This window comes from Ochotona curzoniae, unplaced genomic scaffold (genome assembly GCF_017591425.1).
Source record: "Ochotona curzoniae isolate NIBS_2020 unplaced genomic scaffold, NIBS_Ocur_1.0 contig_1071, whole genome shotgun sequence".
NCBI lineage: Eukaryota > Metazoa > Chordata > Mammalia > Lagomorpha > Ochotonidae > Ochotona > Ochotona curzoniae.
The window spans coordinates 24,794,722-24,866,810 of NW_024464939.1; positions in this window are offsets into that span (position 1 = coordinate 24,794,722).

Below are 72,089 nucleotides of genomic sequence, written 5' to 3' on the forward strand. Positions count from 1 at the left end.
GCCTCTTCACAAGGCATTGGCATCCTATGTGGGCGCTGGTTCTAATCAGAGCAGCGTCACTTCTAATCTAGGTCTCTGCTTATGGCCTTGGAAAATAGTGGGAGATGGCTCAAGGGTTTGAACCCCTGCGCCCACAGGGGAGACCAGGAAAGCTCCTTACTTGACTTGGACCTGCCTCATCTCCAGCTGCTGCAGCCATTTGGACAGGGAAGCAGCTAACAGAAGACCTCTTTATATTTGTCCCTTTTCCAAGTGCTTAAAATGATAGTAATAATAATAGTAATATTAATAATAAATAATAACTGATTTTAGTCTAAATTTGACCTCATAAACCTTTACTAACAAGTCATTACTCTCATGATAAAGTAATGCTTCTGTGGGTTTAAAGACAACAAAATGTTATTTCTACTCTTAAGAGACCCAGTTCACTTATTTGAATATAAGAAAACTGAACCCCACTTGCTACTTCTGTCAAACTTTTTGATTCCTCAGCTCCTGCAACTGATTGTATCATTTTTACTTTTGAAAAAGTCCTTTTTATGAGTATTTCTTATGCAAAGGATTCATATCTTTTTATGACTAATTTTTATGTATAAATATATTTTTGATATGAATATTAACATATACATCTTAATGTTCTTTAATCCATGACCTAATTTGATTTTGGTATTTGACTTTTAAAATTTCAACCTTTGAGAAGCTTATTTTATGCTTATTCTGTTTATCTATCTGCAAAATTTCCCACTTTATATATATATAATTTTATGCTCATTCTGTTTATGTATCTACAAAAATCCTAAAAATTCCTTAATCCAATCAGCTAATGATGTTTCTAAAATTCTAATTTATTCATAACTTTTTTAATCAGTAAAGAAAATCAAGGTTAATTATATCACTCTTTTTAGATTATGCTATTTCGCTGAAAAAAAGAACATGAGTTTATAGGTTCATTTTACTATTTTTCTTTATATGCCAAATACATTTATTTTGAAATGAAATTTTACTGTTATAATACAAAGTAAACTAGAGAAAACAGTTACATTAGGAACTGACTTCTGAACGCTTACCCTACTTTACATGTCTCTTTGAAAGACTAGAGCTGAGACCCTCCTCCCCCTGTCTGGCAGGTGGATGTGAACTACCTTGTTAACATTTATCTAATACAGTAGTTTAGTAAATATTAAAAAGGAAGTTACTAAATTGAGTAACTACCATGGATGCATACTGATCCCAGGTTTAAAATGCAGGATGGTCACTGGAAAAAAACTATTCTGATGAATTAGGACAATGTGATAAAAATCTGAAGGTAGGAAAAAGAAAACATCAACCCAAACTCAGACGCTAAGTTACCAGTTGCTTGTAGATCATCCAAAAATGGCAGAGAGGAGATGAGCTATAAATTACTTCAACTAGATTCTAAGAGTTAAAACGTAATCAGTGCTACAATATTCTTAAATACTGGGCAGATATCTGAATGTTTTGCAAAACGGATGTCAGACATTCAGGGAAGTAAGTATTCACTCAGTCCTTAACATTGTTGCACCAAGACTTACACTTGAATTCTTCAAATGAATATGAAGTGGCTAATGGCTGAGAATAAACTTGCATTGCTTTGCAATGCCATGGGAAAAGAAAATCCTTAATTACAATCCTTGTCTTTGAATAATATTTCAGTTGTAACAGCATGTTTTTTCCAATTTTGCATGGTAAGTGCATTAATATTTATTCATATTCTATGACCTTTACATGATTCTCCTGGGTACTATTTTCCAAACTCTGGTATTTGTTCTTTTTAAAAATTCTTTAATACTTGCCATTTATACTCCACTTGCTGCTCTGTATTTAATGAAAGTATTAGGATTATTATAGATTGAACTGGAATAAAATATTGACTAGGATTCTTTTTAACCACTTAAAATTTCTGAAGGGAACTTAAACTATTTTTAATCAGTTAATGTTCAAGATGAGTTCACTTGTTGAATTTAGAATATTTTGTGGTGAAATAAGTGTCTGGCACAAAATTTACATATTCAATGATGCTATTTACATTAAAAACCATAAAATGAAAGAAAAAGTAGTGTGATGCAATTTTGTCAATGGCTTTCAAAGTCCTGAGGGTGGGAAAAGTGCTACATTGCACAAGGGCAATAAGCTGTCGTTGGACCCCTGCACTCTGATGAATTATCTGGAAGAAGCGCCTGGCTCCCAGCTTCAAGCAACCCAGTTCTGGCTTTTAGAGCCGTTTGAGGAGTGAACCAGTATACGGATCATCTCTCCTCTCTTACTCTGTGTCTCACCCTCTCTCTCTGTAATGACGGTCAAACAAAAAAACAAATGTTCAAATAAAAACAATCGAAAGTATTATGATTGTGATGATGGCTACACAATTTTATTGAAGTCTCAAAATTACCAAGTTGGGTGACAAAAGCTAACGTGGTAGAGGAGGGACTTTGAAATGCATCCAGAAAAGCAAGGAATAAATGAGTAAAGATTGTCACAACCATTCTGGAGCTCTCGTCAGGCAGAAGATTGATGTACCCAGGTAATTTGTCCAAAGAAAAGGAAAAAATATACAAATGAGCTGAATCCTTGTAAGGCAGCTTGGAGTCTTTCATTGGCTCCTCCTGCTTCGCCCTGCCTCATGCAGCTCACGAGTGACCATCAGTAATGAGAACCCGCATGCAACACTCAGGCATATTCTGGGAATATGAAAGGTCTTGTGAGTTCTCTGACTGGACACATGCTAAGAAACAGCAGAGAATGCTTTAAGTGTGTGGGTATAGAGAAGCTGATATTCCATATACCACAGAATTGAAGTGTTAATCCTACAGTTAAAAACTGAGATATTAATTGTAATACCCTCTACAAAAATAGTGACTCACACATGCAAGAAAAACTATAAGGTGATAAAATTGAAAATGACAAATATAAATAATAATAATAATAATAATAATAATAAAACTCATGAGGGCTCCTCTCTCATGACTTAATCACCTCTCCAAGGCTTTGCCTCCTGAATCCAGTATACTTAGTAGGCTGCAGGAGGCTCACAAATGATCAGGACATAGAAACCAGCTCTGAAAGGTTTGAAACAGCATTGACAGCATTAAAGAGAAAATGGTTTACTAAAAGTGATGGGAAATTTAACATCCCTCTTTTGGTGATGCATAGAAAAATGGGGTAGAAACCATCAAAAACTAATGATCTGGTGACATAACAAACCAGCCAGACTTGCAGACATTTGTGGAAAACCACCCAACTTTTGGGTCATGCATGTTGTTCTCAATTACCTGTGGAATATCTCCATGACAGAACATATGCTACAATACAAATAAAATCTTAATGAACTAAAAAAAAAAATCAAATCATGAATAATATTTTTATGATCTGCTTACAAGGAATGAACTTGGAAATCAATAGCCAAAGTAAATATAGAAGATTTATAATGGTTTAGAAAATATCGAACATATTTATAAATGCCTCTGGATCAAAGAATAACATGCAAGAGTGCGGGAAGCCATGCAGTTGGGGCAGACGGCTTGGGGTGTAAAAAACGCTACTCCTCAGTTAGCAAGGCTATGACAAATTTCTCGCTGCGTGGGAAGGTCCAACTACCTCACTACTGCCTCACCACATTGTATGGGCATTTGATCACCTCTCTGATATTTCATGAGATTCTCTTGATGGTGTTGCTGTTTTTCTGCAAATCTGAAATGATTTCTATAACTGGTTTAAACCTGGAAACTGATTTTACCAATCATGTTATGGTAAAGGGTCTTTAGCCACTGAACATGATGACACACAGCTAAAAGTATACAATAGTACAACTAAGTCCATATTGTTTCCAAATGCTTTATAATGTGCCCACTTTTGACCTGGAACAGACTCTAACATGTGTGATACTCTCTATAAGAAATGTCTTGGGCCCGACCCAATGGCCTAGCGGCTAAAGTCCTCGCCTTGAACACACCGGGATCCCATATGTGTGCAGGTTCTAATCCCAGCAGCTCCACTCCCCATCCAGCTCCCTGCTTGTGGCCTGGGAAAGCAGTCGAGGACGGCCCAAAGCTTTGGGACCCTGAACCCATGTAGGAGACCTGGAATAAGTTTCTGGATCCTGGCTTCGGATTGGCATAGCATTGGCCGTTGTTCTCACTTGGGGAGTGAATCATCGGACGGAAGAACTTCCTCTCTGTCTCTCCTCCTCTCTGTATATCTGCCTTTCTAATAAATAAATAAATCTTAAAAAAAAAGAAAAAATGTCTTGATAATATGTTGGAACAGATGGCAATCGTGGAGGTACAAATAGTTTGTTTACCATGCAGCCTCCAACTGTTAGAACACACAAAATGATGCATTTTGGCTTCCCACCACATAGAGCAGAAAGTATATGGGACATCTTCTAAAGAGAGATAAATGCTTGAGCCCCCAGAGGCAAATGGTTTGACACTTCTATCTTATATTGCAACTTATATTTAGGGAAAGAAAATAGTTTTAAAAGAAGAAAGGTTTCTTGTGAAGGCCCTCAGTCCATAGAAAGGCTGAGCTACTCTGACCCTTTTCATTGCCCTGTAACAAAATAACAACAACATCAACAATAAAAACAATTGAATTAGTACTTAGATGAAGGTGATGATAATTAGTGTATGACTGATTATAAGACTTTATAAAGAATCAGTGGGTCCAGTGCGGTAACTTAGTCCTCACCTTGCATATGCTGGGATCCCATGCAGGCTCTGGTTCTAGTCTCGGCATCCCGGCTCCCATCCAGCTCCCTCCTGCTTGTAGCCTGGGAAAACAGTAGAGAAGGACCCAATGCCTTGGCAACCTGCACCCACATGACAGGCTCAGGACTCCGGGCTCCAGACCATTGAGGCCGCTTGAGGAGTGAATCAACAGATGGAAGATCTTCCTCTCTGTCTCTCCTCCTCTCTGTATATCTGACTTTACCACAAAAACAAATACATCTTGAAAATCATTTAATAAAGAGCCTATGATATATACCTTTATAAATTTCATTTATAAACTTTCTTTTAAATTCTATATTATTGACATTTTAACTATTATTAGTTTAGATTTAATGAAAATTCATTTCAGATATAAATATACCAATTAACAAATGCCATACTGTTATGCAGAACATCTTTAAAACTACACGAAGATTATTATAGCTGAAAAATGAAATTTTCGGTTACTAAACGTAATCATTTGTAGTTCTATATGCTACCATCTGAAATACCATCAAATGCATTATAATAATGTCAATAATACTTAGGAGCACATTTTTAAAAATTTGGCATTAAAATTATTCCAATTTTTTAAATACTTTAAACCAATTTTTCACAATATAGTTCCATAGGCACTGCTATTCCCCTCTACTCCTACCTTCTCCCCTCACTACTTTCCCCTACCTTATTACAATAGGGTAGGTTTCAACAGCAGTCACACTTAAACAGGGACATTCAAGACATGTACACGGAAAGCAAAAGGATATCTTTGCAAGACAATAAGGAGACTCAGATAAGTGGGAAGACAATTTATACCAATGATTGAAAGACTCCGTATCATTAATGCATCAAGCAAACTCATACTGATAAACAGAGTCAACTATTCCTTACCAAAACACCACCTGTCATTGCACAGAAATGAACAAGCTGATTCAACAATTCATCCTTAATTGTAAGTAGTCAACTCATTTTAAAAAAGAAGAATAACATTGAAGAATTTATGCTTCATGATTTTAAAACTTGGACCAAAGTTAATATAAATACATCAGTATAGTCTAGGGAAAGATACATGGAATATAATATATGGAATATATTATATATGGAATATATTATATATGGACTATATGGCATAGAATTAAGAATTAGTAGACATACAACTGTTGCCACTTGAGGTTTCACAAGGGTGACAAGATCATTTAATGGTAAAATGATTTTTTTTAACCATAAACAATTCTGGGAGAGCTATGAGTCATAACATAAATAAATGGATTTGCATATCCACCTAATACCATATAAATCAACTCAAAAAATGTTAAATTATTTTACACAAGAGCTGAAATTTCATAATTATTTTTAAAAGTAAGTGAAAATCCTTCTGACCTTAAGTTAATTTTTTTTTTTTTACACAGGACATTAAAAAACAAGAAAAGGGGTCTGGTGCGGTCGTTTAATGGCCGAGTCCTCACTGTGCACACTCTGGGAGGTCTCACAGGGGTTTCCATTTGTGTTCTGGCAGCTCCAAGTCCGATGCAGGTCCCTGCCTGTGGCCTGGGAGAGCCGTGAAGGACTGCTCTGCACCCTCATGGGAGACCTGGAAGAAGCTCCTGGCTTCCAATTGACTCAGCTCTTGCCATTGTGACCACTTGCAGAGTGAATCAGTGGATGAAAGATCTTCCTTTCTGTTTCTCCTTCTCTGTAAATCTGCTTTTGCAAGAACAATTAATAAATCTTAAAAAGAAAAGCAGATAATAGCTATTTTGTCAAAATCAAGCAGTTTTGCGTCAAAAGATGCTATCAGAAAGTGAGGACAACTCATTTAGTAAGAGAAAAATGTGTGAAAATTATATATTTGGTAAGAAGTTGGTGTCCAGAATATGCACACTGTTTTTAAATGAACAATCCAACCTAATTTAAAAATAGCAAAGACTTTAAATATTTACCAATTTCAGAAATAACACAGGAAACGATATTCTAAAGAATTATTTACTAGAAAAATGCAAATCAAAACCACAATAACCTATTACTTCACACCCACTAGTATAACTCTTCCTAATAAAATGTATAATAACCTGTTGAAAGGATGTGAAGAAATTGAAACCTTCTTATGTTACTGGTGGGAATGCAAAATGGTGTGGTCCAGATAGAAAACATTGTAATGGATCATATAGAATTACCATTACCATATGATCCATCAGTTCTTATTTTTTCTTTTTTAAAAAGATTTATTTATTTTTATTACAAAGTCAGATATACAGAAAGGAGGGGAGAGAGGATGATTTTCTGTCCCATGATTCACTCCACAAGTGACCGCAATGGCCAGTGCTGTGCCGATCCGGAGCCAGGAGCCAGGAACTTCCTCCAGGCCTCCCATGCAAATGCAGGGTCCCAAGGCTTTGGCCTATCCTCTACTGCTTTCCCAAGCCACAGGCAAGGAGCTGGATGAGAAGTGGACTGCTGAGATTAGAACTGGCTCCCATACGGGATCCCACCACGTTCAAGGGGAGGACTTTAGCCACTAGGCCACTGCGCCAGGCCTGATCCGTCAGTTCTGTATCATCAACCAGGGGTAGTGAAGATAATTGCCCAAACAAAATGTTATACTCACATGGTCATAAATCACATTTACAATAACCCCCCCCCCCAAAAAAAAAAAAAAAAACAAATGTGTAGGACCCGGCATGATGGCACAGTGGTTAAGGTCCTCGCCTTGCACGCCTGGGAGCCCATATGAGCACCAGTTCTAATCCCAGCAGCTCCACCTCCCATCCAGCTCTCTGCTTGTGGCCCAGGAAAGCAGTTGGCCCAGAGCTTTGGGACCCTGTACCCGCGTGGGAGACCCGGAAGAGGCTCCTGGCTTCGGACCGGCATAGTATCGGCCGTTGCGCTCACTTGGGGAGTGAATCATTGGACGGAAGATCTTCCTCTCTGTCTCTCCTCCTCTCTGTATATCTGACTTTCCAATAAATATTTTATGTACAGAAATGCAAGATAGATATGTATTTCTTCAGAAGTAGTGGCTTCATGTTGTTTTAAAATCATTCTAGGTTATTACTTTAAAGAAAATATATGACTGACTTACTCTAATGGCATAAAATTAAATTTTTTCCTATTTGCAAATTATTGTCTTGAAGATTTATGTTAATATATGTCCCAGATGTATCACCTGTTTGTTGGTCTAGTTTTGTGTTGTTGTTTCTTTGTTTGTTTTTTAAGATTTATTTATTTTTATTGCAAAGTCAGAAGAAATACAGAGAGGAGGAAAGCTAGAAAGGAAAATTTTTCACCCGATGATTCACTCTCCAAGTGACCGCAATGGCCAGAGCTGAGCCAATCTGAAACCATGAGTCAGGAGCTTCTTCTTGATCTCCCACGCGGGTGCAGGGTCCCAAATTTTTGGGCTGTCCTCGACTGCTTTCCCAGGCCACAAACAGGAGCTGGATGGAAAACAAAGCTGCTGGGATTAGAACCGGCATCCATGTGGGATCGGGCACATTCAAGGCAAGGACTTCAGCTGCTAGGCCACTGCACTGGGCCCTGGTCTAGTATTTTTTAACTGAAAAGAACTTTGCCTTTGCCCCCTGAGGTTTTGTAGCCTCTTAATAGTCTAACTGGAAATACGGGAGGTAAGAAGAAATAGTAACTTTGCCGGAATCACATGTGTTGGATGAGAAGCTTGGACTCATTATACTTCAACCAATGATAAAGTAGCCTGGATCCCTAAAACCAACAGATGAACTTGCTAACAACAGGAAGGAAGCAATTTGTGACAATGGGCAAGGAGAAACAGAGAAAAATGGACAGGATGCCATCCCACAGGAATTCACACGGAAGAACCTGAGAATGAATTTAGAGTAGGAAGACTTTCAAGATCTGATAAAATTTGTTTTGATACGTCAGAAAAAAAAAAAAGTCAGCTCTTTAAATTCTCTGAGATTGTTCACAGTTGTTTAGGGTTGTTTAAAATAAATTTGTTTTATAATAGTAGAGGAATATGAGTTTATGACAGTGAGAAAACTGAATTAGATTAAGTTCATAAAAAAAGTAAAAAACATCAGTTTTCCTTGAACTTAACATGTTTAACATTTTCCACGCTTTTCTTCCTTTGAACTACATGAGCTACCTATATTTAAAACTCATTAATTTCTAATTATAATTTAAAATACATAATTTGGGTAAATGCTAGTTATTGAAGTCAGCAGCTTGGAGGTTTGATTTTTCAAGTCCAAATTATATTAATCTACATAATTATCAACATAGAGTTTGAGAAGTAATTAAGAAAAATCTTCTAAAAATTAATAATGGCAATATCATTTTTTTTTATATGGCGGTTGCCCAAGTCTGTTTTTTCCTACTATCATAAAAAACCACAAATGACATAATTTATAAAGAAAAACATTTTTTTTTCTGCAGTTTTGGAATCTGAGAAGTTAACCACTGAGATACTTATATACTGACCGTAACATGGTGGAGGATATCACCAGACTGAGAGAAGGGCAGTGCATCAACTCAAGTCTTTCCTCTCCTTTCAACCATTAATCCCAACATGGAGGCCCCACTCTTATGACAATATCTGATCTTAATTATCTCAACTCCAAATCACATCAACACATCAACTGGGGACTAACTTTGACGTGGAGAGAAGCATTCAAATCATAGCAGAAGCAAATTTACTGAATTGTGTAGCAGGACAGATAGGCAAGGGGAGAGCTATGTTGACAAGAATCTACACATCTTCAAGACACCTAGAAGTCTAGGGTCCCAAGCATGTCTGCCCTTATTGCAAGTTGGGTGAACTAAGAATAGGACCCGGACACCACCATTTAGAGAATGCACTGCCAATTGGATCATGCCTTACTTTGTGCTAATCATGTACCAGATTGTCCTCAAAGCAGCGTTTTTTTTAAAAAAGTTTTGTTTACTTTTTATTTTTATTTTTCTTCTTATGCTTTGATTCTTATATTAGTATCAACACAAAGAGAACAGATTCAACTTCATTTCACTGGTGAATTCTAAAATATTCCCTTCCTCCTCTCCCACCCTAGCACTCCCTCGAAACCTCTCTCCATTTTCTTCTTTCTCTTATTTTTTCCTGTTTTTCTTTCATTTGATTATTGTCTACAACTCTTGCCTGTATGACCGCTGAACTAGCATCTTCGTACTTTTTACATGTTCATGTTTTATATACGGGAATTTTAAGCGTTTGACTTAATATTAAGTAAAAATATGGCATAACAAAAACTCAAAATGAAGACAAGAATGAAACAAGGCAGTGTTTTAAGGAGTTTTACTATTCTCTTACATTCCCTGGCCAGTCTTTCTTTTCACTTATTGAGTGAAAAATATCTTTCCAACTCCCTACCAATTAAAATGTGCTAAATTTCACCAAGAAAGCTGTCATTTTTTTTTTTTTTGCACTGAGGTGTTGTTGATGAATACATCTTAAAATATATCTGTTTCTAGGGGCATTTGCATTTTATCAGGTAGTGGAAGACTTGCCAAAGTTTGAATATCTGTTGCTGACATTTTAAACATTTTGTATGCTGTACTTCAAAGTTTTAAGAATATTTCCAGGACTTTTAAGACTTTACCACATGGCTATACACCTGCTCTAGCCACCTGTATGCTTAACCTGAAAGTCCTTAATGCTGAGATCTCTCCTAATCACCTGGAATGCTCCCACCAGAAACGACGTGCAAGTTAAAATACTCCATTATGTGCTTCTGTGCTATTTATCAATATAACAGGGGCTAAGAAGAATGCTGGTGAGGGCTGTCTGGACTGTAGCTTTCCATTCCATTTTGACAGATGAGTCCAAGATCTGCAGCCAGACATTTTGCTGTGACAAGACTCTAGTAGCTTTGTGGCAAATGCTGCAAGCTCATTCTACTTGGTGCCCAGAACTTGGCAGTGCCAACAGTAACATACAGCAGGGACAAGCTGATGAGCCAAAGAAGCAGCTGCCCTGGTCTTGAATAAAGAGGGCTTGCTCTTCATGGGTAGGCAAGTAGTAGTGTAGGGTGGTAAAAAAGTGAAATCTAAAAAGCTTTTTGAATATCAACACCTAGAAATGGTTTTACGGTCTGTAATGCCCAATATGGAAAACATTTTATGCTAACATCATACTTGAAAGAATATTTTCCTACCCAGAATTACTTTGGGTTGTTCTCCTTGGAAGGCCATAAGTGAAAGAGAAGGACAATGTGATGTTTGGGAACATATATGAAAAAGAGTTAGATGTTGGTCTCACTTTTAGGTGGACAGTGCTGTGAATTAACGGCAGATGAAAGTACAGCAAGAATGCACGAAAGCAAAGGGAAATGACCCACTGGGATGCAGCACGGCCAGTGGTGTTAGTAACAACGGTGCAGGGGCATCCACAGTTTGGGAAACTGAAGACACAAAAACAGTTTGCCTCAAAATTGGAAAGCAAGAGATGAGCATGATTAAGTCATCAGCATATCGAATTTCCTGTTTGGGGGTCCAGGCTACTTCCCTCTTGGTTCTGCTTCCTATTAATACATACCTAAAGATAGTTCAAGCACCTGGATCTTTGCAGAAGAAACCAAAACCAAATGTACCTGTCTAAAATTGAAAGTTTTAAAAGTGAATTCAGTGAAAACTTCTTCAACGTGCAAAAGAAAACTTGCATAATTGAGAAAACTAACAAAAAGCAAGAGGTATCCAGACTTTAAAGGAAATTGAATGTTATTCTTTCCTACAAGTTATTCACAATGGAATTGTTTCTAATTGGAATAGACTAAATTATTGTGGTCATAACAAGAGTGTAATGTATGTTATTTTTAGTGATTCTGTTCTGGAACACTGGCATGTACAAACAGAATTTATTTTTACTGATTTTGGAGAGTGGGTAGATTTCTTCTTCTGCAAGAAAATGAAGCTTTATCTCGGGTTCTTATTTCCTGGGGATCCTATCCAACACCTGATACTTAGCATGTGGAAAACAACATTACTTTTGTTTAAAGATTTAATATTCCCAGAGTGATGGAAAGATATTCAGAAAGATTGGTGATGTTTAAATAATATTTGATAATTATCTACATATCAGCAAATCAATCAGTTATTTCTGTTATGAATAATTTAGAAAAACAAAGCTGGCCTGTTACTTTGAATAACAGCATGTCTTTTAAAAATAGTCCCTATAGACAAGCCTGCATCACAACGATATGTTAAAGACTCTTCTGTAATGAAGAAAATCAAATTAGTTTCTAATCTTGCACTTGAACTACACAAAAAGATCTCTGCAAAAAAAGAAAAAAAACAATGCTGGGGAAAACGACACTTTCTGAGTCTTTCTAAGACTTTTAATCATAATACTACTTAGTTCCTGCTTTTTGTGTGATTATCCTTTGTTTTAGACAATTACTAAACCACTTTAATCTAACTTTGATAATAAAATAAATAGAAACTTGAAGAAAGATCATCTGCTAATCTTTCTGTTAGCTATCTCAATTCTTTAAATCTTGTCCTTGCAAACATCCAAAGCAGTAAAATAGATTGGACACTGGGAATTGCTAACGAGTCTCAAGACCAATGCAATGCTTCTTTTGCATAGTAGTAAATTGAAGTTTGAAAGTTTAAGTAAATACTTAAAGATATTCAGCTGTTACTTTAATTCTGTGATTAAGACTCAGTATTATTTCTCTGTCTCTCTCTCTCTCTCTCTCTCTCTATCTCTCTCTCTCTCTCTGTCTGTCTCTCTCTCTCTTTTCTTATCTCCATCACCATGCTTTGTGTGTACTTGTTCCTGAAAAAGAATCATTATCTGTATCTTTGGACCAAAGTGCCAGGACATCTTCCTAGTCTATCAGTATTATAAAAAAAATCTCTGAATGCCCAACACTTCCCAGTAGATTCAGGCAACCTTGGAATTCACATTTATATATGCATATAACCATATAGGTTATATATGCATATAACCTATAGATATTTTTGATATATTTTAACTTGTCTCTGTTTACACAAAGTTCATGCTCTCTAAATATCTACTATTCTATATCATCCGAGTGACAAATACATCTGAATACACTGGATATTGTGAACCCTATTTGAAGACCCCCAAATGTAAAATAATGTGTATCAAACTATCCAAATTCCTAAGAAATCTATTTGAGACAACTCTAGCATTTGACACAAAATTTGCTTATATTTTGCAGTACCAGTTTTGGAGTTGTCTCTGTTTACATTTTTTAAAGGAAGAAAGAAAAAGCATGAGAGTGTAAGAGCTAAGGATTTTATTGCAACCAAGAAAATACATGTATTTTTAAAATAATAACTTTGAAAAGCACTCATCTCAAAGATTGAAAATTCTTTCCTCAGATTTTACTTCAATAACGCAGGCTATGGGACATAATGCCGCCACTTACTTCCACTGAACAAGACCGTTTGAGAATTCTTCTAATTGATGTGGATTTTCAAAGCGTTGGCTTGACAGATTTTAGATGAGCAGCTAATCTGTCATTTACAGAAGGAACAGTGAAGAGAGGGGCAGTGCCTAATACATTTCTGCACACCTTCATCTGTTGGTTTAATTTATTTAATTCATTCTTTACTGAAAATATTTACAGAGGAGAAAAATATTCCATCACAATCTTGCAGGATGAAAAGAAAAAGACACTGATATCAGGCTCAGGGAAGTGGGAGGATTTTCCTAATCCCAAGAGTAAAGGAAAATGTGACTGACAATGATCAAAGCCATTTCTTCTGAATTGTTAGGGATGCCTCAATTGTTGTTAACGATACATGTGATGACAGGTATTCACCAAAGACTTTTCCTGTACTGTACCCAGGAATGTTATTTCTTGCTTATATTGTTTTCAGGATTAAGATTTGGTTTTAGTAAATAAAAAAGTAGAATTTTGATATTTTACATATGCAAAAGAAATCATTCATGTTGCTTGCCTTTGAAAGATCTTTAAAATGTGATTTTCCTGTTTTCAACCTCATATTTTTACCTGTTTATGTTTTAGTTTTCAGGCATGGTCCTGAGGCACAGCAGTGAAGAGCTGCCTGGGGATATTCCAACCTGTGGAACCTGTCTTGAGTTCTCCGCGCGACTTTAAATCTACCTCCTTGATTAGAAGCACTCTAGCAGGCAGTGTTGTGTTGGTGCCGGACCTAGGCTGTTGCCACTCATATGAAAGGCTTGGATTGAGTTCCAATCCAGGTTAGAATCCTTGGTTTGACTCTGGCAATTTACAGGCCTTTGGAGAAGAAGCTAAGAGATGAGCTAACTCTCTCCCTCTCTCTCTAGGTGTAAGTGAAAGAAAGAAAGAAAGAAAGAAAGAAAGAAAGAAAGAAAGAAAGAAAGAAAGAAAGAAAGAAAGAAAGAAAGAAAGAAAGAAAGAAAGAAAGAAAGAAAGAAAGAAGGAAAGAAAGAGAGAGAGAGAGAGAAAGAAAGAAGGAAAGAAAGAATTTTAAAAATATATTTGTAATTCCTGTTCATATGACTTGATTCTAGAGATGTCCAGAGAAATAAGACTTTATCAATTATTAACAATTGCTTTTTAAATATTTTTTCTATAATTCTGATGACTATCAATCCAAGGATGAAAATCTTCAGGTAAATGAAACAGAATTAACTTTATATTCTTAAAAAATAAATGGTTTGGGTCTAGCACAATAGCCTAGTGGCTAAAGTCCTCATCTTGCATCCACTGGGATCCCACATGGGCACCAGTTCTAACCCTGGTGGGCTTACTTCCCATCCAGGTCCTTGCTTGTGGCTTGGGAAAGCAGTTAAGGATAGCCCAAAGCCTTGGGACCCTGCACCTGTGTGGGAGACCAAGAAGAAGCTCCTGGTTCCTGGCTTTGGATCGGATCAACTCTAGCCATTACAACCATTTGAGGAGTGACCCAGTGGATGGAAGATCTTTCTGTCTCTCCTTTTCTCTGTAGATCTGACTTTCCAAATAAATAAATAAACCTTAAAAAAAATGAATGAATTCTTTTCAGTTAAATTGGGGAAAACCATCCCTTATAACGATGTGATTTTTTATTTGCTGTTTGGAGTTGAGTTCTTCTATATGCCCATGGATTCTGTAGAAGGGAAGGCTCAAACTTGCATAGAAATCATAGACGGGCCAGTGTTGTGGCACAGTCAGTAACACAGTCCCTTGTGATGCTGGAATCTCATAATGCTCTGTTTAGCATCTCAGTTGCTTCACTTCAGCTCCAAATCTGTGTTAATGCACCTGGAAAAGCAAGGCAAGATGGCCTTGGTCTTTGGATTCCTGAACCCACATAGGATACCCTGAAGAGGCTTCAGCTGATGTCTTTGATCTGACATATCCCTGGCCATTGCGACCATGTGCAGAGTGAACTACTGGATGGAAGATCTCTATCTCTTTCTCCCTGTGTCTCCCTTCTTTTGTGCATCTCTGCCTTACAAATAAATATGAAGATATTAAAAAAAATAAATCATAGAAAAATGGAGATCTGTGTAGTGATTCCTGTAGTAACGATAATGGAAGATTCAAAAACATTTATGAAATTGCTTTTTAGACTTTTGTGAACTTTTAAGAAGTTCTCATTAAAGAGTAAGAATTTGTTTTAGATGTCTATTAACAGAAAATGTGTTGAGGTTTCTGTTGCTATCAAGCAAAATAATTCTAGGAGTCACGAGTGTTACATTTTTAATTCATCACTTTAAAGAATTATTTATTTTGAAAGGCAGAATGACAGAGAGAAAGGGGAAAAAAAAAACACAGGACAAATGTGATCTTCTACCTCTGGTTAACTCCTCAAATGCCATTAAGAGTCGAGCATGGACTGCAGTGAACCAAAGAGTCACTGGGACCTCCATTTGGGTGATAGAGGTCCAAATGTTTGGGCCATCCTCAACTACCTTCCGAGGTGGATGAGCACTGAGCTGGATAGGAAGTGGAGCAGTTAGGATTTGAACTGACAATCTGATGTGGGGTGCCAATCTTATTGGCACTGCCAAAAATCTGGCCTCAGGGTTGAATTTTAAGTGAGAAAGCAGGCAAATGTTATTTTAAGGAGAACACTCCCAAGAACAGAGGCATTAACAAGCTAGGGGGAGGGAGTAGGACGTGGGAGGAGCATGTGCTCTGAGTGAGATTTTTCTTTTATCTTTAGCATGTAAAAACAGAGTAGGGATATTCATGGATTTGGGGCAGGGATTTCTGGAAATAAGGTGGGATTTCCCTTGAACAGGGATGTCATCTATTTTTCTTTCCTTCTAGGGTCTTTTTGGGTCTGTCATGGTGATTTTGGAAGCAGGTGGTAATAATGCAAATGATATTATAATGAGCCCAGGTTTTTTTTTTTTTTAGGGTAATGAGATGGCTGATAGTATGGTTGCCTTTTCTGGGACATTTGCCAAACTGGTAGTTTTTGAGTTGTTAAGATATGAAAATCTTTATGACTTCCTTGGCAATCGGATCCCCCAAGATCCAGCTGTCTACTTGACCTCATAAATCTACCTGAGCAGGATTCCCCAAGGGTGAGTAACTTTCACAAAGTGTCACATGTGTCAGAATCCTTGACCCAAAGATCTAATTCAGTAATTATGTATTCATTTAGTAAGTCTATGAGTACTTCAAAGCAGTATTTGAAAATGCATTGTGTGAAAAAGCTATGTGTGTATCTCAAGATTGTTTTGCACCAAAATAAAACTTTTAATTCCATGTTGTCAACTTAAGAAACAGACACATAGAAATAGGGACACACAGAGAGAAAGCAAACATAGGACCACTTCCACAGGTTCACTCCCTAAATTTGCTTGGAGCATCAAGGCTAGGCCAGGACTGCAACTGAAAGCAGAGAAACCAATCCAGGTATCCCACTGGAATTTTGCTACTTCAGTCAATTTTGCTGCATCTTAGAGTCTTAATGAAGATGAATCTGGAATCAAACCGAGCCACTGATATAGGATTGTGATATCGTAACCAGTGTCTTAACAGTGGGACCAAGCATCCATTCTTCCATGAATTTTTGAAATGCCCTCATACTTTGAGTATCTGCTGTGCCTGGAAACCACTAAATTATCATTGTTTAGAAGTAAACAAATGAAACTTAGCTTGTGCTACCATCAAGTTTACCAGATACTGGTAGGATACAATGTAAGCCAGCTCGATAACAACATCTGTTTAGGAAACCTAATTGTAATAATACCTAAAAGTGAAAATAAGAGCAAGTTTTAAAGGAGACTAGCAAGACATCAAAGTCAGACTGGAGACTGAGGTCAGAGAAGCCCCTGCAAGAAGCAACACTGAAGTTTAAATTGGAAAGACATATATGAGCGAGGCTTTGGGGGATGAAGGCAGAGCTGGAGGAGGAAGGGATGGCATTCAACACAAGGAGTCAGAGTTTGTAAATTCCCAAGAACAGGTATGGAATTCCGAAGCGACTCTGAGCAACCCACCTTAAGTGAATGAGGGACAGGATGCATCAAACTGAGTTTGGAGAGGAAAGCAGAGTCCACTGATGAGTCTTAGAGGCAAAGACATCCATCATGGAAACCTGTTAAAGATAAAAGAGAAAAGAGTGAGTGTGTGTTTAACAGTGTGTGCGGGGGCGGGGGGGGGGAGGGGAGGGGAGCTTTGTAAGATTTGTATTTTAAAAAAAGATGAATTAGGGCCCAGTGCAATGGCCTAGCAGCTAAAGTCCTCCCTTTGAATGCGTCAGGATCCCATATGGGTGCCAGTTGTTATCCCAGCAGCTCCACTTCCCGTCCAGCTCCCTGCATGGGGCCTGGGAAAGCAGTTGAGGACGGCCCAAAGTCTTGGGACCCTGCACCCGTATGGGAGACCTGGAGGAGGTTTCTGGCTTCTGGCTTCGGATCGGCATAGCACTGGCTGTTGTGGTCACTTGGGGAGTGAATCATCGGATGGAAGATCTTCCTCTCTGTCTCTCCTCCTCTCTGTACATCTGACTTTGCAATAAAATAAATAAATCTTAAAAAAAGATGAATTAGTGGAGCTATTCTGTGAATAGCATGATGTTATGACAGCAATGGATGCAGCAAAGTCTTAACCAAAAATTATCAAGAATTATTGTATGAATCTATGTGATAACTTTTACATGATGCATAAGGGTGGCAATAGGGACAAAAATTATTTGTATTTCTTATAACAAAAAAGAAATGCAGGTACTTCTCATGCATTGGTTTGAGATGTGAGATCCTAGAATTGTCCAGAACAATTCTGAGTGTATTTGGTTGAAGTGAATGATGGGTAGAGATGCTCTTTAGTAAGACTGAAGATCAATTTTGTTCTATATTAAGTCTGAGATGTTCATGACCCTTGTTTAGATATGCAGAAGTAAATTCAATACTTGGAAAAGAAATATATGCTGGCGATGAAAATAAAAGAAATTTCATATACATGCTATTAAAAGCCATAAGGAAGATGGCATTATTGATACAACGAATGGACTAAATGAAAGGAGATCCAGAATTCGAATAAGGAACACATAATATTCGGAGTGTATGAAGGGAGAGTGTTCTCTGCGTTTGATTTATGACAGGCCATCGTAAAATCATTGCTATAAAATAATCAATCATTTTCTAATATCATGAATTATCATTCTGTAGATTGACAGAAATAAACCAAGATTTCTCGCTCAAGGTCTTTCAGAGATTGCCTTTAGTTGCTGATGCGTCTGAAGTCATGCAGAGACTCCTCACTTCTGCTTATGGTACTCCAAAAGCTGAAGGCTGAATTGCCGTGTTTCCCTTAGCTAATGTTGCTCGAGATGATTTCCTTAGCACAGAGACTTACATGTAGGTGAATTTTTCACATAACATCTTGGGGTTTCCAAAGCCTATGTCTCAAGAACAACAGCCAAGTTTTATAAGTGGTCTAGGAAGTCACAGAGGAGTGGTGCTTTCTAAGTCTATCTATCACAAGTGGGCCACTAGCTAGCCTGCACTAAAAGGGAGGAGGTTTAAATCTCATCTGTGGAAGACAGCACAAAATCTCTAGACAAGTTGTAACCCCTCACAATATCTTAGGAAGAGGAGCTTGCAGCTGCCTAGGAGCTGAGGAAAGAAATGATTTCAGCTTCTTTGTTGCAAAGGTTTTATTTTAGCAATCTAAAATCAACCCTCTTCTCTTTGACCTTTTCTTTTGTCATTTGATAAAGAAGATTCATAGTAAACCACCTGTGATATCTACTTTAATCCGTGATTGATTATGTACAAAGAAAGAGAATCATGTGCTTGAAAGAAATCAATCAGTTATAGAAGTAATTCAATTTATGAATTGAATACTGTAAACTATTGAGCCAGTTCAGGTAGATGCTTGGAACATTGTTTGCTCTTAACGGTCAACTGAATCAACATGGTGGGGTCAACTAGTTTTTTTTTTTTATTTTGAGGAAAGAAATGATAGAAATAAAGTAAAACATTAGATTCTGTGTTGGTGTGTGAGTGAATGAGCACCACAGAGCCAGTCTGCAAGAGGTGTTCTAACCAAACTGGACAAGCCAGGAAGAATGCCAGCTTCTGACTGGTCAGGAGTTGGAGGCAGTCTATAGACATCCGTGTACCCTCTGTGTAGAGTTGCTAGACGAAACCTGTGGGAATCTTGAACACTGTCTCAGCATAGCTGGATCTCTATGTTCTGCTTTGTCTAATGCTCCCTTCTCCTACCTGTTTTTCGATTCCTCTATTTAGTTTGAGAACATGCTGGAACATTAATTGGAGGTTATGGACATGAAATAGTTGCACTTGAAATAGTTGTGCTTGGCGCTTCACTCTGGAGTTCAGTTAAGAGTTTTATTATGTTTTCCTTTTTGTTACTCTGTGGCTTCAGAATTTATACAGGAATTTCTGGGTAGGAAAATGACAGGAGGTTTTACTACTGCCCACATATCCATAATGCACCATTCTCTGGACACATTTATTAACTAATAGGCATAAATTCTCAGGTTCTTTTCCATGCAGGACTTTCTGTCCCAGAAACCTACAGCAATAGCCTTCCCAGCTGCCTCTCAAGCCTAAGATTGGGCTCTGCAATCTCAAGACATTATTCATAGTACTCTGATACTGTTGGGTGGTTTCTTTAAATTCTACACCACCTTTAAAAAAGTTATTTGTTACACTCTCTAAATTTGATAGCCTATATGTAGCATTCAATTCTAATTCCATACAAAAGTTCCATAACCTGATTCTGTCTAGAATTATCTGTGGGTTTATGATTTAAGAAGCTAGATAGATACAAACGCTGTTTATTACCAGGAGGACAATCAGAGGTTGGCTGTGAGATATATTAAGTTTGGGATGAACATGACACTTGAATAAATTGAGAAATCCAAAAGAGAAATCTATGCTGAAGGTAAAATCCTCAAATATGACAAATAGAAGCTTTATGCTAGAATCCTGACTTACGCAACTCATGTCAGTGGCCCAACTGAGTGGCAGGCACAGATGGAAGGAAGACCGATCCTATAACAGGGTGTCAAGGTCAAGTCCTCACCAGGCAGCAGAAAACAAGACACTTGTCTTGACTCTGAGCAGAGAAGGAGAGATGTCAGATCCATGAGGACTTGTAGTGAGGGCTGCATGTTAGTTCTGATTAAATTTTCGACTTTCAGAGCCTTGCTCATTGTCTAACACTGCTGTCCCAAGTGTCCCTTCGATAAACTCCATCCCTCCTTGGTCCACTTGCATAGGTTAAGCTTATATCTATTGGGAATCCTTTCTTCTTTCTGATGCATCCTCTTCTACTCTCTATCAGAACATTTTATTTCTTTCTGCTTATTAGACTTTGATGGACAATCAAAACCCAGCATACAAATCATTAGCCACTGAAAAATTTCCGTCTTCCTCAAAACTTCCCTTGTTGAACAATATTAGCATTCCATCCTTTAGGTATAGCAATAACAGAGGAGAAAAGTAAAGCCCTCGATCTCAAAAATTTTCACAAAAAATAGGGTAGACTCTTATTAAACTTTAAGCTCTGACCATCGGATGAGACTGGGGGAGGTTAAATGGTGATATGAAAATATAAAGTTTGGGCCCAACACAATGGCCTAGTGGCTAAGGTCTTCACCTTGAACGCGCTGGGATCCCATATGGGCACCAGTTCTAATCTCAGCAGCTCCACTTCCCATCCAGCTCCCGGCGTGTGGCCTGGGAGAGCAGTCGAGGACAGCCCAAAGCTTTGGGACCCTGCACCCGCGTGGGAGACCTAGAAGAAGTTCCTGGCTTCGGATTGGCATAGCATCGGCCGTTGCGCTCACTTGGGGAGTGAATCATCAGATGGAAGATCTTCCTCTCTGTCTCTCCTCCTCTCTGTATATCTGACTTTCCAATAAATAAATAAATCTTTAAAAAAAAAAAAGAAAATATAAAGCTCATAATGAGAATGTAACACCAGTAAATTAACATATAAAAATCCATCTGGGAAGGGAAATTAATATCATATAGTGAAAGAATTAAGTTAGGAAGCAGAAAGAAAATTTGAGAAGACATTTGAAGATGATAAATGTGAATCATAAGAAAGGGGCTTGGGAAAAAATTTCCTTATGGCTTAGGAAAAAATTTGTATCACTGTTTCAGAAAAAAAAACTAAGAAAATGGAACTTTGATTATGACAGTAGTGAGAAGTAGAAGCAACATATGAAGAAAGTTTGTATGTTTATGCCTGTGATACAGATTTAGCATAAACCATTAGAATAATTTTAATTTCATTAATAATGGTACACATTTCACAGGACTTTTACCTTCTGTGTACTTCCCAGTCTTGACTTTCATTTGTAAATCACTTTTACTCATCTGATTTCTTCCTGGGTTCTTAGTGAAACACTAAGCTGTCGGAAGGTCTGGAAGCCTGGCAGCTGCTGGAGGTACTCCTCATCACAGGTGACCCATCAGGGTGATGCCTGTTCAGTGAGGAGGTAGTGCATTTCACCCAGGAAAGCGCCAAGTCAGGAACAGGTCAGGAAGCTTTGGTAAATACATAAAGAGGGAACACTTACTAGAGAAGGACAGAGATCTTGCTGGATGTAGGCTAATCCACAGTGCTTAGAAGTAAGGCTCTAGGTCCAACGTAGCCTCTGCGTTGGGAACATTATTGGATTAGGAACTACATAGACAGGTGTAACTATTATATTTCAACACTTAATTCCTTATAGAGTTACCATTATGAAATTTTAATTATAAAATTCTGTCCTGTCTTCATGAAACATGGGCAATTGTCAAATCAGCAACAAGCTAATTAAGAAAAAGAAACTGGAAAGACTATTAGAGTGATGTAAGTACAGGCTTCAGTTAAGAAAAGGTAGTCTAGCAGCCAAAGTCATAGGGTGCCAGCTCTAATCCTGGCAGCCTTGCTTTCCATCTAGCTCCCTGCTTGTGGTCTGGGAGCTGTGGAGGATAGCCTGATGCCTAGGGACCCTGTACCTACGTGGGAGACTGGAGGAGGCTCCTGGCTTCAGATTGGCTCAGCTCTGGCCATTGTGTTCGCTTGGTGAGTGAACAACAGATAGAAGGCCATTCTGTCTTTTCTCCTCTCTGTATATCTGCCTTTCCAATAAAAATAAACACATCTAAAAAAAAAAAAAAAACTAGGGCCCGGCGCGGTGGCGCAAGTGGTTAAGGTCCTCGCCTTGCACGCCCGGGATCCCATATGGGCGCCGGTTCTATCCCAGCAGCCCCGCTTCCCTTCCAGCTCCCTGCCTGTGGCCCGGGAGAGCAGTCGAGGACGGCCCAAAGCTTTCACCCCTTCTTCTTATAGTTTTTTTTTTAAGGATTTATTTTTTTTTAATTTTTTTTATTGGAAAGGCGGATATACAGAGAGGAGAGACAGAGAGGAAGATCTTCCCTCTGATGATTCACTCCTCAAGTGAGCGCAATGGCCGATGCTATGCCAATCCGAAGCCAGGATCCAGGAGCCTCTTCCGGGTCTCTCACGCGGGTGCAGGATCCCAAAGCTTTGGGCTGTCCTCAACTGCTTTCCCATGCCACAAGCAGGGACCTGGATGGGAGGTGGAGCTGCTGGGATTAGAACTGGTGCCCATATGGGATCCTGGCGCATTCAAGGCCAGGACTTTAGCTGCTAGGCCATTGTGTTGGGCCCTACAAACTGATTCTTAATGACTTTGGCTGTTGAATTAGAGCTATTAAATGAAAACATACAGAGGAGTAAATAAATCCATTTGTTGGTGAGGGAAGCATGAGAAAATGGGTAACCAGTTTAATGAAAATATGAAAAGAGATTACAAAAAATAACAACTTTAAAGTATACTGTACTGAACTGAAAGTGCAATGGACAAAAAATATTCTGTTCCTTTTCTGCTAAACACAAATGGGTGTTCTCGAGCAGTCTCCCAGCTATTCTAGTTATATATAAAAATGAATTCAATCACTAAAAATAAAAAGTAATAATAAATATAGGCTATAAGTACTGTAATATTCAAACAAAATACAATTAATTTATTGATTTTTTTTGAAAGGAAATAAAGTGAAGGTCGAAAGTAGGGATGCCAGGACAAAATAAACCCTTTTCCTCTGAGCTTTTGTGTAAAAAAGATATTTTAAGATATATAAAAATCAGCCAAAATGATGTCCCTGGAAATTAGAAGAAAAATGTAATAGAGAGTTTTTTTTTTAATTCCTGTCATATTCTTACTAGAGGATTAGCATCAATTCAGTCATGGCTTTAATGAAGAATATGTTTTCTTAAGCATCAGCCAAATATCACAAGCAGTGGGGCACCACATTTAAGAATTTGGTCAACAAATTTGAGGTAAGTTTGTACTAACTGTGTATTGCATAAGATTGCTTTGCACTTTTTTTCTTAGCTGTGGGCATTCACAGGTTTTCCATAGCCCAAACACCCCATGATGTTTAAGAAGGGACAAAGCTGTTAGCACAGTGTCTTTTTATTTATTTATTTTCAAAGACCTCTAACTGGTTTGCTGTGGTACTTTCTGTCCTCCCAAAGAACGACACATTATCTTTCATGGAGGTATTTCAGAAGCTATGGTATAAAAACACTATGATTAACATGAAAAGCAATATCAGGTACAGAATGTGATAACCAATCAATTCTGGAGTTTACTGTGCTGTATGTCCAGTATCTGTCCCAAATATAGGAAAAATAGCCTTGTTTTCTGAGTAGAGAAAAGGAGGACTGATAAAGAATAAGGAAGGAAGTTAGGAGTTACACAAAGTAAGGTCAAGGGTAGCAGAAAAATAGCTTATTTTAATCTCCAATACCAAATTTGTCAAGTGGTATCTTTTTAAAATACTAAACACATTTAGAGAGGGTACAGTGTCTGCCCCAAAAGCCAACACTCGATTTGAAGAAAAATACAAGAAAATTAGCAGTGCTTCCGATGGAATAATGTGATGAAGTACAGGATGCTATGAAGCAATCGGAAGCATGCATAAGCTGAAATTGGAGCAGGTGGAAGTTGGCAGTTTGCTCATGGATGACTTTCTATGTGAGCAATCACAGAGTTAGATGAGCCCTAAAGGCTGAGTTGGAAAAAGACAGAATAATTGGGAGAGAAGGGATGCCTTATTCAGAAAGATTTAAGTAATTACACATGAAAGTATGAACAACTCAAGAGATTAAATGTAAAATTACTGATAGACTTGCATAAAAACATTTATCATTCATCATCCACCCACATTGACTACATAAAAAAGATCTTGTTTGTTGATTGAATCTGAAACTTGTGCTGTGGAAACATCTGGAATACTCTAGTTTACTTGTCTCCGTAATGATAGTTGACTCCATGACTAGATGACTTAGGAAACAGTTCTCAGCTTTAACAAGAATATAAAATTAAATGTGAATAGCGCCCTATTGTTAACACTTTGAATAGAACAATGAGAAAAGTGAGACTTCTCAAAGTCCCCCAGGTATTACGACAGAAGTAAGACAGCTTGATTCAGAGTCTGTTAGGTGCCTTAATTTTGACTCAAACTGCTTTCAAAGTAGAGAATGCAGATAGGGGTGTGTGTTTGATCTTGCAATTGAGACATTTCTTGGAACAGTGGCAAACCATGCTCCAGTGCCTGTGTTCGAGTACTAACTCAACGCCTAACTCCAGCTTCCTCCTAAGGTGAGGAGGCCTGGGCCACCCATACGGGAGATCTGGACTGACTTTCTGTCTCAGTCCTTGATATTGTTGTCATCTGGGGAGTAAATCAGCAGGTGGGAGATATAGTTGTCTGTCTTACTCATTATCTCTCTTCTTTCAAACACACACTGTAGAATAAATAAAAATTGAAAAGGAAATAACAGATAATTGTGAAATATTATTTCCTCCCTTTTGTCAAATCCTATAAATATCATCTTCCCCTTACAAGTAAATAAACAAAGGAAGTTATATAACCTAGTCCCTTAAAATATACTATTTGTGGTTAAAACATTTTCTGAAGTTTGATGATTTATGAAGCTAAATATTACCAAATACACAGGTGAGGGCATCTCTTAGGAGAAGAAAAATAGCTCCTCTAAGGTCTCATGATCTCTACATGGCTGTAAGAATTAAACTTGTAACAGAGGAACAAACAGACTAATGAGTGTGAAGTATATAAATTGTGCTACAATTTTATAAGAAAATGTGGAGTTGAACAAGCATAAAATTCTGTTATGTACTTCAAGCGAAGGAACAGTAAGTTGATGAAAAAAAGTGACTACACCAAGGAGTCAAGGTTAGGAGCCTTGCATTGTAGGAAATTGACCGGAAGTTATATGAGAAAACTCAGTGGGACAATAACACTTGTATTAGAGTATTCACTCATACAAATGCATCGTAGCATTGCTTCCCGGTTTGGACATAAGAATATTATTTTATTCCTGCTACAATGAGGGTACCTTTCTCAAGGAAATATTATAGTTTGATTTCAGGAAGAAAGGGAAAGATAAAACTGCCGTTTCTCAATATATAGTAAACAATAAGTCAAGAGATTAATATTGTTGGGTAGCACACTCTGAACATCTCAAACCTATTTTAATTATTTAGGAAAAAAATGACGCTGTATTATAAGGCTAGAGCTGTTATTTTTATAAAGTCAAATTAGTATGAATAAATTTTATATAAGGATGTAAAATTGGTTGAAAAAAACACCAGAATAAAAGCAGGGAACAATAAGCAAATTTAAAATAGTATTTTGATGCAAACATTAACAAGAAACGACTCTGAGGTTTTGTTGTTATGATGTTTTCTGAGATGGTTGACAAAATGATGTTAGAGAATCCATTTTCTTAGATTCCTTTTTTTTGCTTTCAGTAAATAATGTTCCATGCATGGGTTCCAAGTTACATCAATCTGCTTATCAATAACTTTATTGAGAAACTTCCATTTCTGTCAGAAAAGAGAGAATACTTGAAGCCATTTTTCTTCAAATTAAATGCATTTTTGATATGTTATTTTATAAACTGTGATGTCTATATACATAAATGAAAACACCAAACAACAACACAACAAAACCTTGAGTCTTAGATTATCCAATCATCATCTTTACAACAGGGTCTCTTAAAAGAAAAACAAATAATACAAATAACATTTTTTTTTTTCTTGAAAGAAAGAATATTTGGGGGGAGGACACATATTGCAAAATAAATGACTTGACTGGGAAAGAAACTGCCTCCATTGGTTTCTCAGGAAACATTATTTCTTTATCTGTAAAATGGAAACATAATGCTTTGCATCATGGAATGACTGACACAAACTTCAAATGACTTAAGGATATATTAATCATGTCACATAATTTTGTTAATGCTGATATTATTAAAATTACTATCAACATTCATGATAAAAGCTCAAAATTAAGCAATACATATGCATTTATCTCATCATTTGAGAAATATGTAAGAAAGTCGTAGTAAAACCTCAAGCCAAGCCACTCAGCCCCACCAGCCCTGTGTGCAGACATACATGATGATTCAGGCTGGACAGAAGACTAATGATGAGTATCACTGAATAGCCACTTTTCAAAGTGAGAGAAGTACGAATGCAGATGAGAGCCATTTAAGGAACTCTAGTTCCTCTTTGACAGTAAATATGCCGTAGCTCCTTTGTTCAAGATGAAATAAAATAGTCCCTATTGAGTAATGGAACTCAGTTTCTGTCTTGAAGGAATAATTACAGAATAATAATGGGATCACTACAAAATTTATGGGAGTGAAATACATATCTTTACCATAATACCAAGATATGATGAAGTAGAGAAAGTCAACAACATCATCTCATCAGAGCCACTTGAAAGTGTTAATGTCTTCCAAATGTCAAAACAACATGGCAATTTACTTAAAAAATAGTCAAATTTCTCTAGCGTGTATTAACAAAACACATGAGATATATGCTTAAAAATGAAAGTTTCCATTTGAAGCAGTTTACTTGGAGTCCTAAAGATTTCCCAGGCATTACCCCAAGGACCAGCAACGTCATAAGAAATGTGAGATTGCCTTTGTAAAATCCGTAATATTTATATCTTTGAAATTATTTGTGTTTTCTAAGTGAAGTCCTATGGAACAAGGAAGCTTATGTCCTAGGCTTCTTGTCTTGTAGTACTGCATCTTTAGCACAAACTCTAGAGAACCAAGTCTCCCATCTCTGACAAGTTGGGTACAAATTAACCTAGTCCTTGATGCCTCTGCCTTTGATACATCCTTGTTCAGTAGAGATTACACGCAGGAATCCCTATATGTTAGGTTGCATTTCCATAGTCAAGACTAAAAACATTATGGCACACACAAATATGACTGACGACTAAGCCTCGATTCCATGCCACAGAAAGCACAATGCCTTGGCACAGGAAAGATCATCTTTTGCCATGGCTTATTCACTGTGACTTGTAGTGTGCTCCCATGGGAAGGAACAATGGCTGAGAAATTTAATACACGATTGCGTGAAGGAATATGACAATGAACAATAACAACTGAAAAATTACCAGGACTGGACAAGTAAAGGAAATTAGTTTTATGTGCTAGTATTTTCAATGTTCTTTCCCCCTCTTTAACATTTTATTTATTTATTTATTTGTTTGTTTGACATGCAGAGAAACAGAGTGAGGCAGACAGATAGGAGCCTCCTTTCTTAGGCCAGACCCAAGTCAAGAGCCAAGAACTCAAACCAGGACTTTTAATATCTAGGAGGATAACTGAGACATTAGTTGCCATTTCTCTGGAAGCAGGAAGCTTAGCAGAAAGCTTAAAAGACGGTATTTGAACCCTGGCATCCCCATGAAGTGTCTGAACTTCTGTGACAGATACCTATTTCTCCAGTGCTTTTTAGGGTATACCACCACCTGTTTTCTTGTTTCTCATTTCCTTAAGATTTATTTATTTGAAAAGCAGAATTACAGAGAAGAGGAAGCAGAGAGAAAATGAGTTCTTATCCATTATTTCACTCCCCAAGTAACCTCAACTGCTATGGTGGGCCAGGCTGAAGGCAGGAGCTTAAAACTTTTTAAGTCTTCTACGAGGGTTTCAGGATCCCGAATACTGGGCCATCTTCTGCTGTCTTCTCGGTTTATTAGCAGGGAGATGAATTGGAAGTGAAGCAGCTGGGACACAAATCGGCACCCATATGAAATGCTGGCACTGGAAACAACAACTTCACCCGCTATATCACAGCACCAACACCTAACCGTTTTCTTTCTCTTTTTAAGGCTATTTTTTATTATAGAAGGTTTTAAGCTAATGTACAAGCTGAATGAGTTGTATAGGAACCCACTTTGCACACAGGATTCATTTACATCCATTATGAGCTTGTTATATATATATATATATGTATACACATATGTCCATATATATATAATTTTATGTTCGATGATGTTTATGTAGTTGATTAGCATGGTAAGGGTCCAGGATCAGGAAAAATGGGTGAGACCGTAGTGTCTACATTTTCTTTTCCTTCTTCCTGTATCTGTGTGAAAGGGAAAGAGAAGGGGAGAAGCCATATCCAGCCTCCCAACCCTCTGCTCCCAGAGATGGGGAGCAGACACCCAATGTCATCCCAAAGTCCCTGATGTGGAGCATGCCTCAAGGGTCCTGCTCAAATTGTTTTGATAGTTCTGAAGTGCTGTTGATCTTCCAGATGCAAGGATGAGGGACTCCTTCCAAGTTGCATTGGTTGAAACAGTTTACCTCTGAGTCTCTACTCAGGTCATTGTTGTCATGCTTCAGTGGGGATAGTTGATCAATTTGTTCTATTCTCCTTCCTCTGCTAGAGTGCCAAGCGTTCTCTGCAGTTTCTGATTGTCTAACCAATCCTTCATGCGCCTCTGGGTATGCTGTTCATTTTCCTGTTTTCATATTTCTCTTGCACCCACATATTATGTAATAAGTGCTAATTCACTACCATTTTTTCCAGACACACAAGAGATATTCAACGTGCGTTTATTCAATAATTATGCATGTAACTCTCACTGAAGCTTTTACTCTTACAGAGTTTCATATATGAAGTGAGGAGAAATCATTACATTTCTTCACCAAAAAGAATGTACTCTGTTATTTACAATGGAGAGGGAGAGTGACAGTAGCTAATGTTATTTTTGGCCAACTAGAGAACTTTAATAGAGTTCTCATTCTTTTACCAATCACAGGAAAACGCCACTAATAACATATTATTGACTAAAGCCTTTATCCTGCTTTACTTCAGGAGTATTAACAAGGTCATAGCAGCGTTGACGTTGTGAAACAATGAATCAGACCACAGTCCACAATGCTGGAATTCCATTTGTGCACCAGTTTTAGTCCTCACTTCTCCACTTCCAGGACAGCTCCCTGATAATGCACCTCAGAAAACAGCAGAATACACCTCCAGTGCGTAGTACCCTGCCACACATGTAGGAGGCCTGGATGGAGTTCTAGGCTCTTAGTTTCAGCTTCTCCCAACCCTGGCCTTTGCAATCATTTGGGAAGTGGAACCAGAGATAGATGATCCCTTTCTTCTTTTCCTCCTCTGTAACTCTGCCTGTCAAATAGGTGAGTCTTTGAAAGGAAGGAAGGAAGGAAGGAAGGAAGGAAGGAAGGAAGGAAGGAAGGAAGGAAGGAAGGAAGAAAGAAAGAGAGAGAGAAAAAGAAAGGAAGAAAGAAAGAAAGAAAGAAAGAGAAAGAAAGAAAGAAAGAAAGAAAGAAAGAAAGAAAGAAAGAAAGAAAGAAAGAAAGAAAAAGAAAGAAAGAAAGAAAAAGAAAGAAAGAAAGAAAGAAAGAAACAAACAAAGAAACAAAGAAACAAAGAAAGAAAGAGAAAGAAAGAAAAGGAAGGAAAGAAAGAAAAGGAAAAAATAGAGAAGAGAAGAGAGAGGGGGAGGAAAGATGAGGAGAGGAGAGGAGAAAATCTTCCTTCCTTCCTTCCTTCCTTCCTTCCTTCCTTCCTTCCTTCCTTCCTTCCTTTCTTCTTTTCTTTAGATTTTCTCCTCTCCAGGAGCCTGGAGCCTGGAGCCTGGAGCCTGATGCCTGGAGACCAGAGGCGGGAGCCTGGAGCCTGATGCCTGGAGACCAGAGGCGGGAGCCTAGAGCCTGGCAGCTGGAGCTGGGATTCAGGAGCTGGGAGCCTGGAGCCAGGTGCCTGGAGCCTGGTACCTGGAACCTGGAGCCTGGCACCTGGAGCCTGGCACCTGTATCCTGGAGGAGCCTGGGGCCTGGAGCCTGGAGCCTGGGGCTTGGTACCTGGAGCCTATGCCAGATGTGTTTGGCACAGATCCAAATAACTTTGGGCTATCTTCTGCTATTTTCCCAGAAATAGCAGGTGCCCATATAAGAAGCCAGTATTTCAGGCAGCAGCTTTATCCACCACACTAAAATGCTAGCCCAACAACTGAAAAATATTAAGAGTTTCCCTGACATCATTGCAAGTTCAAAATACACTATGATGGAAATTGCACACTGATAGGTGAGGGTCTGGTACAGTTGAATACAGACAGGTTATTCTCCATATACCTCAGGATAGGTTTTTGGAACTCTGAGGAATATAGTACTAAATGTTAGTCTTTTTAAAAAATTTATTTTATTTTTATTGGAAAGGCAGATATCTAGAGAGGAGGTGAGACAGAGAGGAAGATCTTCTGTCTGATGATTCACTCTCCAAATGCTTGTGATGGCCAGAGCTGATCTGATCCAAAGCCAGGAACCCAGAGCCTCTCCCAGGTCTTCTATGCAGGAAGACTTTGGGCCATTCTCAACTGCTTTCCCTGGTTACAAGCAGGGAGCTGGATAGGAAGTGGGAACACCGGGATTAGAATTGGCACCCATATGGGTTCCTGGTTTGTGCAAGGCAAGGACATTAGCCACTAGGCTACTGTGCTGGACCCCAAAGTTTAGTCTTGAAGCTGCTGAAGGCAATGAGGCCCTCTCAGAGCTGGTTATTTCAAGACTGTGGATCATCACTCACCAGTCTAAAGGCAGAGACAGGTCAGGCCCCCCAGATCCTGCAAGCTTGTATTTATCACTCCAGGGATTATGGCACCAACAGCAAAAGCCCCAAGGCCACAGGACATGTGATGGTGATGCTGGAGCTTGGGCCTTGCCACCCAGCAACTTACGTTAAAGGATTTCAGATGGGGACCTTCTTAGGTTTAGGCCTTTAATTACATTTGTGTAAGTTTAACACCAATAGTCTTTATTTAGTGGCTATGATATGAAAATACGTCTTCCAAAAAAATGGATAGGTCACAGCTGAATTATATTAGATACACAAGTAACTTTTTGTACAAAGAAATTGAAACGATGAAAAATAAAAATAAAGAGAACAAATAATGCAGAAAACAATGGAAAATGAAAGTTATCCTAATTCTTAACTCAGTCTCACTGGATGCAAATGATTAAATAATTAAGAGACAAAATTTGGAGGAGCAGATGAAAAATTATGGGATATATGTCATCTATCAGGTCATTTCAAATAGAGAGTTTTGAACATGTTACAAGTGTGATGACTGATAAATGGCAAATGGTAAGTAGCAATCAAAGAATAATAGGTTGGATTTACTACTGTAACAGGAAGTCAAATTTCAATATAGAAGATCATGAAACAGAAGGGATTGCTATAAACTGTAAGATGATCATATCATCACGTTACAGAATACACAGAAATTCTAAATGTATATATACCAACAATAAACATACAAGCCACGAAGAGCAAAGGTTGTCAGAACAGGTAAATAAGCAAACCCAAAATTAGGCAGGGAAAACTTATTAGCTCTTTCCCAATTATTAGTTCATTAATTAAAAGGAAGTCCGGGAGGCTTTCATTTTCATCAAGACCTAAACCGATATAATTAAATCAATATTTGTAGAACCTGCCACTCAATAGCAGAATACACATTATTTTCAAGTGCTCTTCGAAGTTACACAAAGGTAAGCCAAATCTCAAACAACCTCACCTATGGAATTTGTTTCAACACAGTTATAACCCATAAAAATTAAATTAGAAGTTAGTAAGAAAAATATAAAAAAAAAATGTCCAAATTAGTACAATCTAAGCTACACTCTTGTAAATAAGTAACATGTGAAAAAGGAACAGTTAGGGAAATAAAACAAAATACATATAAATTTCCAAAAACCAAAAATTCATAAAAGTAAATAGTGTGTTACTGACTCCATAGTCTTAAATAAAAAAAAACTGCTAAGAATGACTACATACCTTAGTATGATAACAGATGAAATGAGCCTCAATAAACACAGCCATCATCACTCGCTCAATATGAAACAATGAAATAAGTTGAATAGCTTTATAAGTTTTAAGAAAATTAAATTCATAATTTTAAAATAAGTCTTCAAACTCATTTTCACTGTCTTTGTAAAAAGCAATTAATGAGGCATAATTATATGAATAATAATTGATAAAAATAATTAATAAAGAAATTCCAGTTATACACAATGCCTTCTAAAAATTAAAAAAAAAAAGAACATTTTACAACATTTTGGTATGAGCACTCTCTCTCTCTCTCTCACACACACACACACACAGAGTGAGAAAGAGAGAGAGAATAAAGATATAGGAGAGGATGAGAAGGAAAATTGGAGGTATCATCTTCCCTGAGCTAAAAAATTACAATTGAAATTGCATAATTTGCTGAAAGGAAGGACATATAGATTAATGGAAGAGAGTGAGCCTAGAAATATATCCAGATAAACTTGCTCACCTGAATTTTGATAAAAGTTTTAAGAGTCCCTTTTATCTTTTTTCAAGAAAGATGCAAAAGCAGTTAAAAATAGGAAATATACCTTCTTCAAGAAATGGGGCTGTAGTAATTGGCCATTTTGATAATAAAAGCATAGAACCTTCACTTTCAACTTATCAAAAAATATATACATAAAGACTTAAAGAAAAACATGTAAGTATAAAACTTTTGAGGAAACTGGTGACAAGTTTTATGATCTAGATGTAGGCCAAAAAGAAATTGGACAAAAATGCTAAAATGAACTGCAACAACATTAGAGTTATTGGTGAAGCAAGGTAGCCTTCTGAAAGGCTGAGGATGAGCTGTACCGTGGGATAGAGTGCTTTCAAACCATGCACCCGACAACACCTATGATCCAGAATAAACAAAAGATTTTGAATTGAGTACAGCATAAAAGGAAACAATACATACAGCATGTGAGCAACAAGATAAAAAGGAACTTTGAGAAAATGATATTTGAATACACTTAGGGGAAAAATGTATGAATAGATGTTGACCTTATTAATCATTAGAGAGATGCAAATTAAAGCCACAAACAGATGACACCACAAAGCTATCAAAATGGCTAAAGTAAAAAGCACTGATAGCCCCAAATGTTAGCCAAGATGTGGAGAGATTATTTACTCATGTTTACTGATGAGGATAAAAAAAAAAATAGACTCTGAGAAAGAGTTCATGGTTTCTCAGAAAAAAAAGCAACTAAGATATAGTTAGACTTGAAAAAATTTATGGAAAATGGAATTAAAAGATGAGCTTATTTTATTGCATAAATATTTTGAAATGCATACATAGTTTTTGATAATGCACATTGTTGATGTACCTTTGACCTTTAGTAAGTCCAGAAATTATGCTCCTGAACATATATGCCAGAGACATGAAGACTTACATGCACAGAAATGGGTGAATGGCTAAACAAATGTTAGTATAATAACAAGAGCAATCATTATATATGTACAAAAATGAAATACTGCTACAAACATCAACTTGGATGCATCTCTAGATAGTTAGCCTTAATAAAAAATTTGTTTTTCTATCCCAAAATGTGAACTGTTGTATAATTCAAGTTCTGTAACAGTCACCAAGGACAAAGTAATAGAAGCTGAGAGAATGTTGCTTGGGGTAAGGAGAGAATGGGGGTTCAGGCAAGGAACTCTATAAAGAATCTTTGTAATGATGGATATGTTTGTATCTCGAATGTGTGAAATTTCTGGGTGCAATGTCATCTAATGGTTTTGTAAAATGCTGTCATTGGAAGCACGGGATAATGGTCATTGCATTATTTCTCATTGTTGCATGTGTACCTACAAATATTTCTACTTAAATTGCTTAACTTGTAAAGGAACTTAAAAACCCTATATCTGTGAACATTTGAAGAGTCCTAGCAACTGCAATGGGTAGATGATAATTCTCAACAATTAGATTCACTAATAACACAAGCTTTTTAAATTTTTGATTTATATTTTTATTGGAGAGTTAGATATTCTGAGAGGAGGAGAGACAGAGAGGAAAATCTTCTCTGCGTTGATTCACTTCCCAAGTGCCCTCAAAGGCCAAAGCTGGGCTGATTCAAAGTCAGAAGCTTCTTCTGGGGCTCCCATTTGGGTGCAGGGTCCCAAGGCTTTGAACCATCCACAAGCAGGGAGCTGGATGGTAAGGAGGGCTGCTGGGATTAGAATCGGCACCTATATGGGATCCCAGCCAGGGCAAGGACTTCAGCTGTAGGCTATCCTGCTGGGCCAAAATGCAAGCATTTTAAAAATAAACAGCCATCTATGCTTTACACAAATCCTTTCTATCTTTAACTGCTTCTAATAGATGGAAGTGCAAAATGGTGCAAAAGTCTGACTGACTTCAAGTGGTTAAGACATTACACAAGATGCTCACATCTCATAGTTATGTTCCTGGGTTTGAGTTCCGGCTCTGTTCCCAATTCAGGTAAAGTTCAAATGCATGGGTCTCTGCCACACAAGGGAGAAAGTGAACTTCTGGCCCTGGCCCCAGCCTGAAATGCCAGCTCTTAGCTGATTCGGGCATTTGAGGAGTGAAACAGCCATTAACAAATCTGTCTCTGTCTTTCAAATATAATAAACAGAGCTTTAACAAAAGAAAAATGCAATAATTGAGCATGTACAGTTATAAATGATCACTTAATACTTTACAACAAAAATTGAAACCAACAACATAAAGTGTAGTCTGAATCATTGCAGGATGATCACAAATAGAAAAAAGTGAAAAAATGGGATAATGAATAAACTGAAGAGATACATGCATCATACAATCATGAAAGTGTTAATGCAGATTTCTAAAAATCCCAGTACCCCTGCTTATGTACTTCCCAAAGACCTTCTCAATCTAGCATTTTAATAAATGCCTTGGGTGTTTATTAATAGGCACTTTGGAAAATTATTCAGGCCACTGGCTTCCTTCCTTTTAGTGCTGGGAAATAGTAATTTACTAAATAGCAACTCATTAATGTGAAAAGAGTTAATGGAAAGACTATGTTATGCATTTTGATAATCTACTTCAATAAATATAACCACGTAATGATGATTATTTAGAAATATAAGTAGTAATAGTAAATCTAAATAAAGACATTATTTATAAAGTTGAGGTCAGTGATATTTTCATACAAACTGTAAGGCTAAAAGTGTTGGTTTGTTTTGCTTGCTCACTTGCTTGCTTTTATTTCTTTTAGATTTAAAATTCTATACTATTGTTAATTTGGAAGGAAGAAAAAAAATCATTTCTGTGCAAGCTCAGAAAAAGAATTTAGACTAAATATTATTGCAGTGAGTTCTTTATCCCCCAAACAACAGTTCCAATGGCAATTTCTTCTCTTTTCACTTCTCTCACAAGGTAAAGCATTATAGCCAGTACAATGTTAGTAAGTCTTCCCTGCTTTTCCTGAATAAATTCCCAGTCAGAGAGAATATGAAAATGGGACTCAGTTGAGGGAGACAAGCCTGCGACCATGTCTTCCTTTTTATTTCCTGGAGCCTAATCTGCATGAAGACCCCTAGGGATGAGAAGGGAGAAAGGGAGCTGCCAAAAGCAGATAATGGGGTAAAGGAAGAGAGGAGATGAAGGACATGGACAGCAACAGTGTCCTGGGAGGAAAATGAGAGATGCTGGAGATCTGTCCTTTTCACTGTTGTCATTTTCTGTTGCATTCTAAATCGGAACGCTTTTATGGGAGACATACATGCACTTTTTAATGCAATCGCTTACAGAATGCCCATCTGCAGGTTAATGCTCTTATTCCTCAGAGGATTTTTTAGTCCATTTATTCCTTAGAACTTTAAACATTCATAAGGGAAAAAAGCCAAAAGAAAAAATACCCAAATTCCTTATGAGTACTAACAGTTTTCTCTCATATCTGGGGAACTGATTGTAGAACTTGCTTGTGTATTCCAAAAGCTGTGGATTATCAAATCTCGCATATGAAAAGGCTTAGTACTTCCACACAACCTATGTATGCTCCTGCATAAAATAAAATAATCTCTAGAGTTCTTATGATATTCAACCAAGTTAAGGTAAATGTTATGTAAATAACTGTTACATTCGATTATTTAGAAAGTGATAATAAGAACAAAAATGTCTATACACGTGCTGTGCAATAGCAAATGTTCAATCTTGGATTGTTTGAATCTGTCAATGCAGAATTTTCATATAGTGTGGGCTTTTTTTCAGATTTACTAAATTATTACAACCATGGAAATGCTACATGTTATATATACATTTTCACTCAATGCAAAAATATTTATGCCACTAGTCTGCCAAATTACCAGTACTGTTTTCTTGAATTTTCTGCACTTTTTGTATTTGGAGATCTGAAGATTTAGCTTTCTGATACAGATGACCATTAATCAATAATAATGATTGATCATTTACAAACTACTATGGATGAGCCATGGAACAGTTCGCTTCCGAGGGTGAGATATCACTCCTCATCAGTCATTTTAGTCTTATGTGGCTGGAGGTTCTCGTCAGCTTTTTCTGTGGTGCATGGGTACACGTAGACTTCGCTCATACGATGCTCAAAGTACGCAAGTTCCAAGCTCAGAGGTGCCTCACTAGCATTACTGCTGAGTCTGGGAAGAGTTCTAAAAATGGATTCTAACTGAATACTTGGATGATGCTGGTCTCTTGTAATGAACAAAACTGTCAGAGTTGCTCTGTAAGGATAACAAACATAAGCATCTTTTTTTTTTCTTTCCCTGCAAAAGTCTATGGATAAATAGAATTGTTCTGTGAGGATATACAGTATTCTGTCTGTGGAATCCTCTGCCATAGGTCAACGATGCACAACCAGATAATGGTAGGATGTGATTTGCACCGGAGATGTTGTCTCTAGAGCCTAGTTTCTGCACAAACATCCTTTCAATAATGAAAGTAGCAGGAAATGAATGAGGGTGCCAATTTTACTGTTCCTTTACATATTCTAGGTGTGATCATTTATGTTGCGACCACCTGAATCTATAAACGTTGCCTTATTTTTATGAACATATTGTTAATTAAACATGTCATACTTCTCCATGTCAGTCCTGGTTGATTGTCCTCAAAAGGTATTGAGTTTGGAGGATATCTGAATCTATATTGAGTTCTTTGGTAGTTTTCTTTACTTGATGATCTTTTTTGTAAAAGAAAAAAAATCTCATTTTAAGATATTTTATGTTTTAAACACATCTTATATTTATATTCTAGATTAAAATTCAATAATTTGCCTTGTAATTTTATTCATTTAGAAAAGTTTATAATCAGAAAAAAAATATGCGCTCATTGAAGCATGTTTACCAAACATAGAAAAGGAATGAAAATAAAATAAAATGGGCCTGGCACAATGGCCAAGTAACTAAACTCTCACCTTGCAACTGTAGACACCCCTTATGAGTGCCAGTTCATGTCCCAGTTGCTCTATTTGCCATCCAGCACCCTGCTTATGGTCTGCAAAAACAGTAGAACATGGCCCAAAGCTATTGCAGCCACTTGGAGGGTGAACCAGTGGATGGAAGCTCTTTCTCTCTCTATAAATCTTTCTAAAAAAAAAGATACATAAATAAAATAAAATAAGACTACCTCATAATTATGAAAAAAGATAGCTTTTTCAATTTGAATACTTTTATTTTGACTTTAATATTTTAAAAATAGCACTTTACTATAAGACAAATTTGAAGCTTTTACATCTAAAGCATTATGAATCAGTTTTGCATTTCTTCAAAATTTTGAGTGACCTTATCTAATATCATTTATAAAATCTTTTGTAAATACAAAATGCAAACAGCAAATTATTCAACTATTTAGAAAATTTTAATAAAAATTATTGATGCTATAGATGAATATTTCTGTATATGCTTTCAGAGTTTCTTCAAAGGACAAACATACACGCTTGGTGCATGATACTGACATACTGTTGGTTTAATCAGTGTTTTACATTTTCATATTTGCTTATTTTCATATTTTTACACTTTTTCTGACATTCAAGTTTCCCAATAGCTAACACACTCAAGATCATGAGCTTTGAGGTAAAAACTAACCAAAAGCAAAGACAAACTTAGTAATACAAAAATTTCCTTCCACATAAGTTATTTCTCATTATAATTACATACATATATTAAAATTATTTGTTCTTATTGGAAATGCAGATTTATAGAGCGACAGAAAGATGGACAGAAAGATATTCTGTCTGCTGCTTTACTCCCCAAGTAGCCAGGGGCTTCTTCTAGGTCTCCCACATGGGTACAGGGTCCCAAGGCTTTGGACCATTCTCCACTGCTTTCCCAGGCCACAAGCAGGGAGCTGGAGCCGAACTGGAGCAATCAGGGTATATGCCAGTGCCTACATGGGATACTGGCAGTTGAAGGTGTGGGATTAGCAACTGAGCCAAGATGCTAGTCCATACAATGATATATTTATTATAGAAAACTTCAAAATCTAAATATGAGATACTTAAAGTAAAAATTTCCATTATTTTCACTCAAAGAAAGTTAGAATTCTCATTTAAAATATTTTATTTATTTATTTATTTAAAAGACGCAGTTAAAGATAAAGAGAGGAAGACACACAGACAGATAGATGTTCCAACTGCTAGCTCAACCCCGAGATAGCCACAATGACCAGAGCTGGGCAGGACCCAAGCCATTTTTTTCAGTGTCTCCCGGGTAGAGGGAGAGGCCCAAGTACTTAGACAATCCTCTGCTGCTTTTCTAAGCACGTCAGCAGGGAGCAAAATAGGAAATGGAGTAACAGCTATTCAAACAGATCCCCTGTGGGATGTAAGCATTGCTGGTGATGACTTTAACTGTTACACCACAATATCACCAAAGCGTGATGCTTATTGAAGTTTCAAGGTCAGAAATCAGTGGTTGATGTTGGTATATTGCAGTCAGTAAGAATTTAATGATTCCTTAAAAAAAGAAGCAGCAGCTAAGGTTTTCAGGCTTCATGGTGGTTTATCGGCTAAGTCCTCACTTTGTAAGCACCAGGATTCAATATGGGAGCCAGTTTGTGTCCCATCAGCTCTGCTTCCCATACAGTTCGCTGTTAGTGGCCTGGAAAGTAGTGGAGGATGACCCAAAGCCTTGGACCCAGTAAACAATATTGGAGACCTGGAAGAAGCTCCTGGCTTCAGGTTGGCTCAGCTTTGCACCTGTGATTATTTGAAAATTGGAACCAGTGGATGGAAGAGTTTTCTCTTTATCTTTCCTTCTTGCTATAAATTTCATCTGCCTTTCCAATAAATAAATAAATAGCTTTAAAAAATCATGAATCTTCTCTATATGCTACTTCACAAAAGTCTAATTAGGTTCTGACCCTTTTCTATGCAGTATCTGCTGTGGCTAATGGCCACCAAAATATGCTCCCAATATATTCTGTCATGGTTTTGTAACTTAATACCAAGAACTTTAAATGATACACCATTAAGCGAATGTTTAAATATTGTTTTTCCAAATTACTTTTTATCTCTCAACACCATTTATTAGACCACGCTTAGTTTTGTACTTTCTCAGTTACAATATTCAAATTGAGTTGCTTCCTAGGCTGTTTTTCTTTTTTATCTGTTTTAAATTGTCAAGATCAAAATGTTTAAGCAATTTCTCCATTTTTTTCAACAGATGTTTATTGAGCATCACCTATTTGCCAATTTCAATGTTCTTTAACAATTATGGTCAAGGATGAACTCAGAGATTGTGGTAGATTAGCCTATTTTATTTAGGATGATTAGAAAACTTTCTATGCATACAGTGAAATTTGAGTTAAAATTGAATGAAAGAAGGGTAATGGGGTCACTTTAAGGATATTCACTGTAATCGTGGGGACAAAAAAAAGGCAAAACCTTAAGGTTAGATATATTTGATGAAATGTAGAGAGATAAGAATTAGAACATAGACGATTTGGGAAAGAAGAATTAGACAAGGCGATGATGAGGATGGGTCTTTGAAAGATCTTTAGTTTTTGTTTTTGTTTTTCCTTAAACAAATAAGATGCTCTGAGAGGGATTTATACAAAGGAGTGAAGTTCAGTGACATTTCTAAATGTTATTTTAAGGCTAAACCGTGGCGGTGGGGTAGTGACAGGAGGAGCATGGAAGCTGAGGCACTGCTTATGAGGTCACTGGGCTAATCCAGGTATGAGCTCTATGGCTCATATGCCAGAAATGGGACTAAACATAGAAACATGATGAGGTTGAACTGTGAGCCTCTACAAGATCAGAGTCACAGCTTGTTGGTCTTTATATTCCTTTGTTATCTAGCAAAGGCTTAACACTATGTCCAGTAAATGCACCATGGATAAACTTCTTCATTGGATGCTGGAGAACAATATAGCCTAGGTCAAGGCCTGCTGGGTTTCCATGCTAGAGGCCTCAGCCCTCGGCTAGCATCTTTTTAATTCTGGACTCTTCCCTGGGGAAAACGTATTCCAGAGTTCCATTGTTTTCTGGGTTTTAGGACTTTATGTCAGCAATCCTTCTGGCTTGCCTTTTCTGTGTTCAGCTTGCTGCATATTTATAATCTAGTGAATGTCGTAGCATCCAATGATTTATTAACAAAATTTGCTGAGCAGTTCTTTTGTGCTGGGCATGAGTTTAGGCTCTTCTGTATTTATTATTCATCCTAATAAAGAAATCGGACAAAACTGCCAGCCCTTGTGGTGATTACCTTCTAGTAGGGGGAACAAACGAACAAAGCAAACAAACTAAAAACCAGCAAAGTGCATAGCGTGCTATAAATTGAGAATTGATAACTTCACAAACTATTATTTAATTCTTCAAATATTACACGTGTCTTCTCATTAGTTTTCAACTTGTTTTGTTACATAGTAAGGATATGTTTGATAAAACATTATCGTGAATTGAGAAAATGTACTTACTTGTTTGAAAAATCATGACAAGTATTAGCATATCATCCTATAGTTTATTGTGTTTTCAAGCTTACAAAATGGTAATCTGTCCTCCTGTCATTGCTGAAGTCTTGATATGATTTACTCATACTGTAAGCAAAGATACTACACAGGTTTGTAAGACTTCAAAGATTTATTTTAATATTATTGGAAAGGTGGATATATAGAGATCCCTTGTGGGATCCTGGTGGATACAAGGTGAGGAGTTTAGCCATCAGGCTACTGTGCAAGGCCCCAAATTTGTAAGACTTTAATCAAATATATAAAGGACCAATGCAGAAATACAGTTCCGTTTCCTTTAGAAATATTATTAAGAATTCTATGCTACAGTGCTTTATGTTATAAATTATCTTTTTAGCTTTGGGTCATCATTCTGTGGATGCACACAGCATATGCCATGCACATGCCAGCATGAACTAAAATCAAAGAAAGCAATATTCAGAAGGAATAGATTCGTTGCCATCAAGCTACAAATATTGGATCAGAAATTTCAGGGCTCCCAAGGTCAGATTTGTAAACTGAGATTTGCTATTTTATTCTCTATGTCTGCAAAAGGTTCATCATAATACTCTGTAATAATACTTGATTGATTCTGTTATGCTGATATCATAATAATAAAATATGGGAAGTAAGAATGCAGTATAGGTGAGGCATGGGATGGAAATAAACTCATTTTTCATGGCTTTGTAGAACTTCCAGGGCAGATCTCTACAGAGGTCAACACCTGCCTTGCTATCCCAGAGAGCTCCTAAGAAAGCCAGCCTATTTGCACACAGGGAGAACAATAATTTCAGGATTATGGTGTTAGGAAGTAAATGTTAACGTGGTGTCTCTCTTCCTCTGCAACATTCTTCCTTTTTAAATTGAGTTTTTCATAGTTTACTTTGTCTCTAATACAGAGCCCTGTGTCACAAGCATGCTCAATATAATATAAATGGGGTCTTTATGTATATGTTAATAAATGGTGAGGAGGTGAATTTTCCATGATTTGAGCAGCCATGAACAATCCTATAACTCTTACTTCCAGTTGTAATAGGCAGATAATACAATGCTTGTAGAGATCTGGTGTTCTAAATTAACCTTTCTGTATTGTCCTCAAACAGTGGTTGACATAAGGCCAGTTCCAGAAGAGAAATGAGACCAATCCAAGAGAAAACAGAGACATAGCCTCCTTTTAATCTCACTATGAACTCCTACACACTCCATGGCAATGTCCATCCTGGTAAATCTCTCTTCGAATCGCAACACCGTCCTAGTGGGTCATTTACTATAGTAATTACCCCCTTCTCTTCCTACAGTGAGACTATAGGAAAATACTTCACTTTCCAATCGTCACATTTTCTATATTGTATCATATTGGAATATAACAGCCCTCTTGACTAGTGTTTTATTTAAAAAGTGAAATTGCTACTTCAAAAGGAATTACAGAGAATCATTTTTTTAAGAAAATTTCTAAACATTCTGTGCCAAACACCACAGGAAATGCAGTATAAAATAGATGGCCAAATTCTTTGAACCATATACAACTGTTAGCCCTGCTGATTGTCCACACAAATGCGCGTGTCTGATGTCTTTTTTGAATTGTGCTGCATGGTTTCATATGACAGCAGAGGGAAATGACTTGGAAAATACAAAAAAAAAGTATGAAACTTTAGAACAACAGTTTAAGGTGTTTAATGAACTATAAACAGCTTCCACTGTTTCAATGTCTATGCGCAGTGCAGTGAGAAAGAGCAGCCAGGAAGGAATAGAAAACTGCCGTTTATAATTAGAGCTATTAGGGGTACTAAACCGAATATAGAAAGCAGCTAGTAAATGCAAGCTGCTCACCAAACCTTATGCAAAGCATATACTAAAGGCTACATATATACTAGCCCTTTAAAAAAGAAGCACGTCATAGCACACTTATATCTACTCAGTGTCAGCACGTAGGCAACCGAAGTGCATTACACCCAAAATAATTATTTCTATTATGGGCAATAACATCTATATTGTGCATTGCAATGATGATCATTTTCTTAGCATCACTGCCTGGCTTTCACCAGTCGCAATGAGGAAATGGACTTACTCTAAATACTTTAAATACTTTAAAAAAAAAGTCTTGGTGAGAAAAATAGTGATTGGTGAATTCATGTCACTTCCAAATGAGTTTTGCTTGTCAGAAATGCACAAACATTCTCCGTATTGGTGGATCCTAGGTCCATCTCTTTTCCTTTTGTAGTAAGGAGATTTTGAGCAACTTCAGTGGCAATACATGAGTTGTTTCAAGGACATGGTAAGCTGCCTGTTATTTATTGCTAATTATAGTGTGCCTTGAAGTTTAGGAAGGGCTGTTGTGTGCGACTAGGGTGAGAGTCTCTGCCACGAACATGTCGCTCCTTATAATCCGGTGTCTGTAATTCATAGTGGCAATAACCAAACAAAATAAAATAAAGCAAAAAGGATTTACTATTTTACAGAAATAGGTGCACAGCATTAGGTCATTCTCCAGTTATCTCAGCTGCCTTAAAATTACTTCTTCATTACACTCTGTTATAGCACAGGATGCCTCCCCACAGCAGTTGCAAAATTCATCAGCATGGACACATTCAAGAGCAGCACGGTGTCCGTTTTTATTTCAACCACCATTAATTGGTTGTAACTAAATTTTGTAAGTAAGCTCTTGGTATTTGAAAAGATCAGCTTTGAGAAAATGTGAGTCCTAGCTCAAATCATACTTCACTACTACCGATCAACTGAATGCCTTGGCATATTGATTCAATATCCCTGACTCTGGGTTTTCTTTTGCAGTTAATGAGGATTGTACCGCTTAATCCACAGGATTTTTATACTAAGTAGAATCCATACATGCAGAAAACGTCTGGCTCCAAAAACTGATCATTTGTGAGAGGCAATGCTTATTTTGTTGTCTTTATTGACTTTCATAGATTAGTTAGAAAGTTCCTTCTCTTCCCTCAGAAAATAGAATAAAATAATTTTCACAGAACCTAAGAATAGAGTAACCTAACAGAGGATTTAGGGTTTGGGTTAGGGAGACAAGAAAGTAGAAGAGCAGGTGTTTTCTTGGCTCACTTTTTGCTTTGATTTTCCTACAATGGGTTAAGTGATATATGTTAAAGTACCTACTGCTTGTAAAGGTGCCTGTACGCTCCAATAACTCTTGGATCGACAACACTATCGGTAGAATGTGGATGTTATCATTCTGGAGTTTTGAGAAGCCACCGAATGTTCCTTGACAACACTCTCTACCTTCTTCCCCACCACCAACCTGTATCCATCCCATCAATCTCCCATTTCAGAAATGAATTCTTGCATTTCTCATTTAAATTATTACTCAAATCCGGACACTTTTAAAAGTACAAGAAAGGGTCCGGGGCAATGGCATAGTGGTTAAGGTCCTTGCCATGCACACACTGGGATCCCATATGGACACTGGTTCTAATCCTGGCAGCTCTACTTCCCATCCAGCTCCCTGCTTGTGGCCTTGGAAAGCAGTTGAGGGAAGCCCAAAGCATTGGGACCCTGCACCTGCATGGGAGACCCGGAAGAAGCTCCTGGCTCCTGGCTTCGGATTGGTTCAGCTCCAGCAGTTGCGGTCACTTGGGGAGTGAACCATTGGACGGAAGATCTTCCTCTCTGTCTCTCCTCCTCTCTTTATATCTGACTTTCCAATAAAAAGTAAATAAATTTTTAAAAAAAAGAAGTGCAAGAAAATGCCATTGCCAATCAGTAACACTAGACTTATAAACTGAAACTTCTCCCAACAGAACTGTACATGCTACATAGGGACAAACAGTCCCCAAACATCAATTAAACTATTATTTCAGCAATATCTGAAAGTCATTAAGGACGTGAAAAGGGGATAGATATGACTCTAGCTTTTGAATGGCTTAACAAATATGAGGAAATTAAGCCCATGAGCTAAATATGATATATAGTCAAATATACAGACATTTGTATTTTGTCAAAAATAATCTGGTTCTATGAGGGAAGAAAGAAAGGGCAAGTTAATCCTGGAGCCACTTGTTGAGGTACCCATAAACTGACATTGGGATATCGTTAAGTCAGGGAACTTGAACAAAGGCGAAGAGAAATTATCTTAGTCTCTTAGATGTCTTAATCTCTACTCAATTTCTTTTGTGACCTTTCTCAATGTTTTCCAGGTTTCTTAATAGTATTGTCACTGCCCCTAACCACTAGCATAATCCCAAAATAAACTAGTGGTTCATTCCATTTTTCTTCTTCTTGACTTATAGAAACATTCTGCCTCCCATCTCCTATCTTGTTCAATATTATTTAGAAAAATGCATCTCTTCTTTAGTTAATGACTCCTACTTAGCTTTGCAACTTATCTCCTTTTGTTTTCTCAAATTTCTCAGCTCATTTATTCTCTGATTCATTCAGTGTTTTAGCCTCTCACCCTTACTGAAACTTTCTGGGTCTTTCTATGCTGTCTAAACCACACGACATGCTGAAGTATCTCCTTGGCATATAAATACAAGAGAATCCCTCCACTGACTTGTATTTTCTCTAATTTGTATCCTATTTTCTCCATGGTTAAGCTCCCTTAAAAACATTATTCCTCAAAATTGTATTTTCTGTGCACTTTACCCAACACAATTTAGTCCTATCCTTCCACTACCACCGCTGCCTCCTCTCCAACAACCTCAACCCCCGCCCCCAACACACACACACCACAGAAACTGTTCTAGAAGGTATGCCTAATGTTCTCCTAACGGCTAAACTCAAGTTGCTCTTCATTTTTTCTCTCCTTTGTGCCATCGGCACCACCTCGTATCTCATCCTCCTTCTCTTGACAACCACCTCGTTTAGTTCTCTGTTCTTTAAGAACACCTCAAAGACTTTCTGGTCTTCTTCACAGGTCACATGGCCTGCCCAGTCTTAAATATTCTTTACTGCTTTCTCTTTATACCCCACTCATCAAACTCTACGCACTTTGCCTGAACAATTTTTGTGAGGCTAAGCTAGCATCTGCAACTTAGATCTCCCTTAAGTACGAAGTCTTTATATCTTATGGACTCAGCATTTTGTCTACCTGGATGTCTAGGAACAATTCAGTTGCGAAAATGCCAGTTCCCTAGGATCCATTTCCCAGAGAACAGTGTCATTTTCTGAAAGAGACAGACATTTTCTGTCAAGAGACAGAGTTCATAAATCGCTCTTCCTGTTACAGAGCCACTATAAATCTCTCCTTGTGACTGCATCCTCATAATTTTACCTAATCCTAATCATTTCTGAAAAGTTCCAACTTTGAGTCTGGGAAAGCAGTTGAGGACAGTGCAAAGTTTTGGGACCCTGCACCCATGTGGGAGACTGGGAAGAGGCGCCAAGCTTCTGGCTTTGGATCCGCTCAGCTCCAGCTGTTGTGTAAGCTCGGGGAGTAAACTGTCAGACAGAAGATCTTCCTCTTTGTCTGTCTTCCTGTCTGTATATCGGACTTTTCTTAAAGAATAAAATAAATCTTAACAAAACTAGATCATTCCATCAAAATAAGGGGGTAGTCAAAGGAAGAGGACACTAGCCACATTCCAAGTTCACTCTACACAGCTAAGAGTGCATCACACCATCTGAACACTCACATTGTTTTCCTGGATTCTCTTAATATATATTTGACTTTGTGATTTAATTTTTCCAAAATGTTTAAATTCTTTCAGATTTTTTTAAAATAAAATTTTGTGCACGGAAGACAACTTTGTTAAGTTGCAAGATGTTCTGAAAACTACCTGGATGCTTGAAAGGAGTGTGCATTCTTCCATGGCGTTTAATTAATCTAAAATAGCCCCATAGAAAATGCTGTGTGAGTTTGTTTTGTTTGGTTGCATTCATTTTTTGATGAAAACGGGGCTTTCAATTTTAGGTGCAGCCATATGTGAATTAAATGAGTTTTATATATGTCTCACCACCTTGAAATTTAATGTTAATGCTTCAGTTACTAGTTTACCCTCTCTGACTCAAAATCAGGTCTTTGTGTGTTCCACATGAGCAGTTAAAAGTGCATTGACGCGTTTCAGGAGCAACATTAAAAACAACTGAGTTGAGAAAGGAAAACGTATCAATTGATTTCCACCGATGGCAATTATAAGATCTTTCTATTTTGTGCAACTCCTGGTACAAAGTTAATCATCTTTTAACAATAACTAAAATATTAATCCTTTTCACATGCTAATGATTTTGGATCTGTAAAATGTTGTGAAAGGGGTACATCATTTCTTGAGAAGCCTACATTTTCTTTTTAATGCCTTCCTTCTCATCCTGGCAGAGCTGGCTGCCTCCTCACTGAATTCCCACCTATTTGCCTTTGCTGGTTTGAGTCAGTACCCGTCAGACCTCTAATGTTATTTTAATGTGTGTGTGGGGGCGGGGGGATGCTGGTTTCATTCAAATATATTTTCATTTTAAAGTTATAATAACTAAGTACACCTGCTCACTTAAAAATTAGCACCTAGTTAGGCAGGTTTCAATAGCCTAATCATCTTTTGATTGTCTCCACTTGTGTCATAGACAGTTCACCTGCTCTTCATCTAAACTTAAATGTTTCCTGTTTACATGCCTGAAAACACTGAAAGATGATAATATTTAGAAAACAAAGAAAACTGAAACCTACATCCAAATGCATTATTTATATAATTATCTTGTAATTAAAATAATTATAGTTTGTGAAAAACTGGAGTTTTCTTAATTTTAATTTACAGATTTCTCATGGGATAAGCTGAGTACATGTACAAAGCATGCACATAGGCACACACATTATCCATCCTGCTATCTACACAATAAGCAAATGTTACCTTGAGATTTAGGGACATGAAATATGTTATTTCTTTCTTGAAACAAATATACCCAGAAAACCATACAGTGAGTTAATCCTATAGAAGGGATTACCTAGATTGAACTTTGGGAAATCTATAATCCTCTACAGTTTCAAAACAGCAGTAAGAAAAATCAGTTATACCTTGCTGAGCTTTACACTGGTGTGAGGGCTAGGTGGTCATGTCATATAAATGGTGTGTCTCCTGCATTTCCTATAGGACGGGGCACTGTCAGATAAGGCCAGGAGACATGAATGTGCTTGAGGGTGTGCAGAGGAAATGCAGAATTTTCAAAGGGACCCCTGCAAGCACTCACAGTGGGACTTTCATTATCTTCACAGAGACGGCATATCAGTCAGGTTTTTGCTATCTAGTGCCATCCACATAACTGCTTTTTATATCATTTCAAAGTGGACAGCACAGTTTGTGTCCAGTTTTTTCATTCCAAATATCCTATTCAATAGTTACTCTTCTTTTCTGTAACTTTAAACAGATTTTTTTTTAACCTCAGTGAAATCGCATCACACTTAGGAAAGCATTATCTTGAAAGTGAGTTAATAGGCCCAGTTCATGGACCGTCTTCAGAAGCTCATCTAAAGAAATACTTGAAATTGAATCACATTTTATTTTCTTTATGTTTTGATCAAGTTTTGTGGAAAGAAGTGTAAAAGCACTTGGAGCATCTCTGTTCAGGGGTTTGCAAAAACAATCTGCGTTCCTGTCTGCACTCCCCCAATCCTCTCTGAGCGCCTGGCCTTAGCTCTGCAGGTTTAGGAAGACTCGTTATCACATATAGTTTTAGGACTAGATCATCATTGCAATTAGCACAAGCCACTGCTATAATTCATTCCTCTACATATTAGCTTCAACAGTTCTGAAATACTGAGGAGAGGAAAGGTGATGGTATAAACATGAATATTCTCAAACTCTAACATTTTCTCTGGTTATGACCTCATGGACAGGAATGTCTCCACAGGGATGAACATCCTTTGGCAGTAGTCAAGCAAGTGCTAAATAACAAAGATAGATGCTTAATACCCTGTGGTCTTCTTTTCCTACAATGCACATAGGATTTTGGCCTTCGGGAATCCTGACATCCGGAAGTTGTCTATCTCAAACCTCCACAATCCCTCCCATAAACCATTTTCAAGAGGTTACAGTATTGAGTTTACAATATCTGAAAAGGAATTACTGCGACAATGGTTCTGTGATAAGAACTATTTGTATTCTAATTGGTAGAAAAATTATAAGAGTTTAGGACACAAAGCAGAGTATTTGAGAAAAAAGAACTAAAAATGATTAATGAGAAGATAGTTGCAGAAGACAGTAAGGAAACTGAAGTGAAAGTGTATATACAGGAAACATTTTTGAAATGAAAGTGCATGGAGTAGGCATTTGTCTCAGTTATACTAAATATTAGAATGTCTACTTACCTATGTTTGAGAGCCCAGATTTCATAGCAGGCTTTGTTTGTGACTCTAAATTCCTTCCAATGCAGATTCTGGGAGACAGTGCCAATCACATGGAAGACTGGATTGAACAATTTTGGCCCCAGTCAGGAGTTGTTGCAGCATTTGGGGAGTAACTCAGCAGATGAAATTCACTCTGTATTGTCTGTTTACTTCTTTTGGCTCTTCATATTTTTGTCCCCCAATAAAGAAACAAACAAATATATACACACACACACACACATATGTAGAAGTATATATGTATGTATACAGATATAATAAATATTTGTGTATAATAGTGAAATATATATATGAATATATGTATGTATGTATACACACACATCAGACCATACTTGACATGCTTTTGTGAAGTTAGGGGAGGCAGAATAGTAAGCATTTTTCAATAGCAACCCAAAACAGAATACTTATATCAAATTCATAGCTCATAAAATTGAACAAAAAAGTTTTCTGAAAGTATATTTTTAGACTGTTGTCTTAGTTCAAGTTAGCATATTTAGTTTGCCATAGACTGAGTAACTAAAGAAATTATTTCTCATAGATTTGGAGGTTGGGAAGTTCAAGATAATTGTTGCAGTCGACTTGGAGTCTGGTTGACTGACAAAAATCAGAATGTGATTAGAAAATAAAAAGAGAAGATTTCTCAGCTTGTCAAATGGACTTAAACCCAGAAGCTACAGTTCAGCTGCCTGAATTGGCTCTTTGGCCAGTTGACTTTGCTTACAGCTTTTGTACTTTTGTTACAGGGTGAAACCATACATTGAGCCAGGCATTAAACAATATAAATTTATGTGTGGCTATCAATCACCTTAAAGTTGAAGACTACCTGGTACAACTGGCAAGTTTGATTATTGATAAAAGGACATTTATATTCCCATATCCATTCTCACATGGCATGTTACATATATATAAAAGAGACAAACAATGGTGTTTTAATCACTCTTCCTACAATGTCCCTTGGATGGAAATCTCATTCCTTCTGAAGATATGGTTCATGTTTCCTTGCTCATGTTGGTAGTACTTGACAAGTCTGTTTCCAGGCAACCGCCTGTGAAGCAGGGCATATTCACAACACAAATGGTTTCAGGCTGTTAAGCCTCTGCAGTCATCACTGCAGTCATATATTCCCATTGATGAGGGCCAACCTTCTGCTTTGCAGATGGCACGCTACTTGTTATCCCTTCTCTTAATAAAAGGAGAGATGGAGGGCAAAGACTGAGAGAACTTCTCATGTCTTTTTCTATAGGGACAAATTTATGTATGAAGGCCAAAAGCGACCCCATTTCCTGGTTATCTTCACTTGTATATTTTTGTAAGATTTTATTTTTACTGGAAAGTAGATTTTGTAGAGAGAAGGAAAGACAGAGAAAAGTAACTTTTGCATTTTATTGGCCTTTTTACTCCCCAAATGGCTGCAAAAGCTGGAGCTGAGATGATCCGACATCAGGAGCTGGCAGCTTCTTCCAAGTCTCCTTTGAGCATGTAGGGTCCCAAGATTTGGGGCCATGCTCAACAACTTTCCAGGCCTGAGCAGGAGCTGGATGGGAAGTAGAGCAACCGGCTTACAAACTGGAGCCCATATGGAATCCTGGTACATTCAAGACAATGATTTAGTAAGTAGGCCATGGCACAGGGCTTTTTAATTTGTTTTTTAAATGTTGGAAAAATGGGAAGTTTGGATTGTAAGTGTGTAAGTTTTAGGAGATACACATTGAATCCATAATAGTTATTATGTATTCTATATTGTTACATATTTAGGTACCTACATAAAATAAAGAAAAATACGGAAAAAGGTCAAAGAATGTAGAAATGTAGTACCTCTAGTTTAATTCCCAACAGCTACAAATATTTGGGTCCTGTGGGATAAATTGAACCAATGACATGAAATATCTCTTCAGTGATAGCTGTAAAACATTAGAGAGAAATAGAAGACACACAAATTTGGAAAAATCTTTCACCTTCACAGGTCGGCAAATTAATACCAAAATGTCCATTACTACCCAAAGCATACCATGTATATTCTCAGGTCTGGAAAAAGCAACTTTAATATTCATATGGAAACACAAGAGACTGCAATTAGCTAATGCAATCTTGAGTGTGCGCGCACACACACACGAAGACATCAAAATATCATATCAAATTTCAATCTGTGTCACAGGCAGCTATAATCAAACCAATCTGGATTAACACAAAAATGGGCATTTGGCCCTATGGAACAGATTAGAGACCTCAGAAATTCATAAACAAATCCACAACCAATTAATCTTTCATAAAATAGCTAAAAAACATTCCCAGGCAAAATGACAGTCTCTTCAACAATTGCTCTCAGGAAAATTATAACTCCAGATGAAAAAGAAAAAATAATGCCTTATTATAAAAATCAGCTCACACTGTATCAAGTATATAAGAACCATTGTTACTAGCGGAAAATGTGGGGGGAACAAGACATTGGCCTAGACTAAGACTTATTGCATAAAATCTCAGAAACACAGTTAATAAAAGAAAAAGTAAACAAATAGGATGACATTAAGCTAAGAAATTTCCTCAGAGCAAAGGAAGCACTCAACACAATGATGGCAACTGACAGAATGGAAGAAAATATTTTCAGGCTGTAATCTGAGAAAGGATGAAGATTTGGAATATTTAAAAAGTCAAGAAAATCAATAACAAGAAAGCAGGCAATCTAGTTAAGAAATGGGCTAAGGATATGAACAGGTAATATTCAAAGGATGAAAGGCAAATGGCCAACAGACACCTGCAAAGATGTTCAGGATCACAACTCTTCAGGGAAATGAAAATGAAAATCACAGTGGGCTTCTACCTCGTGAGAATGGCTCTCATCCAAAAATCAACAAAGCAAAACCAAACCAAACCAAACATAGTAATAGAAAAACCTTCCTCAATCCTCTATTGTTAGGAATGTGAATTGCTAAAAGACAGAATGGAGATCCTTGAGAATTCGGAAAAATTATTTACCATATCATCCTCCATTCCAGTGGTTTAATTTATTCTAATGAATTGAAACAAGTGTCTGAGGTATCGGTACTCCCATGGTTATAGAAACTCAATTCACAAATACTAGGACTTGGAATAGACCTAAATGTCTATCCACTGATGATTGGAGAAAGAAAAATGGAATACACACATAGTGGAAAACTACTCAGCCATAAAAATAATGAAATTTTATCCTTCATTACAAAAGTGGATGAAATTATAGGCCAGTATGCTTACCAAAAGAAAAGAAAGGTTCATGTTTTCTCTGATTTGGGATTATAAGACAATAATGTGAGATTAACATCTTGAGGTTTGTTTGTGGTTTATATCACATGTGTATACCCCTAAGAAATAGTGACCATGTTTATATTTACTATTTGTTAAAATATTTATTTAGTGAAAAATTAAGCCTGATCTGTAAGAAATTGAAACTATGTCATTGCAAATATTAAAAGAACAATAAGAGTGGAAGAATGAAAGAGAAGAGTACAGATGGAAGTATCATTGCATTCTTAAAATAGTTTGACATTTATGAAATCTGTTTTCTTTATATCAGCATATATTTTGAAATTTTTCTTTAGGAAATCATTTTTGCAGCCAGTTACAACTTCAAAAAACAGACTATGTCATCTTGACCCTATACCAGATCTTCAATAAAAAGGGTAATTTCTGACAGAGTTGTTGATCATTACATATTTAATGAGTAGACTGACACACGGATGAAACGATACTTGGATGGCTGAATGGATAACTGCATCTTGTTAAAGTGTTAAGATTTGAGTAACCATTGAGGTTAAGATTTGAATACAGGGTCATTTTCTGCTATTAAACAATTCATCTGAGAGAAACTCTTTTCTTTCATTTGATAAATTGCAGAGTTCAATTGATTGGTCTGTATTCAGCACAATTCTAAAAAGAAATGTCATAAATATTACAAAATACGAGGCAAGTTCTTAAGTTCATAGTAGGTGAAACTTCCGGTTTCATGTTGGGGGAAGCAATATTGTAATCTTGTTGAACAAGAATGATTGGAAATATCCTAAATGGAGTAAATGAAAGCAAAAAGACTGTGTTAAAGAGAGGGGGGTTGGCCTGGCATAGTAGACTAGCAGCCGAAATCCTCGCCTTGCATGCACCAGGATTTCATATGGGTGCCGGCTCTTCTCCTGGCTGACCCACTTCCCACTCAGCTCCGTTTGTGGTCTGGGAAGCAGTCGTGGATGGCCCAAAGTCTTGGGACTCTTCCCCAATGTGGGAGACCTGGAAAAAGCTCCTGGCTCCTGGCTTTGAATCAGCACAGCTCTGGCCACTGTGGCTGCTTGGGGAGTGAATCAACAGATGGAAGATTTTTTCTGTCTTTCCTTGCATCTGACTTTCCAATAGAAATAAAATAAACCTTTTTAAAACAGAACAGAGAGGGGCTTGGTTTGTTAAATTAAATACAGGAATTGATTATGGATCTGGTGGTTGCATTCTGTAGTGAGCCAGAGAACTATGAAATTTACTTTCAAATATGGTTTAGCTTCCCTTTCACCCAAAAATATCCTTCCCACTGAGCCCTTATCAGGTCTTCTCACTCGGAAATACATTTATTTGGTCCATAATTGTTGTACAGTATTGATTTTTTTTCCCAAAAATTGGAAACAAATGTATGGTACAAAATGTTTTTGATGTTGTTAAGTTTTTATTTTGAATTTCTGAATTTTATTTTTTATTTTTAGTTTTTTTAAGTTTTATTTATTTATTTTTAATTGTTATTCACATTGTATTATGTGATACAGTTTTATAGGCACTGGGATTCCCCCCACCCCTCCCACTACCCTCCCCCCATACCTTGCTGCATAACCACCGTTCAAGTTCAGTTGAGATTCCTTCATTGCAAGCATATACCTAGCATAAAGTCCAGCATCTTATTGTCCAGATAAGTTCAGTGGCTTCTTGGGGAGACCTTCTCTGGTCTGAAGGTAGAGCTAACAGAGTAAAGTTCCGGTCAGTTAAAAGCCCCTACAAAACATCAGCATCAATATACAATGTTATGGAATTAATTGACATAGTATTGAGTAAACAATATGTTAAAAATAATGCAAGTTCCATTCTTCAAAACACCTGGGTTGAGACAGTATCAATGACAGGTTCAAAAAGTAACAAACAAACAAACAAAAATTACAGGTTAAATCAAGGCAAACATGTGGTATCTAACCTTTTGGGATGCGCTCATTTCCCTTAGCATTATAGTTTCCAGTTGGGCCCATTTAGCCACAAAGAACTGCATTTTGTTTTTTTTTTTAATAGCTGAGTAGTATTCCATGGAGTAGATGAACCAAAGCTTTCTTATCCAATCTGCTGATGGGCATTTTGGTTGCTTCCATGTTTTTGCAATTACTGATTGTGCTGCTATGAACATAGGGGTGCATGTTGGTTTGTCGTGAAACAGGTGTTTTGGATATATTCCTAGGAGTGCTATTGCTGGGTCATATGGTATGCAGATTTTGAGTTGTTTGAGTGTTCTCCAGACTGATTTCCATAAAGGCTGTACCAACCTGCAGCTCCACCAGCAGTGGAGTAGGGTTCTCTTTTCCCCACATCCTCGCCAACAAGTGTCGTTGATTTTTTTTTTTTTATGTGGGCCAATCTTACTGGTGTTAGGTGGTACCTCATCAATGTCTTAATTTGGATTTCCCTTATTGCCAGGGAACTGGAGCATTTTTTCATATGTTCGTTTGCCATTTGGGCTTGTTCCCTTGTGAAATGTTTGCCCATTTCCCGTGCCCATTTCTTGAGTGGCTTGTTTGTTTTGGTTTTTTGGTTGTTTTGGAGTTCTTTGTATATTCTGGAGATTAGCCCTCTATCTCCTACATAGTGCGCAAAGATCTTCCCCCATTCTGTGGGTTGCTTTTTTACTTTGCTGATTGTTTGCCTTGCTGTACAGAAGCTTCTTAGTTTGATGAGGTCACATTTGTTTATTCTGTTCTTAACTGCTATTGCTTTTGGCGTCCTTCTTAGAAAGTCAGGAGCTACTCCTAGGTCTTGCAGGGTATTTCCAACATTTTCTTCCAAGAGTTTGAAGGTTTCTGGATGTAGGTTTAGGTCTTTTATCCATGTAGATTGGATCTTAGTGTATAGTGATACGTGCGGGTCTATCCTTTTGTTGAATTTCTGAATTTTATGATACAATTTCATAAAGACTAGGATTTCCCCCAACAGATTTTCCCCACGTTGCTACAATATGCTCATAATGAGTCATGATTCCATCAGTCCGTTATTTATGTGTGCCCAACATTGCCAGTACAGACAATGTCAGACGGTCCAGCATGCCATTGTCTCTCATTGATTTGGAAGCAGGGAAACATACTGTATTGTATTCCTACATCTGGATATGATAGTCTCTATTACTCTATCACTGGACATTCCATTAATGAGAAACCATGAAGCAAGGTCATCAACCAGTATATGTTAGAACAACAACCACAAAATTACAGCACAATGAAAAAATGAATCATCGAGTCTCTTGGGTAAAATGATGCCACCATGAGCCAGCGATGAATTTGACGAAAGAAAAAAGTATTTGGGAGAAATGAAACGGAAATCAAAAACATCAAAATACATGGGATGCAGCCAAAAAACTCAGTATGGAACAGGTTATTAAAGTTACACTTTGCATGATAGTTTTCTTATATTAGAGAGAACATATGGTATTTGTTCTTTTGGGATTGACTTATTTCACCGAGCATAACGGTCTGTAGTTGGGATCATCTAGTTGCAAATGGCATAATTTCATTCTTCTTAATAACTGAGTAATATTCCATGGAGCAGATGTATTACAGTTTCTTTAACCACTCTTTTTGGGTTGTTTCCATGTCTTTGCTATTGTATATTGTGCTGCTGTAAATATAGGATTACAAAAGTATTTTTTAAGAAGTTTGTTTTTATTTATTGGCCATTTAATATATAACAGGTACTGTATTGCTACTTTGCTTAATCATCACAATAGGAAAACATTTTGAACAAAGTGAAAGTTAAATTTCAGAGAAGTTGGCTAACTTGTACACAGTCACACCTTTCATCCCGTGGTCTTGTTTTCCAGCTTCTGTCTTAAAATCTGCCAAACCTTCCAGTTTTTGCACCAAAATTTTGTTGACTAATATTACTCTGAATAATTTTCTTCAAATATGAGAAGGGATGAATTCTCAACAAGCATCCAGAATAAAATTTTGCTCTAGGACACAGCAATTTATTCACTGAAACAAAAAGCATATGTAGCTTCTGAAAAGAGACAGTGAAGGAGGGAGAGTTTTTTTCTTTCTTGCTCATTATAAGAAACTGCATATTCATTGGCCAAAATGATAGAATTTGGACTACTCTTCTTTCCCATAGTTTATTCATTTGAAAAGGATTGATTTTTATGTAAGACTTAACCTGGCACCTCTATGTAGGGGGAAAAAATACCAAATAAATGAATGTCTAAATTTAAAAATCAACTGGTTCTTCAATAATTGTTTTTGCCTCACAGAAATCAGTGTTGGTAAATTCTCATTGCTACCTACAATTGACATTTTCATCTCAATTCAAATGTTTGTGTGCATATTAAGTTTGCCATTTTATAATTCCGGATCTGTTTCTAGCACAGAGCATCAAATCTTTTCTCCTTGGGGCTTTGCATGAGATGACAGTCCTGGGTGTGGAACCCATTCATCACAGAGCACATGTCAGTATCACTTCCACGCAGTGTGTGGGTGCTTTCTAATTAGCTATTTCAGCTCAGAAAGAACTAATTAGGAGTGTGCATTAGAACAACAATCATCTTGAAGACAACAAATATTTCACCACGTTCTTTCCACGATGTCTTTGAGTAGAAATTTTTTTAGTTTTCTCTTTTAGACATCAGAAAAACCTGAAGTTACCTTTCCACTCACACTTGAACCAAACACACAGAGACACTGTCTTCTGTGTCTATTTCTGCATTATCCGTGATGGTCAAATGCTTTTTTATATCCCTGCTTTCAGAGGAACCATTTAAAGTCATTCCCGCAATCTGTTTTATTAGTCTGACAATTTCTTGCCAAGTGTTTGTCAAATGCTTAATGAACTGTCGATAGCACTAAGATCAGCAGTAGAAAAGCAAGTGGAAGCAAAGTTAAAGTAAAATATAAAGGCTCTGTCCAATGCCATAGTTAGTAATTTATATGTCTCCGTGTTCCCAATGCAAAAAAAAAAAAAAATGCATATGTGATTGACAATGTTCCTAAGCTTTTTACTTACAAGTGGTAATTTTATATGGCTTAAGTTTGTATGTCCACCTGTATTAATAAATGTGATTATTTTCATGCTAGATTATAGAATAAATAAAAATAAACATGGAACAGGAACTGTAGATTCAGACTTAAATTAGAAGTCACTCATTTTAGAAGGAAGCCACTTCTATGGTGGAAAACATTTTAGATCTTATCATTCCATCTGTTGTACTGATGTATCCCATGTGACCAAGTGACTCAGAGAAAAGGAAAAGAAAAATGAGTTATAACATTTCGGCTTTAGAAATGGAACAATAGGAACAGCTTTGAGACTTCCAATATCACCATGTTTCTATAAAAACTAACAGATAGTTGCAGAATAAATTACCATTAAGGTCAGTAGATGGATACTATCATTTGCGTACATTCCAAGGAAAATTTATTCAAAATGTCCAAAGCATTGATTTTTGCTCTAAATTGGGTAATGGTGGTTGAGTACGGCATCAGGGGTCCAGAATATGTTACTATGACAAGAAAAAAAGTAAGCAAAGACAAACAGAGGGCAATTGATTTCTGGAAATCTCTTGCTTGCTTTTAAGCAGTCTCAAAACTCAGTAATTCAGTTGTCCTAAGTCCTCTCTCTGAAAGCCACTCTGGCTGACTGACTTATAAATGGGGAAAAAAAAAGGTGTCTCCACACTGTACCTAAACAAATATTTTCAGTTAGCTTTCATTTTTTCTCTCTATTCTCCTAAGAGCTCATTTAAATTCCCCATAAGCCATTTGTTTCCACATAAGTGTCTGTCTTACTATCTCCTCCATCAACTTAAATGATATTTAAGCCCCAAATTCTAATTTGTCATTGAGAGTCATTTTTCTATAAACTCCCATGGGTACCTATATGGATAAAAATGTCTTTCTTCCTACTAATTTCACTTTTTTGTAAGTTTAATTCCCACAGCTCCAAGGACCAAACTTGAGTTTAAAAGACAAGTTTTTCTTGCCTGGAATATGTAACATCAATTTGAATTTGTGGTTAAAACGTCATAACACCATACTAATCAGCAACTTCCTTATCATTTCTCTCTTTCTAATGCGAGTTAGTCAAAATTGCCTGGGCAAAGGCTAACTAACAGAATATTTCATTGGGATTCCACATATAAAAAATGATGACCATCTCTTTTCCTCTCTCCTTTTTTCCTTAAGGTTTGTCTATTTTTATTGCAAAGGCAGATATACAGAGAGGAGGATAGACAGAGAGGAAGATCTACCATCCAATGATTCACTCCCCAAATGAGCGCAGCAGCTGGAGCGGAGCCAATCCAAAGCCAGGAGCCAGGAACTTCTTCCAGGTATCCCACACCGGTGCAGGGTCCCAATGCTTTGGGCCATCCTCAACTGCTTTCCCAGGCCCCATGCAGGGAGCTAGATGGGAAGTGGAGCTGCCGGGATTAGAACCAACGCCCATATGGGATCCTGGCGTGTTCAAGGAGAGGACTTTAGCTGCTAGGCCATGCCACCGGGCCCTTAGAATGGTTTTATTTTGACCCATTTCTTTTGCTTTGATGTATTCGTTCAGACTTACAGCTCTGCTCTTTTATTGTAATCTTGCCATTCTGGGGGAGCTTTAAACTGGAAAAGAAATATAATGCCTAATTTATTGTTTCAAAAACATATAATTTTCTAAGAGTTGGAAAGGACCTAAGAGACTGTTGTTCTACTGGACATGAGTTGTTATGGCTTTGGACAAAGATGTAGCCCTGGCTTGGAAAGCGGTGCCAAATCTCAGCTGTCCTGTTCCACAGCATTGAACACCCTGTCTGTGATTCCATAGCAAAGGCATCATTCCATTTCATTGAGGTGCAACTAACCTAAGAAGAAGATTGGAAGCCTCAGAGCTTGGTACTTTACTCAGAGAAATTCTTGTTTGATCAGATTGTTTTGTTGATCAGCATTTAAGATTCTCAGTAGTTGGCACTGTTTTACATTTCTCTCACCATATCAATACTATTAAAATATTAAAAACTGTGACATAAGTACTTCTACAGATCATGCCTTCAGTTATGTGCTGGATTCCAAGGATATTTAAATGACATATGTGTAAAAACTTTCCTCATTTATGTTCCAGCAAAATATGTTAATTTTTTTCCCTACAGGGAAGTGCATAAAGTGCTTCCTCCATATGTCACTTAAACAGAACAAACCTTAGGTACCTTCCGGACTAGAGGGAGAAAGCCAGAATGCTTGATTTCCGGAAAGTGCTAAATGTCTATACTTATAGAACTATATTTATCTCAGGGCAACACGTGTTCATGTTTCTTGGTTCATAGATGATGAATTTCAAATTTAGTCTGATTGGCAACTACTGTATATACAGAGCAGTATCCAAAGAAATGGATCCATCCTTGATTTCAATGGTCTACAATTCTTTTTCTGATATTCTAAAATTTATTTATTCGAGAGAAAAAGCAATAGACATATAGAAAAAAAGAAAACAGAGACTCCCCGATTGCTGCTTCAGAGTCTGCAACTAGTCCGGAACTCCAAGTCAATGGCTGGGAGTCAATGAGCTGACTCATCCCCATAGACTGTCATATGTACCTTGGCTGGAAGGTAGAAATCTCAGCACTCTGATGTGGAATTCAGGCACCATAAACAGTGTCTAACCTGCTGCACTAAATGCTCTACCCCAATTGCCTGCAACTCATCAGTGTGTCTAAACTTCCCCCAACACCTTCCATGAGAAACTCCTCCTCCATTTTGCTTTACAACAAAACTACCAAATTTTAAGGATAGACTTTGAGGGCCTGTTGCAATGGCTCAGTTGGCTAATCTTCCACCTTCAAGCACTGACATCTCAGACCAGAACCCGTTCATGTCCCAGCTGCTCCACCTCCATCCAACACTGCTTGTGACCTGGAAACACAACAGACAATGACCCAAAGCCTAGGGACCCTTCACCCATGTGAAGATCTGGAAGAAGCTCCTGGCTTTTGGTTTCAGATTAGCTCAGCTCTGGCCATTGCAGCTACTTGGGGAGTGAATTGGTGCACAATAGACCTTTCTGTATCTCTTTGTGTCTGTAAATCTGCCTTTCCAATAAAAAACAATTAAATTTTCAAAAACAAATATAGAACTAGAATATCATTCATTTCATAGACTTACATAGTCTTTAATCCTTCCCAAACTAAACTCCATCTTTATCTATACACCTTTTTAATTGTCCTCCTATAAAAATATAACCTATTTTCTTTCATTAAAACTATTTTTGTGCACATATTTCCACTAGATCTCAAGTGCCTTCAGAACATTAGTATGTATATATAAATATACATGCATCTTTCACTTTTTAGTTTTCTTGTGACACTTAATGTAGAAACAATTAAGACAAACACTGATCAAATAAGAAGTACGTTTAAGTTTATGCAAAATGGAATCAAAGCATTTAAATTCCATGCAGTTTTTTCATATTTTACTTGAAATTTATACAATTTCTAAAGAATTTTACTGATTATGGAAGATGGCTATCAGGGTGCAAGTTTTCTGCAGTCTTTAAGTCGCGCCTTAGGATACCCACAGCCCGTATTGGAGTTCCTGGTTTGGTTATGAGCGCCTTCACTGGTGCACTCTGGGAAGCATTCGGTGACAGCTCAAGGACCTGACACACTGTCAGACCCAGAGGACCATCCAGCTTTGGCTTCAGCTCCAAACTTTGACCTGGCTCTTCTCCCAAACATTATTCAGGCTTTTAGGGTGGAAATGTGAACCAGTAATTGGAAGATCTCTGTCTGTCTCCTGGTCTGTCTCTATGTCTCTGTGTCTCCCTCATTCAGTCTCTAAATTATAAGTAAAAATAAAATAAATAAATATACTGACAATCCCTTTCTTTCTTTTCTTTCTTCCTTTCTTTCTCTCTTTCTTTCTTTCTTTCTTTCTTTCTTTCTTTCTTTCTTTCTTTCTTTCCTTCTTTCCTTCTTTCCTTCTTTCCTTCTTTCCTTCTTTCCTTCTTTCCTTCTTTCCTTCTTTCTTTTCCACTCCCCAATCTCCAAATGCCTACCATTGACAACCAACCGAGGTCAAACCTCAACCCCTGAATTTCCATTCAACGTCTCATATACGTGGTCAGAGGACAAGTCATTGCACCATCCCTGCTGGCTCCCCTTGTGCACAATAGCAGGAATGGGTTGAAAGCCAGATAGGGACTTGAACTAGGCATTGTGTGGGCATCTCAAGTTGTGCTTCAGCAGCTGGATTAAATGCTCGTCTCTTGCCTTGATTTGAATCAATGCTGCTGTGAAGTCCTGCTCAGCTGTCTTTTATTCCCTTTCCTGGACTTAGCAAAGATTCAAATTTAACAAGAGATTTCTAGAAGGCATGAGTTTGACAAGATGCAACCAGATTGTAATGGTATTTTTAAAAGACAATTGGAGAAGCATTTGATTTACCTTCTTATTAAAAGAGCTTCGGTTTCTATACATTTTTTCTTTGCTATACCTTGAGAGTTATGAAAACCTAAATAATGTATTTGTCATGAGAATGAAGAGATGAAGAGATAGCTTGAAAACATTTAACTGCTGATATAGCCCAGAGATATATTTATAATCTACTAAATCTAAAATTACTTTTCGTCCAGTCTGATATATAGAGATGTTTTAATCTCTATGATCATTGCCAGTGGCAAACACATTGTTTGTAAATTAAATAACAGTAACAATAACTATAAAAATAATTTTGCCTTCTTGTATGTTCCACACACTTTTAATGAATCACATATTCAGTACAGTAGTATAAATTAAGAACCATTTTTACCCACATTTTATAGATAGGAAATTACATCTTAAATTGGGGACAAAAAACTAAAAATCATAAAGAAAGATTTGCTACCTAGAAATCAACAAACATTTTCAAAAATTTATAAATATATATATGAGGTAACTGCAAAAGTTTCATGGGAAACTTAAATTAGAAGGTAAATTTCTTTCAAGGCAAAAAACTGAAGTGCTTGCATAATTTGCTTCATAATACACATTTTCTGTGCACTTTTTTGAGACTCCTCATGCACAGATCTTTTTGAATACCTGTGTCTATATGTATGTGGTACTCGACGATATTATAGGTGAGAGAGATATTCAAGGGAGACTTACGTGTTCTGACACAAGTGTGACATAGTTGCATATGAAAATACAAAGAAACAATTGGTTATTTAATGCCCTTGGACTTCAGGATTCTAATCAACATTCCTTGTATTATGGCCCAGCACAGTAGTCTAGCAGCTGAAGTCCTCACCTTGCATGTGCCAGGATCCTATCAGGGTGCCAGTTCTAATCCCAGTAGCCCTGCTGCCTATTCAGCTCCCTGCTGTGGCCTCGGAAAGCAGTCAAGGAAGGCCCATTGCCTTGGGACCCTGCACCCATGTGGGAGTCCTGGAGGAAGCTCCTGGTTCCTGGCTTCGGATTGGCTCAGCTCCAGCTGTTGCAGCCACTTGGGGAGTTAATCATTGGATGGAAGATCTTCCTCTCTGTCTCTCCTCCTCTCTGTATATCTGCCTTTCCAATAAAAATAAATAAATCTTTTTTAAAAAAGTTAAAAATTTAAAAATGTCTGTTCAATATTCACCGTATACCACCAAAAAAAGTACCATTGGATCAATTAAAGTGCAAGACTGTGTGGGACTCACAATGATAAAACATCAGAATGCTGTGAAAATTATCATAACAACACCACCAAAGAAGGATATTATAAATATAAAATATGGACAAGAATAAAAAATAGCCTTAAAATATGTTTTCATTAAATATCATATTTTTTCCAATAGAAAAACCTGATTTTTGCCACTATGTAAACATTTTAGTTTATTACTTGCTAGAAAGCCATTTTGCTTCTTTCAATCTGCCATTGCTTGTTTGGAAGTTTATGAAAAATTCTATTAGAAGCTTTATTTTTTTTAACATGTAAAATTCATTTTATGTGATTCCTTAGCCAGCTAATAAACTTATAGATACTAGATAATTTTTCTTACTGCATAAAAAATAAATTACAAATACCACTTCACAGAGACTAATAACCTCAGTATTAAAAATTTATTATTACAAAAAGTTTTAACAATTACATAGAAATTTCATGTTGCAAGTATGAAAAATAACTACATCATAAGTATTACCAACCTTGAGAATCATCTTTCTTGTAATACATAAATAATATAGTAGAAAATAAATGAGACTATGGCTTGTCCAAGCCAAAGAAGTTTGAAAAAGGAGAAATCAGATTTTTGGAAGATAGTTACTGTTTCAGGTACATACGTATTAGGAATGATAGAAATGAGAGGTTGTCAGGGCATGACAATGAAAAATATATTCATTTCAAATTATTACAAGAAAAATGTGGGTGTATGTGTATGTGTGTGTATAAAAGTGATTGCAGTACAAGGCCGCCAAAGACAGAACAGCACGGTCTCCAAAAACATCAAACACCATATCATGGGCCTCTTGAGTGTTGGCCAGGTACTGGAATCAGGGCCACACTCTCACTTACAAGCTTATGAGTTCTTCATTTTGCTTCTAGACACATATTTTTCAATGATTTTCTCAGTAGGTGTTTCTATTGTTCAGTTTATCTTCCCTGGCTGTCTCTTCAGTCTACACTTGGATCAAAATTGTCTACCAACTCCAAAAACTGAGCTTCTAATTCCAGAATACGTCACCAATTGACTATAACTAACATTTTGCTTCAATTTTAAAATCTCAAGGGAAGAATTAAGCTGGCTTTTATTTCTTTGTTTAAACTAGGACATATCTGAATCTGCTCTAATCATACGTGCTTAACAAAGTTTTCCCATTTCAAGAACTGTAGAAAGGATCCCTGAAAGTACTGTCTTAGGTTTCCCATTTCAAAGGACTCTGGTGAGCTGACAAGGACTTTGGTCTGCAGCACAGCTCTTTATATAAAACTGTTTCAGTGTAAAACTTGGGGCCTTACACAGATTTTAAGAAAATATGGTGTTTAAATAACAAACCGAAAAGATTCCACAAATCTTCTTGAAAAAAACTCACGGCAGACAGCATATTTTCAAAAATGATCTTAGGTTTATCCCCCAGTTTTATCTTTCTAATTGTACTTTACATTATTAGGATCCACCATTAATGATTACAGAGCAAATTACTGAGAACATATTTTAAGGCTATTTTTTATTCTTGTCCATATTTTATATTTATAATATCCTTCTTTGGTGGTGTTGTTATGATAATTTTCACAGCATTCTGATGTTTTATCATTGTGAGTCCCACACAGTCTTGCACTTTAATTGATCCAATGGTACTTTTTTTGGTGGTATACGGTGAATATTGAACAGACATTTTTAAATTTTTAACTTTTTTAAAAAAGATTTATTTATTTTTATTGGAAAGGCAGATATACAGAGAGGAGGAGAGACAGAGAGGAAGATCTTCCATCCAATGATTAACTCCCCAAGTGGCTGCAACAGCTGGAGCTGAGCCAATCCGAAGCCAGGAACCAGGAGCTTCCTCCAGGACTCCCACATGGGTGCAGGGTCCCAAGGCAATGGGCCTTCCTTGACTGCTTTCCGAGGCCACAGCAGGGAGCTGAATAGGCAGCAGGGCTACTGGGATTAGAACTGGCACCCTGATAGGATCCTGGCACATGCAAGGTGAGGACTTCAGCTGCTAGACTACTGTGCTGGGCCATAATACAAGGATCTGTTGAAGAGGAATAGAAAAGAGGGAAGATTCAATATAGTTATCTGCTCTTGTTGGAGCAGAAGCAGGTTTTGAACTCATTTGTTGTCTGCATTGAGTTCTATTTGTCACTAAAGAGCAGCATTGTCATCTTCATGGATGCTGTTTTGGTTTGTTTATGCTTTATATAATGTGCCCCACACATGAGTACATGCCCTGAGATGGATGCAGCAATATTGGTCAGAATCATGTTGGTAAAGATGAATGGCCTTCCCCAGTTTGTTCAGCTTATGTGTGAATTTTGTAAAATTAATGCAAAGGACCTTGGCACTTTTTATCATATCTCTCTATTCCATTCGGATGCGTAAATAACAAGCAGAAAGTATTTTCCAGTTTTATATAACATTGAAAATTTCTATCACACATCTCTTTTTTTTTCTTTTTCTTTTTTGTTTTTTTAATTCTTCTGTTTTCATGATAAAGTTTCTTAGGCTCAGGAATTTCCTCTTCCACCTTCCTCCTTCTCCTCTGCCCCAGAGGTTTTCCCTATATTGTAACAATCGTTTAATCCCTCAACAACAGTCACAGACCATCATTTTTCTGTTTAAATGTATCCTGACATTGTAGGTAAAGAGAATGGTATAAAGCCTAGCATTCTAATGGCAAGAAAGATGGCCTCCTAATCAAACTGTTAGACATTTCTTTATATTATTTAAGATTTGTTACACTTATTTGAAAAGCAGAGTGACATAGAGAGAAGCAGGATGACAGAGAGGGAGAGATCTTTCATTCACTCCCAAAATAATGCAATGAGTAGTTCTGGAGCAGCACAAGTTGTGGAACCATCTGGGATCCCCTCCTGGGTGACAGGGGTGCAATGTTTGAAATTACAACATCAAACCATGATCACAATATATTTTCCAACTGGATGGCTAATCCAATATCATTAGTTTTTCAAGACAATTGTCCTTTGGAACTGAAGTGAAGTAGAAAGCTAAAGTCTTTGATCAAAGACTGCTAAAGTGACTCATCTCTGGAGATGAATTTCCCATAAAAACCAACCCCAAAATGCAGAAGTCAGGAAGCCTTTTCCTTGGGGCAAATATTCAGTGCAGCAGTTATAACGCTTTCTGAAATGGTAGTGTGAAATCCAATCACAGATTGGATGCCCAGGATCAAGTCTTGCCAACCTGCTCACTCCCTCCCAACTTCTTCCTGTTAATGTATTCTCCAGGAAGCCTCAAGTGATGGCTCCAGCACCGGAATCCTTACCAACCATGTAGGAAACCCTGAATAAGAACCTGGCTCCTATATTCAGTCTAGCCCAGCCCTGACTCTTGCAAGAATTTGGAACGTAAACAGTTTGGAGATCCCTATATATCCATCTATCTGTCTGCCTTTCAAGTAAACAAGTAAATAAATGATTTGATAGGGACCAATATGGTGATGCAGCATGCTAACCTTCCAGATTGTGGTGCCTATATAACCTGTATGTGAACTGACTGATCCACCTCCAATCCAACACTTTACTTACAGCCTGGGAAAATAGCAGGGGATGGCCCAAGCCTTAGGACCCTGCACCCATGTGGGAGACTTGAGAAAGTTCCTTGATTTGGCTTCAGATAGGCTCATCTCTGGCCATTGCAGTCATGTGGGGAACGAATCAGTGTATGGAAGACCTTCTAATACTATTTTACCCTCTGTAAAATATGACTTTCAAATAAAAATAAGCCTTTAAATATCAATTTGTAGTTTTATTTAAAAACTATAAAAAATAATTTTAACAACATTACAGGAAAAATTTATGAAATGAACATTTTGTGTATTAATTAATGTTATAGACATATTTTCTTTTCTTTCAGAATAGTAGTCAATCGAGGAGAAATCTGATGAATATATATTTGGTATTCAAGGCAGGATTTACCCCCTGAACAATCTTCAATTTCATTAAAATTAGACAACGAATAATAAGCTTACCTTCTGTATTTTACTGACCACTTTATAGAAAGGAGAAATAGAGTTCAGATACCTAAAATCTTTGATTGTCTCTTCACATATACACTTTTTATTATCTGAGTTGTAATTGGCTGGAGTATAATTATTATTCATCATCTACACTGAAAAATTTAAACAGAAGGGGCCAGAGGGTTTGCCCCTACCACCACCCCAAACTCTCTCAGCACAAATTACTGCCTGATTCTAATTACAGTTTTAACCACTAGCTGCTGATTCTTTTATGGATGGTGATGTAATCCAATCAGGTGAATTGAGAGTTCACGTTAAACATGCCACACACAGAAATTAAAGTATGACTGATGGGCTTAAAAACTGTTAATCAATATGGAGGGGAAGCCGATTTAATTCTCTTAGTTATTCTCCCCCTCTATATCACTGCCCAAAACTTATTTGAAGTTCTCATTCTTCGAAAGAAGGAATAGAGGTGTCAAGCTCACTTTTACTACTTCTCCAGCTTTCATTCTGTTAGTCAACTGAATTAGTCTCCCTCACTATCTTTCTTTTCTAAATCAGAGCCTTTAAGGTAATAGTATATTCACTAGGCATGTCTGTAGGTCAAGACATCCCAGGCTTCATTAATGTGCAGGTCTACACAACAGTTAATCTGCATCCCTAATATATTCACTCAAAGATGCTGTGGTTTTATTTCTTGAAGTACCTTTATAACTGATACACTTAGAAGCATGCAAATAGCCAATTATCTTTACCCGAAGGCCATTAAAAGTCTACCTGCATCAGGGATGGGCAACAGTGGCTAAGCCACGATTATAAATTGGCAGCTTACCTAGAGTAGAAGCATGAAACCTGGGATGAGGCACATAAGTAATTAAAAATATTCCCAAAGTCTAAAGCATGTCTCCCTTTGAGGAACATTCTGGGTTTTGGATGGTGTTATGTATAGGACTTTCAGCCAGATATTCTCTTGTGGTATGTGTAAGTGAGCACAGTTTGAACATATTTTAAAAGAAATTCAGAAAAAAAATAAATGGGCTTTTTGTCTTTGATCAGCACTCTCATTTTTCTTGGGACCCAAAATTAATGAGAGCTGGTGGCACTCGCTTTGTAATGCATGTACGCAGCATTTTGGTTTAGAAGCTTGTTTACTTTGCCAAGGATTGTTCATATCTTGAAAGGATGTAGAGTGAAATATGGGAGGTTAGGTGTGGTGTATGGATTACATCAAATATATTAATGTTAAGGTATCAGTAATGGGGAAAGCTGGGCAGAGAGTATATGGGAACTCTACAAACCCTGCAATTTTTATTTTAAAATTTGAAACTCCCGAAATAAAAGCTTTTAAAGCAATGTTTGAAATGAGAGGAAAATCTCAAAATGAAAAAAAAAAATCTGGCCATTTTGTCTAATGATAATTATTTTTTAATCGCTATACAGAGATAAGGACAGACAGAGAGAAAGCTCTTCTTTCCACTGGTTCACTTCCTGAGTAGCCACAAGAGCTGTAGCTGAGCTGACCTAAAGGCAGGAGTCAGGAACTTCTTCTGGATCTCCCACAATGGGTACAGGGTTCCAAGTTTTTGGCCATTCTATACTGCTTCCCCTGGATGGGAAGTGAAACAGATGGAACACAAATTGGTACCCATATGGGATCTTGACTCACTCAAGGCCAGAATTTAGCCACTAGGCAATTGCGCCAGGTCCTTGATAATTCTTTCTTAATACAGGCTAAACATAACAGTTTCAATTTAATGAGTTATAGGTTGAAGATAGAATTTATTAAAAAGCTGAATTCCCCAACAACTTCCCAGATAATAAGCAACTACGCATATTGACTTAAAATATAAGCTTATTCTTACGAATGACCTATGGTATGTAAAGGACATGCTTACAAAAACGTTACTCGTGATTGCTAATTCATGCGTGTAAACCAAGTCTTTAGTCTTCTGGATTTGTCTCTTAATCATTTCCACATTACTGGATTAAAGTAAAAACTTCCACACTTACTTGAGTGCTCAGACCTCATTTCCCTTCCTGGACTTTATTTCCCACTCAGAGTTGAACCTCATAGTTGGCTCGGAATATTTTACCTTTTGAACCACTTGAGCACATGTTTGAGTTCTGACCTTGACTCTTCCATTTGATATAATAATCTCATAGCTTCCAAACTTATGATTATTATATACATGTACTATCAGTCAGCTCAGCCTGTTTTATTCACAGACAAATAGTTACGAAAAGATTTATTTTACTCTTAAGAGTATCAAAAAAGTTATCATTCTTATGTATGCTCTTATGAGATATTGCTGCTCATACTTATGATGGGTGAGGAATTACATGACAATAGTTGAAAAAGCATACAACATAACTGTGAGACAAAGGAAAACACTGGCTTAAAACTTACCAATGGCTTCATTCGAATTCTGATTTGCTTCACATCATGATGCTGTCTACTTTTTTATTCATGGGCAACAAAAATAAAATTCAATTTAACATTCCCCCACCCACCCACCACCACACACAAGTGCTGAATGTCTCATGTCCACCACCGAAATAATCCAGAACTTATTTTAGAATATTCTTTTTGGGTTTCACATGATTTACATACCCTGGACCAAGACAGACACTTTCTGGAATAATATGGATAACAAAAAAGAAATTGATGATTGTTGGATAGGCAACATGACACAAGACATGCAGGCAAAAAAAATTAATAAGTTTGCTAAAGAATCTATTTGATCAATTACTGAAGCTTCAGTATCCTTCTGAGAGAACTTTTTGGTAATCCTAGTAAACCAGCATCTCAAGGGAACACCTCTCCCTTTTCATTCTATTTGCATCAATATAGAGTCCCAGGCAGTAGACACCAGCATCACAAGATGGGGAGCAGGAGCATGTCAGTGTCATGGGCCAGATGTGGTTGAAGAATCAGATTACTAAATGATTAATTAAAGTGGTCTCCATCTAGAGACCATTTCCCAAGGGACCCTGCTGTCCTGTGCTTGTGCTCCGGCTGAGTCAGTTATTAGGTAATTCTTTCACCAGAAGAGTTAAAGATATTTTTGTAAGGGTGAGCTTTGTTTTAAGAATCATAAAAGTTACATCTGTGTGCAGGTAGGTGTATCTACTGAAAATCCTCAGGCCAGAACGCACACATTAAGTGACATATGGTGTCTGTACTGGGAGATACTTGAGAGCCCTCGTGGTTATCAGTAATCTTAAATATTTCATGGTATATTAAACTGAGTCTTCCTTTCCATTTGATGTTTGTTGGGACTAAAACAGATTTTCTATAGGTTTCAATCCTTACCAGGATGATAAGTTGGCACCTCACTTATGAGAAAAGTTGCTAGTTGATACTAGTGTCCTTTGCATGGGATTTGAAGTTGTTAACTTACTCATTGTATCAGTTTTCTATATATGAGATATTCTGAGATTCGCAATTTTCCCAAATATAATCATTGCATTTATCATCTTTAACTGTTAATTTCTTTACAGATACCTTTTTCTGGCATATGCAAGTTCAAATTTAACTAACCTAGGGAGAAAGAAAATTTCCAGTCTATTCGAAGAAAACATATGTGTGAAAATAGCTAAAAAAAAATTTAAAAAAAACCAAGTTAAATGTTTCAAGTGCAATTTGTAAACATTCTGTATATTTTTTTCATATGCCAAATCTTTGGTCATCCATTTTCTTTTTAATATTTATTTATTTTGACAGGTGAGGTGATGAAGAGATGGAGAAGAAGAGAATTATATGAGAGATATTCAATCTGCTGGCTCACTCTCGAAGTTGCGGCGCCTCCTGGACTGCACTGGGTCAAAGTCAGGAGACTGTAACTCTATCCGGTTGTACAACACGGGTACCAGGGTCCAAAATATCTGGCCATTTCTGTGTTTTCCCAGGTGCATGAGGAGAGAGCTGGATTGAAAGAGGAGAAAATCTTTTCTCAAATCAGCTCTCAGATATGTGATGCTGATGTACAAGTGAGTTTGCATTGTGCCATAAGGCCTGGCCATTCATTTTAAATTGGACTCCTCCTTCTTGGGCAAACAGAGAATGAGGGCCTGGTGGACAGTTGTACCCACCTGGGGAAACACCAACTAAGTTTTCCCGTGTAGCTGGACTCTGCCCACCACTTGCCTTTTTCTTTCTGGAAGGACATGGTAAAAGTATGTGACCAGGCCTAACCTAGGGAGGGCTGAAAATTCCTGGCTGAGACAACATTTCAGTTTAATTTGAAACTCTCTAAGTGAACCCCAGATACTGATTACATAACGGGATATTCTAATGTCATCTTCCTTATTTTTGAGTATCATTTCTTACTGAATACTTCTCTTTGGTAGAGGGAAGGTGCCACACCCCAGGCAACCCCAACATTATTTGGAAGAACCTAAACAACATCTCTCAAAAACTCCCCAGATACACTGAGAATTGCCTTGGTCTCTCCTCACCCCTTCATGCTTTTTCATTCCCCTATGAATCCACGGCCAGAGCCTCTGCCATGGGTTTCTTCTGTCTATGTGTTGATAGTTGGTCAGCTCTTTAGAACTATTTCTTTGAAATTAAAATCCAATTTGGCTGTGAGTCTTTTCCCCTTCTCTTCTTTGTTCTGAGACATTTTCCTATCAAAAAGCAACCTGATTCAATGC